The sequence below is a fragment of the Vigna angularis genome, chromosome 3 (genome assembly GCF_016808095.1).
Source record: "Vigna angularis cultivar LongXiaoDou No.4 chromosome 3, ASM1680809v1, whole genome shotgun sequence".
NCBI classification, from domain to species: Eukaryota; Viridiplantae; Streptophyta; class Magnoliopsida; order Fabales; family Fabaceae; genus Vigna; species Vigna angularis.
In genome coordinates, this window is record NC_068972.1 from 25,693,194 (window position 1) to 25,765,282 (window position 72,089).

The 72,089-nt window shown below is 39.3% G+C and overlaps 3 protein-coding genes and 1 pseudogene across 9 annotated transcripts; 2 read left to right on the top strand and 2 right to left on the bottom strand.

Moving 5' to 3' along the window:
- Positions 1 to 2,450, bottom strand: part of LOC128195833 (uncharacterized) — a 7,072-nt pseudogene extending 4,622 nt beyond the window's left edge.
- Positions 2,451 to 12,052: 9,602 nt separating this feature from the next.
- LOC108325374 (uncharacterized) lies at positions 12,053 to 14,026 on the top strand. Its single transcript, XM_052874410.1, has one exon. It carries the CDS (start codon positions 12,053 to 12,055, stop codon positions 12,632 to 12,634), a length of 582 nt encoding a protein of 193 aa, XP_052730370.1. The 3' UTR covers positions 12,635 to 14,026.
- LOC108326224 (uncharacterized) lies at positions 12,567 to 21,201 on the bottom strand. 7 transcript variants are annotated; one of them, XM_052874406.1, is made up of 22 exons: positions 20,857 to 21,200; positions 20,688 to 20,767; positions 20,495 to 20,581; positions 20,332 to 20,382; positions 20,102 to 20,219; positions 19,956 to 20,012; positions 19,515 to 19,579; positions 19,345 to 19,428; positions 17,885 to 17,935; positions 17,736 to 17,798; positions 17,597 to 17,643; positions 17,140 to 17,209; positions 16,989 to 17,051; positions 16,383 to 16,472; positions 16,255 to 16,293; positions 15,517 to 15,666; positions 15,360 to 15,437; positions 15,191 to 15,276; positions 14,698 to 14,746; positions 14,522 to 14,602; positions 14,220 to 14,313; positions 12,567 to 12,701 (listed from the first exon to the last, which is right to left on the bottom strand). In XM_052874406.1, exons 1-22 carry the CDS (start codon positions 20,972 to 20,974, stop codon positions 12,649 to 12,651), a joined length of 1,674 nt encoding a protein of 557 aa, XP_052730366.1. In that variant the 5' UTR covers positions 20,975 to 21,200; the 3' UTR covers positions 12,567 to 12,648. The 7 variants fall into 7 exon arrangements, 6 of the variants coding, with proteins under 6 accessions (XP_052730366.1, XP_017415085.1, XP_052730367.1 ...); XM_017559596.2 differs by lacking the exon at positions 12,567 to 12,701 and adding an exon at positions 13,493 to 14,023 and having other exon boundaries at positions 20,857 to 21,198; XM_052874407.1 differs by lacking the exons at positions 12,567 to 12,701; positions 15,360 to 15,437 and adding an exon at positions 13,493 to 14,023.
- Positions 21,202 to 21,864: 663 nt separating this feature from the next.
- LOC108324579 (uncharacterized) lies at positions 21,865 to 23,226 on the top strand. The gene has a single exon (XM_017557520.1). It carries the CDS (start codon positions 21,865 to 21,867, stop codon positions 23,224 to 23,226), a length of 1,362 nt encoding a protein of 453 aa, XP_017413009.1.
- Positions 23,227 to 72,089: the final 48,863 nt, after the last annotated feature.

Consider the following 72,089-nt stretch of genomic DNA (forward strand, 5'->3'; position numbering starts at 1 on the left):
GAGGCAGAGTGCATGAGTAATTCTAGCAAGGAGATCCGGGCAGGCATGCGGTTCAACTGTTCCACCACTTTGTACTCACTCTGCTGTATGAACTTTAGGAATTCCCCAACTTCTTCTTCAGATATTTCCCTCTTCTCCTCTTTGTCGGGGGTTTCCTCGGCCTCCACGTTCTTCCCCCTCAAGAACTCCTTTGCTTTTGCAGCCATTGTTGCTTCCCTATCATTGGTTCTTTCTCTCGCCAATTCTGGTGGTGTAAAGATTCGACCACTTCTGGTCATTCCACCAATGCCTGATATGTTTTCCACAGTCGGATTTGCATATTCTCCCTCATCTAATGCAGTTGCCCCATATCTCCATGGGACGGCTTTCTCGTTCTTATAAGGGAAAGGAGTTGGCACTCGGATGACAACAGACGGATTTCCTTCAGTTACCAGTGCAGGGGTGGTCCTAGTAAAATGGATCACCAAGGGTTCGGGTAGAGTCACATCAGATTCTCCACCAATTTGTGTAAATACTTCTTCCTCTCTGACCTTGCGGCACACTTGCATCAGATTTCTATCAAGTAAGTCTTGTAGAAAAATCTTGAATTCCATACATTCCTCAATAGAGTGCCCGGCCTCCGGATGGAGTGCGCACGCTATACCCAGATCATAATCGCCCTTCACTAGGCCCTTCTTCAACAAAGCTTCAAAGATAAACCTCCTAGAACTTCGGATTTCGCCCACATCTCTTATCAGATCATGGTTTCCAACCTCGACGGCGTTCGTCGAGGAACTCCCGTGCCCGGACAATGGATTAGTATCGACGCTGGGCTGGTCCTCTTGAAACTTTAACCAACCCGAATCTATCAGAGCCTGAACTTTGTATTTGAGAGCCATACATCCTTCGGTCGAGTGGCCAACGCCTCCTGCATGATAACTACACCTGGCATTTACGTCATAACCCCTGGGGTACGGCGGCTGTACAGGCTTCATCGGGCAAATGGCGACCAGACCCTTTTTGACTAGGTTAGGTAACAATTCAGTGTAGGTCATAGGGATTGGGGTGAACCTAACAAATTGATTTCCCCTTGGGTTGTTGTTGTGACCCACATTCAGATTTGGGCCCATGTTTGCGGCCGGTCTTGAAGCTTCGGTTGGGATACGCTGCGGTGGATAATACGCTTGTTGTTGTTGAGGCCTAGCTTGGTGAGCAAACGTGGTGTTAGCAGCATAAAGAGGTGGGTTTAAGTATGGTCGATAATTAGGATCGGGAGCTCGTCCTCTCCACACAGGCATTACCGACGCAGCATGTACCTCCCCCTCTTTTTTCTTCCCCTGATTGAAGCTGGGCTTTTTGTAGTTTGTAGCTGCAGGTGGGCCATATGCTATCTTCCCGTTTTTCAATCCAATTTCTATCCTCTCACCAATGATGATGGTGTCAGCAAAATTGACAGACACATTCCCAACCATATGCTCATAAAATGGCGGCTGGAGTGTGTTTACGAACATCGACACCATCTCCTTATCAAACAACGGCGGCTCAACTTGCGCAGCCAACTCTCTCCATCGTTGGGCGTACTCTTTGAAAGTTTCATTGTCCTTTTTTGTCATATTCTGCAGCTGCAGACGGTCCGGAGCAACATGAGTATTGTATACATATTGTTTCACGAAGGCAACAGCTAGATCCGCCCAACAACGAATTCGGGATGGCTCCAGGTGGGTGTACCAGTTCAATGCCACCCTAGCCAAACTTTCCTGGAAAACGTGGATGAGTAGCTGCTCATCATGAGCATACGCCGCCATCTTTCTGTAGTACATGGTCACATGGCTTTTAGGGCAAGTGTTACCCCTATATTTTTCAAACTCCGGCACCTTGAACTTAGGCGGGATTTTCAAGCCCGGAACCAAACTCAATCTGGCCGCATCTCCAAATCCGTAGCTCTCAACTCCCTCAACAACTCTCAACCTCGCCTCCAGACTTTCCAACCTACCCGTAGCTCCAACGAGGCTACCGAATCCCCCAACCATCGTGGCGTGCTGTGCAGCTTCGGCTGAAGAATCCTCCCTAGTAACCACATGCGGTACTGGGGTCACCCGAATTCCATCAGTTGTCGTGGTCTCATTCATTCCCGTGCCCACCATGGGAGCCGACACTAAGACAGGTCCCTGAGTGCCGATTGGTGGTATATTGACAGTCGCGGAGAACGAGAATGAAGCGTGCTCAGCTTCTGAGTACTCTCCTATAGGAGGAGCGTAACCCGGAGGTAAACCATACAGTGGGAAAGGAACATATTGGCTCGCAGCGTTGAACATTGGGGGATAAGGGTGAGCATTCCCCCCAACATGCGCAGATGAAGACTCTCCAGTAGTCTTCATGGATTCAAGCGTCGCCAAGATCTGGCCGATCTGGTCCTTCAACTGGCCAACATCCGTTTTGAGGGACTCCTGTGACTCCTCCCAGCTCGCCATGGCTTTTGAATTTGCCCGGGTCCGGTAGGGATGTCGTGGAAATTTGGTCGTCGTTTTTTTCTCACGCGTACTGTTTTATTATTTTAATTAATTAGATGGAAATGAAACATGCTGAACAAAAGAAAGGATGATGCATGCTAGTAATAGGGGGAAACCACAAGATTGTAATGACATCACTGATGGAAATTAACACAAGCAGATGCTAAACAACATCCCACACCTTTCATTTAAAGGGAAACAAGTTCATTACATTTCTTAAAGGAAACAAATCATAAAGATCTCTAAATACATCAATTTCTAGCCCGAGTGATGAGGGATTTCATCTCGTCTATCAACCGTTTACAGTGATTAATAAAAAGCTCTATTTCTACTGGTGGGCTATAAAAGTGGGTACTCGCTTCAGCTTCCGACACCATTCTGGGGATGTCTTCAATTGCCCCATTTGCCAAAGAAGCCAATTGAGAGAAGCTTTCCTTCCAATGCTTTACGGCCGTTTCTTGCTCTGCGATGTGCTCTTTCATTCGCTTTATCAAGGCCTGATGCCTTTCTTCAAATTCCATCGACCTCCATCGCTCCTCCTGCTCCTCAATGTAATCCTCCATCTGCTTTAACATGGCTCGATATTCCCCTTCAGCCTCTGCCAGCTTCCAGCGCTCCTGATTCAAATCCGCTTCAAATGATGTAGCCATTTCCTTCATTTGATGCCCCGATTCCTGTACTTGGACTTGCGCTTCCCTTAGTCTTTTTAGGGCTTCCCTTTTATCCCTCTTGGCTTCTTCATAGAGTTGTTTCCACTGTCTGCCCTCTTCTAAAGCCACATTCTTCTCATTCACCCTCATGGATAACTCCTTACTTGCGGCCGCAAGATCCTGTTTTACTCGGAATGTATAATCTCTCTCTGCCTTCTGGCTTTTGACAATGTTTTCATAAGCCCGTGACTTTTCTTCGTTATCATTCCTCAGATCCACAAAATCATTGCGAGCCTTCTGTAATTCATTTTCCAACCTAGCATTCCTCACCCTCAATTTCTCCACCTCAGCCTTCAGCTGTTTCACCTCTTCACTTTCTGGGGCTTGGGATGTTCCTTCACTCGCCGATTGATCATTGATGGGCTTGAAAGGCAACTTGACTTCTCTTACCCTCTCCAGAATCCAGGTATGATAACTAACCCTGCTATCCATCACTCCACTCCTCAGGTCCTTCTCTGCTCGCACCACATTTTCCCAAGCACTTCTGACTTTCCTCAACATTTCAGTACAATGTTCGTCCTCATAGTAGATGAAGAAGGCTGTGAGATAATCTGGTGAAGGCGCCCCCTTCATAGGATATCCGAACTGTCTTTGGACCAAAACAGGGTTGTAGTTAATACAATACCTAGCGCCTATGAGAGGTATGTTAGGGAAGTTGCCACAATGTTGGATAGATGGTTTAGTCTCAAGCCAAGGAAGGCGCCATTTTACGTTTCCCTCCCTCAAACCGGCAAAGAAAAGAGCCCACCCATTACCTCCTTGATGCGACAGATTCTCAGGTGAACTTCTAACATCGATTACCCCCTTAAATACTCGTGTCGTCATCCAAGTGCTGATATGGCTTGGTACCCTCTAATGGCAAGCCCAGAATATGCTCAAATTCTTCTACAGTTGGCGCCAGCTGGAAGTCCTGGAAGGTAAAACATCTCAGGGGAGGATCATAATACTGAGCTAGAGCTGTAATAGCGGGCAACTGTACTTTCACCTCCATTAAACTCAACAAATTCCCATATTTCCTCCCGAAGGCTTCTCTCTGTATGGTCTTGAGTCTTCGGCCTAAATTTATCAACCCGGTCAAGTTTCCAACATGTGTCCTTAGGCTAGACTTCTTTCTTAAAATGGCGGAGTTGGTATGCAGTGTAGCATCAGATCTGGTGTCAACATCCATCTCGTGTGAAGTCAAGCGTATACCTGTGATTTCCCCTAAAACCAACATGTTACTAAATGATGCATGAATATGATGCATGATAATAAAACAACACGATGAATCAAATGCATGCATGGCATGAAAATGCAATAACATAATTTTCGAAAGAGAACGAACAGTGTGAGGATTACAAGAATACACGTTTCTCCCTTTGTGCCCTAATAAAGGTTCAATGGCTTGGATCCGAGGTCAAGTATATGCAATTTCACAAGGATGGTCTCCCGAACCTAGAGGTCAATGGTCACTAGAGCTATGGCCCTCTTCATAGCATCTCCACAACAGTCGAGTAATCAACTAGATGAGGAGACACAAGTGAAGAGAACAGACTCTAGCTGGAGTTCTCACGATAGCCAGACAGGAAGTACATCCCAGAATGACACCGCTACACAACTCCTCTAATTCTAAGTTACGCTCAGACCCGGGTATAGGGCCCCACTCATGATATGCACAAAGTGTGTGTGTGAAGGGAGAATGCAATGCATACCCAAACCCTCACCTGCAAAACAACCAGAAAAATTCCCAGGCAGATATAAACATGTTTTCTACCCTAGGGTTCCATATTCAACAATTCACATGCAGTTATTCCAACTATCAAACACAGATAAAGAAAAAAAACAGGGGAAAAAAAACACAAAGAAAAATCATATCAAATTCGCGCATCTAATTAAATGGCTCGACTCTCTAGCACTCCCCAGCGGAGTCACCATCTGTCGCGACCGGAATCGCGACGGGACGACGATCCAAAAAAGAAATTTAGGTTTCGAAAAAGAGATTTGGAGTCGCCACCATAGTTTATTCTGGAAAACTACGGAAAAACCACAAAACGATAAAGCACGGTCCACGAAAACCAAAGATTGGGTTCGGGAGTCGGTTACGCGTGGGGAAGGTGTTAGCACCCCCACAACGCCTGCCCTAAGGCAGTACCTTTAACTAAATGCACGAATATGATGTGGTTTTCAAAATGTTTAACTATCCCCTAAAATAAAATTCTAAATAAACAAAACATATTTTTTAGTTTTTTTGGGCCCGACAAGGATTGACCTTGCTCCTACGTATTCTCATTCAAAATGAGAAATCAGGGTTACGTAGTTCTTTTTGAAAATGCTTGAGAGATTTGTTTGAGAAATTGATTGAAAGATTCGTATGAGAAATTGATTGAAAATTCGTTTTGAGAAATTGATTGAAAATTCGTTTTGAAAAGATTTTGGGATTTTTGGGAAGTGAACCTGACAAGGACTAGCCTTGCTCCTACGTATCTCTAATATCGATGGAGAATCAAGGATCACGTAGTTATGGCTAGGAAGATTGTTTGTTGTTTAAAATTGCCGATGTTTTTGGGTTTTTTGAAGATTTTATACTTTTTTTTTTGTATTTTACTTAAGGAAAAGAAAAGGTTTTTAGCACAAGGACGATGCGCGTGATCACACATGTGCCTAAACCTTTAAAACATATTTTTGTAATTTTAATTAAGAAAGAGAAAAGGTTTTCAGCACAAGGACGATGCGTGCGATCACACATGTGCCAAGACCTTTAAAACATATTTTTTTGTAATTTTAATTAAGAAAGGGAAAAGGTTTTTAGCACAAGGACGATGCGTGCAATCACACATGTGCCTAAACCTTTAAAACGTATTTTTTGTAATTTTAATTAAGAAAGAGAAAAGATTTTCAGCACAAGGACGATGCGTGCGATCACACATGTGCCTAAACCTTTAAAACGTATTTTCATAAATTCCTTTATTTAAATTGTAAATATTGCATTATTAAATATATATTTTAGGATAAGTAAATATCTAGAATAAGTAGATAGAACAAAATAAAATAATAAATAAAAATAAAAATAAAAATAAAAATAAAAGAAATAAATAAAACAAATGAAATAAGATAGACAAAAATAAATGAAATAGAATAAAATAAGAAAAACAAACAAATAAAAATAACGAGCGTTGGGGGGATCATAAACGGACGTTGAGAATGAGGAGAAATAACGAGCGTTCGTTGCGGGGATTAACGAACGTTCGTTGAGAATGAGGAGGAGTAACGGGCGTTGGGGGAATTATGAACGGACATTGAGAATGAGGAGAAATAACGAGCGTTCGTTGCGGGGATTAACGAACGTTCGTTGAGAATGAGGAGGACGAACGAGCGTTGGGGGGATTAACGGACGCTCGTTGAGAATGAGGAGAAAGATCGAGCGTTCGTTTGGTGGATAAACGAACGTTCGTTGAGAATGAGGAGAAATAACGAGCGTTGGGGGAATTATGAACGGACATTGGGAATGAAGTGAAATAACGAGCGTTCGTTGCGGGGATTAACGAACGTTCGTTGAGAATGAGGAGGACGAACGAGCGTTGGGGGGATTAACGGACGCTCGTTGAGAATGAGGAGAAAGATCGAGCGTTCGTTTGGTGGATAAACGAACGTTCGTTGAGAATGAGGAGGAACGAGCGTTGGGGGGAATTAATGGACGCTCGTTGAAAGTGGGGAGAAAGAACGAGCGTTCGTTGGGTGGATTAACGAACGTTCGTTGAGAATGATGAGAAAGAACGAGCGTTCGTTGGGCGAACGTTCGAAAAAGGCTCAAGGTTCTCGGTCGCGCGTTATTTTTGGGCTTGGCCCATCCGGGTGGTTTCTGACCTAGAATCCCCTAGGGGTTCTGCCTTCCCATTCTCATTCACTCATACTCAGCTCCTCCAGAGACTCAAGGTCTCTTTTCCCCCCGAAGGTCCGTCGCCACTACACTCTGAACTGGCCACCGTGACTGCCTCCAGCCAAAACCGGCCGCCGCTTCGGTCTCTCTCCCTCTCTTCTCCTCGTCGCGCACGCCGGAGGAACTCTAGCGTCCCTATGCCATGCCGTCGCTGCCCTCGACAGAGCCACCGCCACCACGGTCGGACCTACCACTACCGGAGGTTATGCCGAAAAATGTTTGGGATTTTAGAAGTTTTGATCTGCTGTTGTGGTGTGCTTTATGGTGAGGAAGAAGATGAAGGCGTGGAGCTGGTGAGAAGAAAACGGTTTAAAGGCTCGACTTTATGCGGGTGTTTGGAGATGAAGATGAGTTATCAGTGAAGGCAACCATGGAAGCTTACCGAGACCGTGCTGGGGGGGGGGGGGGTTTGAGATTTTAATCTGATATTGAAATGTGCTTATGCTTTTGGTTTTTTTTTTTTTTGTTTTCTGTATATGCCTATTCAAATCCTTTGCTTTGCTGGGGATTTGGCAATGAGCGACTTTGCTGATAATTGCTTTTGGTTGTGGTTTGGTTAGAATGCTTGAGAGGATATGAAAGGGGATGACAATGCAAAGGTTCAGTGGTGGATTAGCGTTTTGCAGGTGAAAGAAATTGGGGATGGTGTTGAAATCACTGGGGAAGGCCGAGGGGTTTGGCTGGATATTGATTTGGTCTCTTTTGTTTGCTTATTTTTTTTAGTACAAGGAGGATCAGGAACAAGGCAATCAGGAGGATGAAACTGAAGATATTAGTGGCAAAGTCGTACATGGGAAGTCACATGGTGAATATGGGAGGGTGATTGTGCGTGGAAGGATGACGACGGACGGGAATATTCATACATCCAAACACACTTAAACAGAGCAACATCACAGTATAATGCAGTATGACTACGCAAGTGAACGGGGGAATAAGGCGTGCTTACCTCTAGGAGCTCCACTGGCCGCTGTTAGCTATGTGAATCCGGTGACTCCTCCTCTTCTTCCAAGCTGGCTTCCGCGTCTTTTTGCAGGTGCCAAAAGTGGTGAATGCCCTCTAGAAGCCCTCACCAATGATCGAAGATGAAGGTCTCAGAGACAGTGTCCAAATCCCCCCTCTTTTCTCTCCCAAAACTAGAATAATCCCCCCCTGCTCTCTCTCTGTGATTGTTTTTGTGCCCTCCTCTGTGCCAAAAATGCTTGTACTGACTTCGTACGCACCCAAATCGCGTTTGCCACCCTGCTCTCCTCCAAAACGTCTCTGCCACCACCTCGGCTTTCTGCAGAAACGGTTTCTGTCCCCTCACGCTCCGCACACATTTTTTTTTTAAATTATATTAATTATATTAAAATATAATATAAAAAGGTAAAACAAAACAAAAAAGGAAATACTAAATAAAAGGGAGAATAAAATAAAATATGATAATTTATATAAATAAAGATAGAATAAAAACAAAATAATAATAGATAACAAAAATAAATAAATAAATAAAAATAATAATAAAAAACGAAAATAAAAAATAAAAATAAAAATAAAATAAACTAATAAAAATAAAAAAAATAAAAACTAAAAATAAATAGAAAACAAAACATAGGAGACAATAAAGTCAAAAAAAAAAAATCAATCCGGACGAAATTCGGTATTGACAGTTGGCTTGGTAATCAAAGTTGCAAAAGTGTGTAACATTGTCTACTACTGAGGCAGAATTCATTGCATTTACTGAAGCGTGTAAGGAGTTGTTATAGGTGAAGAAATTCTTGTAGGAGCTTGGTTTTGTGCAAGGTAAATACTTGGTTTTGAAGCTTGTTGTGAGATCATCAATTTTGCGGATATCTCCACATAGTTGTGAGGGGGAGATTTGTTGGGTTATTGGGCTTCCTTCCTATGTGGAGAATATGCCCAAATAATGTGGATCATTATCTTTCACTTTGCTTTAGTGGAGATGAGTCAGATTAGTAGGGCACATTAGAGTTATTTGAAGAGAGGGAAAAACCAAGTGAGAGATAACAAAAGAGAGAAAGTCTTTCCCGCATAACACAAAATTTGCCCTGGTATTTTCGTCGTTGTGAAATTGTTCACCGTTGGATTAGATTGATTTTTGGACAGTGGGTTCCAGACGTATGGTTATTCATTCTGATTGTTTAGATCGTCAATCAAAGGTCTAGTTTGGGAGAAAACAGCATCCCATCAGTAGCTCTGTTTAGGAGAACTTTCATCTTCTTTATTCTCATTTGTAAGCATTTATGCTTAGTTAAATTGGCTTATTGAAAACACTATTTAGCGTTTTTATTGAAACCTTTTTTGTACCCTATTATTGATCATAATGGATTTTTTCTTTGGTCTAGATGACTCGTGGTTTTTACCATTACATTAAGGGATTTTCTATGTTAGAAATTGTTATTGTCTCTTTGTGCTTTGGATTATGTTTTTGTTCTATTTTTTTTTTTTGTGTTTTTTACAAATTCTTGCAAGAAAAGGGATTGAATTTCTGTTGTGTACTCTTTGTTAAATTGTTATTGTTTTTTTTTTTCTCTTTTTCCCATCATTTTAATCACTCTAGAATATTTCTTTATCTGCTTGTAGTTTTATGTAGGCATTGTTGTTGGACTTATATTCTGTATTGTCATTTTTATGTGAAGTTCGCGCTTTGATTTCAAGCTAGCAGAGTCTGAGAGAAATAAATATTGTGTTAGAGCATAGAAGAAGGAGGCATAGCTCATGGTAGGGTTATTCTAGAAATCATTTGTTAATGGAATTCGTTGTGATGGATTTTGCAATAAGAAAATATAATATGACTGTTATATAAAAAAATCAACGTAATAAATAGTATTTACCTTGTCATTATTATAATCAGCATAAAAAAATATAATTTTTTTATCTGGACTGTGGATAATTATTCTTACCATATAGCTAAATGTCGTAATTACCTTTGTATAGGACGATTTTCTATGAGCTGGATGTGAATGCTTTGGTTGACTTCTCAACATCAACATTTGCGAATTTTTTTTCTCAATTCATTTTTAAAAAGTACGTAATTTTTAAACTTTCTGGCATGAATTTTTCAATCTTTTGGAAAAAATAAAAGAAAAGAAAGGGGGAAAATGCAAGTGATACAGTTCATTATTTATAATTCGACATAATTCTCAAACGTAGAATGAACACTTAAAGATTCTAATTGAATAAATAATATTGAGAGTGTTTTTTGGTAATTTAAAAAAAGTTACAATAATATATGGATAATTGCCAATTCGTTATCCCTTTCTTCTTAAGGAGTACGAAATGATAAATATGTTAGATACAACTAAAACACAATATAAATTTGTTGTGACATTTATTTCAATAATAATTAATACAATTTTTGAAATACCAAATGAAGTTTTGGAGAGAAAAGAAGGTGCAGTAATAAACAATGAATTGCGTGATCGAAACGAAAGGGAAAAATAGTTGTTAGAGCTTTGGATCCGCTAGCTTTTAATTAACATATTACGACAACTTTACTTGCAAAAAGTGCTTAAACTTTGCGTCTAAAGTCTTGTTTAATGATATTTAAATTTTGTGACTTAAAGCATTCACAGCGGCGTTCAAGTATGATCCAACAAAATCCAACTAGAAGCAGCCTCCATTTCTTGTGTTTGTGGGCCATTCTCTCTGTTTTTTTACATATATTGTTTCATATGTGATATCACTAAAGAGACCTTCGTAGAGAGGATGGTTTTTAAATAGTTCTTATATTTTAAAAAACTAAATATGTTTTTAACTTTTAAACATGATATAAAATTAAATTTTATTTATATTCAAAATTATCATATATTTTTATTTTAATTTTAGAGTAAATACATTTAAAGGATTTAACAATATTAATTATTTTTACATATTAAATAGTTTTTCGAACTCACATTTAAAATAAGATGGATAAAACAGATAAATAATTTAAATATTAATCTAACATATTTTTTTTATGCATAAAAAAATTAATATAATTGAATTAAAATGGTTATATTTATTATTTTTTAAGTTTGAAATCAAATTTTATTAAAATTTATGATAAAAATAAATTTTAATTTCATATTAAAATCTAGGAAAAGAAAACATATTTAATTTTTTTAAAAACTTGATGATCTCCTTACCATTTTTATATATCTGTTACGTAAATTGCAAATAAAGTGTTTTAAATCATTCTAACTTGGGGTCCAAGTACTTCAACTCTATTCGTTAACATCTAATAATGATGAGCACAGTGTTTTACAATACCAAACTAATTTTTTAAATAGGTAAATACTACTCGTCAGTACTTCTATTTAAGATATTAAAATATGTAAAAATTGTTCTCATGTGATTTTTGTAATGATTTTTGTTTTCAATAATTTAACAATATCCTTAAAAAACTTCCCAAACATAAGTTAGTTATCATTTCTGACACTTTGCATAATAATTATGGAACATAAAGTCTCTTAAATGCTTAAGTTGATTGGAAGACTATGGTTGGTAAGTCAATGATAAGCTATAGGAATGGAGGGCATTATAGTAATGAAGTAAAGAAATTATATAATGTGCAGTCTATCCAGCTTGATCCAACCGCGTACAGGGCAGCCGTGTCCTTAACGAGTTGGCACTTCACATTAATTTGATATGTGAAACTTGACACCGAAAACAAAAACTACTAATCTGTCTCTTTCTCTGATCACGCTACGCGTCCAAAAACCCCCCACACCTTTCTCACTCTTTCTCTCCCATATATATATATATATATATATATAGTATATATGTGGAAAAAGCACCCAACATCTTTCATCATCATCATCAATATCAGCACATTCAAAAAGAGTTTCCACTATTATATACGCATACACTGATCTAGTATTCATCAGGGTTGTGTGATGTTTCAACAACATTAATTGAAGAAGACTTGGCGTTTACTGATAGTTATAACAGCTATCATGGGTTTGAAGAAGCGTGGCGTTGGTCATAGAGCATGGAACCTGCTGCGAGTGACATTGCTGTGGGCACGTAAAGGTGGGGTGTTGAGGCGGAGGGTAGCGATGGAGCTGCGTCTTGTTCCAAAGTACTTGAAGCGTCTCGGGCACAGTAATACGCCGCCCAGCCATATTCATTACTTTGAGCGGGAGCTGTCCTTCGACAAGACCCCCATTTTCCATGTCAAGATGTACCGTCCAACCTCTATGCGCTTCCACTTGCCTCACATTCCTTGTATTAACCCACAAGTTGATTTTGAATATGATTTCAACGACGACGACGATGATGATGTTGAATATGATACTGTGAGAAAGAGTGCCCTCACGGCTGCAGGAGACCGTGACCAAGAATTTTATCATGATTATGAAAGACGCCTGGAGGTGATGTCTTGTGGTGAACAGGAGGAACAACAAGAAGCAGTTGCCCAAGGGATAGATAAGCGAGCCGAGGAGTTCATAGCAAAATTCTATCACCAAATGAAGCTGCAGCGCCAGATTTCTCTTCTACAATACAATGAAACACCCAATAGAGACACGACTTGTTGAGCACTTTTACAAAACTACGTGCGGCTTACTTCATTTTTCCTTCTTTTTCTGTTGAGATTTGATGCCACTGTCAATGTTAAAACATTTTAGTAAAAGAAATGAGAGAGTACTTCGGGATGCTGTAAATGCCAGGAGCTACATTTGAGTTCTACTATTTACATTTTTTTCATGATTATGCAATAAATGCTACAGAGCTTGGCACTTGTTCAGCTCCGACGCTGTACAGTCCAATGTAAACATGGAAATAGAATGGTAATGGTGACTAAGAATAATGATACCAAATTAACCGGTGTTTCAGCTTGGCACTTGTTCCTCAAAATTAAAACTACGTGATCCTTAGAGCAACTCGTTAAATTATCATCAGATCTAAAAGAATAAATTAAGTTTCTAATACATAAATGTATAGAAAATGTTAAATGTAGAAAGCCGATTCTCAGAAACAGTAACTATGTTAATCTTATGAAAATAGCGATAGAAAAATTGAGTTTTAAAATCGTATATACGAATCAACCATCATGTCATAAATTCATCATTATAGTTTCATCCATAAAACGATTTCTAATTTCCAAAACTCCGTAAACAAACCTTCCAAAATAATTGACCATGAATTAGCTCTTGGTTTTGTTGAATAGAAAATATAAAAGCTAACAAGCGTAGATACAATGAAAAACATCACGTATATTTGGGGTAGCATGGTGAACTCATTAACCTCTGAAGCGGTAATACAAAAGTCCGTAAATGTCAGAGTTAACGGTCAGTAATGCAAAATGTGACTGCTTAAATAGTAGCAAAATATGTGCCATATTCATATTGAATTATCATCAATACATTTTTATTCTGCAACGAAGGTCGAAAAGATATCGAAAATGAAATATTACATTAAAGGACATGGTATTACATCAACGGCAAACTACACCCACCGGAAAGTGTTTGGCCACTGCCCAGATATATTTAGAGCGTGGCCAAGACTTGCCGATATAAGCAAAAGACCCTATGAGCCCTACAAAAATACTATTCTAGCTGCCATGCTTGATTGCACTATCGTTCACAACCGAAGATACACTAGTATTTGCAACCTCCTTTAAGCTCTTGCCATAAAGTTGATATAAAAAAATTAATGTGAGGTTTTCTGATGATAATAAAACAATGGATGTGGAGGTGTGAATAATATTACTCGGCGACTAAGCTATAGTGTAAGCGTAGGCAGCTGCAAATGTACAATATTACTCCCTTCCCTCTCCCCAACTTTTTTCCCTCTGGAGAATCAGTTTACAATGGGAAGATTAAAATATTCTAGGAGAGGTTCTTCTAGTAATAAAATCAAATATCAACTTCCATTTTGTCTACTAATATACGCTTCCAATTTCCCTGTTGCGGCCAATATGAGACCTACGTGCAGCATCGTAAAATGTTTAATAGACAACCAAAACATAATTGATGATAATAGGTATGAGTTAATTGAAATGAGAAAGGGGAATTAAGTGTTTGAAACTACCAACTCAAAACAGATGGTGAAAATAACTTTTAAGTTCATTCATTATATGGTCCTTAAGATATAAAAGACGAGTTAGTGAGTAGCCAGTACCTAAAAACAAAGCAGATGGCCTAGCTGGTCGTGATTTGAATTCTGGATGGAATTGCACGCCTACATAAAATGGATGACTTGGAAGCTCTAAGATCTGCACGAGAGAGAATTTATGAAAATCCACAAAAATAGAGGTAGGGTGCAGAAAAACAAGTGGAGAAAGAAGCAAGAAGCAAATTCGGTGTAACCATAAAATATAGGAACACAAAAACAGGATAACAAATGCAACCACAAATCAAACTGAGATTCTCAACGTTTGTTAATGTTGCTTCGCATCAACATTACTCAAGCTAAAAACTTACCTCCATTCGTTTTCCACTTTCATCCTTCCCGACAAATTGAAGTCCAGCTTCTTCCAAAGTTCCAATCACATCTGGATTTACCTGCATTATGTTGACGTCAAATAACAAAACATGTACCACATCACACACATCCCCCCAAACGATCGCAGTCACAAAAAGAAGCTTCACAATCAAACCTCATATCTGTGCCGATGTCGTTCATCCACATACTCTGAACTACCGTACCTAGCAATTACGAACAAGAGCAAAATGAGGAAACATTGTAGAACTGTAAAAAAAATTTCCACAACACTTGAATTTTTCAGATCCACATTCCTTTCAAAATATTCAGGACAAGTAATAATCGTTAAATTCTTTTTTCAATGTGAGTGTGTTTGTGTGGGAGGGTGAAAGGGGAGGGAGGGATTTTCGTTGAAATCAAACTGATGATCAAGCACCGTAGTACTTGAATAAACCCAACCTCATTTATTGACATGTTTCTTTCGTAGTAAAGCAGGCCTAGATTAAGACTTAATATTGGTCAATAGCCCGGCACCTCTTAAAAAGCAGTATAATTGGGGGACCAGGTGAAGATGAGTTATTTCAATACAGGGATATCTGACCTGCTTTTTTATTTATTATTTCATCGACTTAAAATACTACCTAAGGGGATATAGCTAGGTCACATACAGCTTGGAAGTGATACAATCAGATGTCTGTAAGAGTGTTCTCCGAGATCCAAGTCTCATGGTACTTCCCATATGCGTTCGTGAACCCTGTTTATGACAGAGTCATTACAAACAAACATAAAAATAGAATAGGGAAAACGGGGAACTGGGGAGCTCAGACACATACATACCTCTGGCATGAAAATCACAACAGGATTTGGTGTTTGGGCATCAAACTCTACACTGTTTGCTTTTTCCCAACCCAAAACCTTTGAATGAATGTTCAATTATAATGTTAAAAACATGTAGTTAAAAAAGCCAAACATCACAAACAGATATGTTACTTACTGATCTAGCAAACTCAATTACAGAAATTTGCATTCCCAGGCAAATCCCCAGGTAAGGAACATTGTTCTCTCTAGCATATTTGGCAGCAAGCATCATACCTCTCACACCACGATCTCCAAATCCCCCAGGAACCAAGACACAATCTGCGCTCTGTAAGTGTCAATTTTAAAAAATGGCTGTCGTCAGAGTCAAAAGCAATGTGATAGATTCAGGGGGAAGTATATGTTAGAAGGAATAAGGGTAATAGACAGTTATAACTGTCTGTGAGGTGGGTTGTTGTATGCAGACTATTATATATAGTCTGTACAGGAGTTGTTTTCAGTAGTTTTTTGGAGAAAATTGTAAGTGAAAGGAAGGGAGAGACAGGTACTCCCGAAAGACCTGGGATTTGTGTGTGTACCAGTCACTAGATACAGACCAAGCTGTCTGGTTTTCATAAGAAAATCATCCAAGAACCTGTCTTGGAGTTCTTTCCAGTGTTAATAAAATCTGGGTACCTATCAGAATGCATATTTCCTGGTACTGTATCAGCCCAATTTGAAACATGATCCAACAGTTCACTATCGATACTATACACAGAAAGCATGTCATTTTTCCCCAACTAAAAAGCCTAAAATCTAGCAGAGGGTAAGGTACATTATCTAAAAGTCTGAGGTTTCAGAATTTGCCCACCACCATATGCTCAAGATATAATTTGACTAAATTTTAACAAATTGTACGTTATGCTAGTGCGTTTACCTTCAAAGTCGTCCAGGCTGCAGCATGTGCTTCTGGTGTCTGAATAAAAACACAATAAAATAAGCCAGACATTCTTCAAAGTGACAAGTAACCTAATTTCTTCAAATGCAATTTGAAAGAATCATTACTGATTTTGCACTCTCGTCTTCTAGGTCAGACGCTGCAATCCAGTCAATTGATGGCTTAAAAGAGCGTGCAACACAAGCATGCAGAAGGGCCTGTAAATAATTAGGCATTATTAAAAACTATTACACAAATAAATAGATGTAAAATTATTCAGTGCATTTCAATGACAGCCCTTGTTTCGAATTGTTAAAAAAGACTTGCAAAAACAAAATTTATTGTTAAATGAAAAAGCCACCACGCTGCAATGGAAGTGAGTTAATGCTCCTAAATTGTTGTTCACGCTTTAATTATATAAAACAACAAAACATGCTTATTGCTACCAAAAGGAAATAGCAGTTCTAAGGATATGGTAAGAATATGAAATTCAGATTATTTCTCAAGAAAATGACATTAGATTTATGGGGGAAATCAGACTAAAAGCAAAAAAAAAAAAAAAAACAGAATTTTAAATGTTATTGTCAAGTTGTGCATATATGATAGATTCCCCATTTTTAAAACCAAGTCAATAGCTACATAGTCAATATAATAATCTGCCATTAAGTTTTCAGTTAAATATACTGTCATCGTGCCCCTCTTTCGATAAACATGAAATAAGAGATAAAATACACCTTTACAACCGATAAATATGAATCTGTTAGACCAACATACTTTCCGACCATTGCAATCCTAACCTGTAAATTTCAAGTGCTATCATGATCATTGCACAATTTATTATAAAATTTTGGAAAAAGCATTGCAAACTAAAGATGTAATACTAACAGATTCAGTAAGACTGTCAAAGGTCTCGGCCATCTCTGTCCACTGCTGCAAATCAGGAGGTGTAGCTTGGCTGAAAAAGAATTTAGTAAGTGTGAAGAAAAAAACAAGTATTATATATCCAGCATGCCTAAGTATGATCAACTTTATTCCGAATAATGAATATATTCTGTCTCACTCCACTTATGATGTAGGATGGCAAGAGGGGTCATTTAAGCATACATAGATTACAGTTCAAATGTTCATGCAATTACGCGCAATTACTGTTGTTGACACTGCATGTTATTGAAGTAGAATAAATTTATCAATGGTTTTGACTTTGAAGGATGCAGAAGAAATAAAGTTTATATCATCCCAGTCAAGGTTTGAAGACTTAATTAATCAAATTACATAATAACTAGAATTTTCTTCTATCTTTCTTAACTCAAGAAATAGTCTACTTTCTAAGAAAAAAACTCACTTGAGTAAGTTAAGCTGCTGCAGAATTGAATGATGAGCATTTTGGTTCTGAAAATAGCAGCCAATCATAAAAAAATCCACAAAATATAAACAAAGAAGCCAAGCTTCAATGCAACCAAAAGATTTATAAAAAAACCCACTCTCAATAACAGGGGAATATGCCAAATGTTTGGTACATCATGGATGTTCAGAATATTCTCAATCTGTGAAAAAGCATACAGAAATATAGATCAATTAACCGATAGAACAAAACTCTCAGACAACTGAGCTGGGTTCACCAACAACTTACGGGAACATGGCAAAATTTTGAGAGTTTTTCTTTGGTACTTTCTAGAAGAGGCTGCCAAATTCAAGAACGAAGTATTTCAGCAGCTAATTAACCAAACTAGCATCAAAGACAACAGCAAAAGTCAAAACAGAAGGAAACATTTGAAAAACACTGAATTACAGTTAATTTTAGCAATTAGAAAAGATGGAGAATGTGAAATTCAAGTAATCACCACATTGTCCTAATAGTATTATTAAGGTAAGAATGCAGCTTAACATGATAGCTCCAATTGTAACAACATAATTTCCCTGGGGAAGAAAGAGCTAAACAAATTCAACACAAGCTCGAGTAGTTTTGCATAGTACTCAGTCTGTCCTTTTTTACCAAGAAATCATATTTCCTAAAACAAAAACACAGTACCTTGGGGTAATGAAATGGGAGAGAAAAAGACCGAGAGAATATAGGTTTTAAGGTTCTTTTCTAAGTCATTAGGCTTCCTTTATCTATTTACATGTACAGAAGAATGTTGCATGTACAAGGTCAAGCCCAACATCCCAAATACTCAATCTAACAATATTCATCCTTGTACTACCCTTTCTAAAACTTAACCACAATTCTAACAGGATCCAATGCATTAGTGCTAGAATAATGAACAAACACACCCAACCAAGAGTGATACTACCTTGCCTCATCTAAACTGTTAAAGAACAACTTTGAACATCATTATGTAGGCCTTTATATAGACTGCATTAGAGCAACTACAATGCAAGGACCATGTCAGTCAGCGGGGATTTTGTTATAAGACCTGAGTCTTAAACTTAAGACTTTTGATAAGACCTTTGCATTGGAGATGTTTTACATGTTAATCTGAAAAACAGTTTTTCATCCACTGAACAATAGATTAATGGTTAGACAAAAACAAAAATAAATGAACATTTATCAACGTGACTATGACAAAAAATATGAAAAGCGTGAAAGTGTCAACCACATTCAGAAACATTATTATCATCAGATTCTTTATCAAATAGTATTACTAGGGAACTAGTTAAAGCCAATTTTTCTGACTTTTACCCACACATTTAGTGAAAGACCCAACTTTAAAGGTGAAATGAACTTCCATTAAGACGAGCATATTAACAAATATTATCATAATCATATTTGTTGCTAAAAGTGGAACCTGAATTTTGTAACTGATGCTCGTGTCAATAATTTCCTTGGCTTAAAAGAAAGAAAATAATAGTGTAGTGTGCAAGTGGGCATTATAAGATTAAGTGAGCAAGAATTTTGTAACTGAAGCTCATTTCGTAATTCCTTGGCTTAAAGAAAGAAAAGAACAGTACAGTGCGCAACTGAGTACGCTAAGATTAAGTGAGTAAGAAAAATATATGTACTGATACTCCCAAAAAATTCAAGAGCGAACCTTACAACACAAAATAACTTTTTAAAATGCTTCCCCGTACTAAAATGGCAGAACAATATACCTCAGCAGAGCGACTTGTTAAAAGATGAGGTGTCAATCCCAATGCTCGCAGTTCCCTGACGCTATGTTGTGTAGGCTTTGTTTTCTGGAAGCAGAATATTGTACCCGAAATGAGAAAAAAAATCAATTTAAACTGTTTGCTGCATTAATGCACAAGTAGTTAAATAGTACTTGCTCTCCCACGACACCCAACACTGGTATCAGGCTAACATGGATGAGACAGAAGTTATCAGGCCCTGAGAAGGAATCATGAGAATAAAAACAGAAAAAACGTATTATAAATACTCTGTATCAAGATAACATTTCATTGCTATAATAAAAAGGAAAAATTGTCAGCCAAAGAAAACATTTCATTGCCATACTTGGACTAATACTTTTTGTTAGCTTGCCTTCCATATTGGGGTGATCAGGGGAATTTTCAAAAAGATTTAAAAAGGTTTCCGAGTCAAACATGAGGAAAATTATCAGAAATTCAATAATAATAAATAATTTGGGACAATACAAATCATAGCCGTAAAGGGGCCATAACGGTACTGAGTAGCATACACAGAAAGAGAGGGAAACGCTATATTGTCTACCGTTAGTTTAAAAGAAAAATATTCTATTTCATACCTACTTGAAAGGACAATTGCCGTAGAGCCTCAATAAATGGCATAGATTCAATATCACCTGTAGAAAGACATATATGATCCCGTATTATTGATTGAAGAAGATGGTGCAGTTTCAATAGAGGCATCATCCCCAAGTAAAAATCTTACCAACAGTGCCTCCCAGCTCAATCACACAAACATCCGCAGGGCCCTCTTTTCCGTCCACGGGAATCACGGCAACGGACTCAATCCAATCTTTGATAGCATCAGTGATGTGCGGAACCACCTATTTTGAAATACCAATGACTCAGCAAACCGGTCTTTATTATCCATAGTCCCATACAAGTAAAACAAATATGTAGCAACAAGAGTTAAATCGCATACGTGCGGTGTATCACCTGAACAGTTTTCCCAAGATAATCTCCTTTACGCTCCTTCTCAAGAACAGACTAGTCACAAGAAACGAAACCGTTAAGCCACAACAGCAAAATCACTCTCCAGTATCCTGTAACTGAGTTCCATAACCATTAGAGGAAAAGCACTGCAAAAGCAAGCATGCACCTGGTATATTTTTCCAGTGGTGATGTTATTATCCTTGGTAAGCGTAACATCGAGGAAGCGCTCGTAATTTCCCAAATCCAAATCAACCTTTCTCCGAGTAAAAACATAACACAGTTGAAATTGAGCATCAGCTCGGCGGAAATGAAATTAAAGCATGCAGAGGTGAAACAAACACTGGAAGAAGGAAAAAAACCTCTCCGCCGTCGTCGAGAACAAAAACCTCCCCGTGCTCGAAGGGAGACATGGTGCCAGCGTCGATGTTCAAGTATGGATCTGCATGGGAGCAGTTGAAAGGTGAGAATTAGTAGAAAAGCAGTTAAAGGAAACAAAGGAAAGAGAATAAATGGAGAAAAAGAGAGAACCGATTTTGATGGAAGTGACACGAAGGCCACAGGCCTTGAGAACGACGCCGATGCTGCTGGCGGTGACGCCTTTGCCAAGGCCACTGACGACTCCCCCGCTGATGAGCACGTATTTCATTTGGTTTTGGGGGAAATGAGAGAAGTTCGCAGACCAAGTGTTTGGGTTTATACCCGAGCGGGAAGGAAGGTTGAGACGGTTATGGAATGGAATGGGTAGTATGCATTAAGGGACGAGATTGGTGAAGCTGACGGACCCTTTCGAAATGGTATTTAAAAAAACCTAAAGGCAAATATGAAAAAGCGTCTCAACTCAAGTCTCGTCTCCACCTCTTCCATCATGTTGGACTTATAGCCGCCTACCGCCCACAACTGTCCAAATTCCTGCTTTGCGCATAATAAAAAGCCAAAATAAAAAATTAAAATAAAACGTTTTTGTTACTATAGAGTAGGATCGACCCATCGGACAAGCTTAGTCAATACCGAATAGGTGGGATCGAGTGACCAATCCGACCGACCGGGCACGTAGAATGATGGAAGCCGAACATGCCCGGTCGGACGCCAGGGTAGTGCTCGCGAACTTTCCAGTCGTTGGCTGGAGACAGCTTTTTGAATGTCCATAAGTGCGTAATTAATGATGTAACGGTCATTGTCGAGCAGTTAAGGTGAGCATTGATCGTCATTAAGAGGTAAATTAATGGATAATATTCTTTAAAACCATATAAATAACAATCGATTGAGAAGGTAAAGCTCTAATTTGTTAATTTTCACTAGACCTGCAAAGATAAATTCTGACTTGAGCGTCGGAGTGTTTCCTGCAGGTCACCCCACTTTGATATTGAGAGAGGAAGAGTCAAGAGGTAAGGCAGAAGCGAGAAGGACCGATCGGTGAAGGAGGAGTGTTCCCGGGCGGTAGCAGCAGGAGTTTTCCTCGGTCCCTTTCAGTAGAAACATTTTGGCGCCCACCGTGGGGCCGAGGATTGTTGAAGACACCCAATTGAGGCCATAAGGATGGAGCAAGACCCGAAAGCGTTTATGCAAGAGATGAGAAGAAGGATGGAGGCAATGCAGGCAGAGATTGAAACCCTTAGGGGCGAGCGTGATGCGGCTAGAGGGGCGCAAGCTAACCGCCAATCTTCCACACGCGCCCCAACACCGCCTATCGTAGAAATGCCGGAAACGAAACCGGACTCGGAAGAAGACACAGATCCTACCAATGACATTCATTATCACGGGAAGGATCAAAGTGAGGCTGGCTCGCATCGGACTGCAAACCGTTCGGCCCCAGCCGGCCGAGCGAGAGCTCTGCATCCGTTCACAGCGGCAGTCATGGAGGAACAGATTCCGGAGAGGGCATTCCCGGTCCTGGAGAAGTATGATGGGTCAGGTGATCCGGAGGAACATTTGAGATCCTTCGTCGACGCCATGACCATCTACTCCCCCAGTGAAAATGTGTGGTGCAGAGTTTTTTCCTTGTCAATAAAGGGAGAAGCATTAGCATGGTTCCATTCTTTGAGACCTCGAACCATCAGTAACTTCGCTACCTTGAGGGACATGTTCGAACGACAGTTCTCTGCGGGTAGAGCTCGAAATTTGACATATTTGGAGTTGACGAATATAAAGCAAGAGAAGGGAGAAAGTCTTAGAGATTTCATGGACCGATTTAATAGGACCGCTCGGAAAGTAAGGGGAGTAGGCAAGAAGTTTACCATTAGCACTCTGGCCACCGCGTTGAGGCCTTCCCCTTTCGCTGATAATTTGTTTGCGGAACCCCCATTAACCTTGGATGAGTTGCAAAAGAGAGTCGCTCGGTTCATCAGAATAGAAGAGATGAAGGCGGTTCAGAGGCGACAACAGGAGCAGAGCTCAAATTCAGGGCAGGAGAAGAAGGAAGGCAAAAAACCGTTCATACCCGGCGAACGGCCAAAGGGCCAGAAGTACAGAGATGGCCCGAAAGGAGCTAGATTCGAGAAGTACACCCCATTAAATATGGCAAGGGCTAGAGTTTTGGAAGAAGCCCTGAATGCAGATCTTATTCGTGTAAAACCTTCTCGGTCATCATCCAAAGCGGACGAGACTAAACATTGTACCTATCATCTAAACATAGGGCATAACACTGAAGATTGCACGGTGTTGAAGGATAAGGTTGAGGAGCTCATCCGAGCGGGTCATTTGAGAAAGTTTGTTAAGGAGGAACGGAGGGCGAGAAGTCCACCAAGGAGGGCCAGGACGGAGCGAAGTGATAGAAGGGATGATAGACGCCCAGATCGTAGGCGGAGTAGAAGTCGCAGCCATGACCGATCGTTGCGTGGCACGATAAACACTATCTCTGGAGGTTTTGTTGGAGGGTCATCGGCGTCAGCAAGGAAGTGAAACCTAAGGGAGCTTAAAAACGTTCACCGGGTAGATGTGAGGAAGCGCTCCATGCCGCCAATCACGTTCACCGATGAAGATTTTCATGCTCCTAATCCAGATCAAGACGATCCGATGGTAATAACAGCTGTTATTGCTCGGTACAGGGTAGGAAAGGTGTTGGTGGATCAAGGAAGTTCTGTTAACATTCTTTACTGGAAGACGTTCCAGCAGATGGACATATTCGAGGATTTGATAGCCCCGTATAACGAGCAGATAGTAGGATTTTTGGGGGAAAGGGTGGATACGAGAGGATATGTAGATTTGAGAACTTGCTTGGGAACCGAGCGGAATAAGGAACTGAAGACCAGGTTTTTGCTGGTAGACGCAAACACATCGTATAATGTGTTGTTAGGCCGACCATGCTTAAATGCCTTCGGGGCGATTGTTTCTACACCCCACCTCACACTTAAGTTTCCGTCAGACAATGGAACCATTTGCACCGTTCGGTCCGATCAGAGGATCGCCAGAGAATGTTATGTGGCCAGGTTGAAGGTTCAGCCATCCTCATCTGATCCACCCAACCGGCAGAGGAGAAGACGATCGGAGGTAGCCATGGCAAATCTAGATCCGAGAACTAATACCGATGATCGGATGGAACCAATGGGAGAAACAAGGCCTTTCAGCCTCGGGCGGAAGGAGGAACAGGTTACTACCACTGGAAGTGAGTTGGAGGAGGAGCAAGCCAGGTCGATAGGTGCGGAGTTGAAGAAGAACAAGGATTTGTTTGCCTAGACTGCAGCCGATATGCCAGGAATCCACCCAAAGATTATGTCGCATAAGCTGGCATTGTTTAAGGAGGCCCGACCGGTGGCACAGAAGAAAAGAAGACTGGGGGAAGAGAAGAGACTGGCGGTGGCAGTTGAAGTAAAAAAGCTGCTGGAGGCAAATTTCATCCGTGAAATCAAGTATACAACTTGGCTGGCAAACGTTGTGATGGTAAAGAAGTTGAGCAGGCAGTGAAGAATGTGTACGGACTTCACGGATCTCAACAAAGCTTGCCTAGAGGACTCTTATCCGCTACCAAGTATTGATGCGTTAGTAGATGGGGCGTCGGGGTTCCAAGTGTTAAGTTTCCTGGATGCGTATTCGGGATACAATCAAATTCCTATGTTTCCCCCGGACAGTGATAAGACGGCCTTCATCACCGAGCGGTCTAACTATTGCTATGAGGTTATGTCGTTCGGTTTGAAGAATGCGGGGGCTACCTACCAACGGTTGATGGATAGGGTCTTTTCCAGTCAGATAGGTAGATGCATGGAGGTCTACGTGGATGACATGCTAGTGAGAAGCCGTTCGGTAGAGGAGCATGTGAGGGATCTTGCAGAGGTTTTCTGTCAAGTTCGAAAGTACAATATGCGCCTTAATCCGGCCAAGTGCACTTTCGGGGTACCAGCGGGAAAATTTCTAGGTTTCCTGCTAACAACTAAAGGAATAGAGGTGAACCTCGATAAGTGCAGGATGATACTTGAGATGAGAAGCCCTCAGAAGTTGAAGGAGGTTCAGATGTTGGTAGGAAGGTTGACTTCACTGTCGCGCTTTATTCCAAAGCTGGCCGAGCGGATAAAGCCGATTGTGAGAATCATGAAGAAAAGTGCGGGTACTGATTAGGATGACCAGTGTGAGCAAGCCTTCAACGAGGTAAAAAGCATACTAGTCAACCCACCGGTCATGGGACGACCTGATTTAGGGCATGCATTATAGTTGTTCTTGGCAATTTCGGAGGACACGGTTAGTTCAGCCTTGGTGCAAGAGCAACCCGAGTTTAAGCTCGTGTACTTTGTTAGTAGAACGTTGCAGCCCGCGGAAACAAGGTACAAGCGAGTCGAGAAGATCGCTTTGGCTCTGGTGATGGCACCGCGACGCCTAAGGCCATACTTTCAGAGGCACCAGGTAATAGTAAGAACGGATCACCCGATCGCAAAAATCCTACGAAAACCAGACCTGGCCGGGAGAATAGTAGGATGATCAGTAGAGTTATCTGAATTCGGGTTACAATTTGAGCCACGAGGGTCAGTCCGAGGACAACACTTGGCCAATTTTGCGGTCAAATTACCTTGGGAAGAAGAATGCCCCCGAGCGTGGACCCTTTATGTGGACGGTTCATCTGAGCGGTCCGGGGAAGGGGTAGGAATCATTTTGGAGGGACCGGACGACTTTGTCATTGAGCAGGCAATCGTCTTCCGGTTCAAGATAAGCAACAACCATGCCGAGTATGAAGCAATGATATCCGGGCTCGAACTGGCTAAGGACTTAGGGGCGGTTTCGGTCAAATACTGACTCCCAATTGGTAGTGGGACAGCTGAATGAGAGTTTCCAAACCAAGGATGATCAACTGCTTCGCTATTATCATAAGACAAAGGAGTTGGTGAAGCAATTCCGGACGGTGGAGTTTAAGCATGTGCCGAGAGAGCAGAATATGAGGGCGGATGTTTTGTCCAAACTCGCCAATTGTAAGGGGAAGGATCAATTATCGTCGGTCATAAGGCAAGTTATGATGAGTCCTTCGGTGGAGTGCCTATCGGTCCACGAGGTTTCTAGTAAACCTGATTGGAGGAAGGACATCAGAGAGATTATTCAGAAGCAGGAGAGCGGCTCGCATATCCGAGCGGTTGAAGCCAAGAAGGCCGCTCGGTTCTTACTAATAGGGGAGGATCTGTACAAGAGAGGGTTCTCCTTACCTTTATTAAAATGTGTGTCTGCGGAGGAAGCTGAATATGTTATGAGGGAGTTGCACGAAGGGGCATGTGGAATGCATACTGGGCAGCCAGCGCTGCGAGCGAAGGTGATAAGAGCGGGCTATTTTTGGCCGACGGTAGAAAAGGACTGCAAGATATTTGTACAGAAGTGTTTGAAGTGTCAAGAGCATGGCAAGAATGTCAATCTACCATCGGTAGAGTTACACAGTTTGATGTCTCCTTGGTCGTTCGCGCAATGAGGAATAGATATTGTGGGACCCTTTTCAATAGGCCGAGCTCAGAAGAAATTCTTGCTAGTAGCAATTGATTATTTCACCAAGTGGGTAAAAGCAGAGCCGCTTGCAACAATCATGGCGACGAGGGTGCAAAAGTTTGTGTGGACACTCATATGCCGATTTGGAATCCCTGATGAGTCATTATTTTCTACACTTCACTTAGTTTATTGTGCTAAAATTAATCAGGGAATTGCGCTTAATTGTCCAGTATTTTCTCATTTTTCTTAATTGTTCTTAATTCAATCAGAAATTCTTATTTTAATTAATTTGAATTATCTGAAGCTAATATTTTGCATTATAAATTGAAGAGAAAATTCTGAAAATATCTTAGGATATTTAGAAGAAATTTCATTTGTATACTGTGTTATTTACTCGAAGCTGTACTGTAGTGATTTAATCTGTGATGAAATATTTTTTCTGGAATTTGTAAAAGCAAAATTAGCTTAGCATCATTACAGCACACATCCTTAAGCAACTAGCCACAAAAAGAAATTTAATTCCTTTGAGAAGTAAATCACACGTCCATTCATTTTTTGTTGCAGCAAACCGTTACATGTATTGGATGGAAAAGAGGAGGGGCACGCTTGTTAAAAGCTCACGGACCAAAGAAAATTGCAAGGGACAATATGCCCAAGCACAAAGAATGAAGTGTTGTTACATTATTAATTTGGAAAAGGGGCTTCATGGTAACAAATACCACACGGCTATAACAAGCTACCAAGAAGGGAATTTAATTTATTGAATAAAAGAAACAAAAGATGGAGGGGACCACCTTACAAATGCATCTCACGGCACATTCATTTTGTAAATGGCTTGAAACAAATTCAACACCATAAGCCACATTCTTTGTAGATGGCATTAATGGAGGGGACCACATGCAATAAAAAGAAACTTACGTAAAGTACATGGTCCCTTTTCTTGTTAAAAGTTTATTAAAGAAATTGTGCAAGGAGATCAATACACGGCCATTATTGGTTTGGAATCTTCTTTCTTTTAAGAAATAAAGGACATGGAGAATGGCCACCGCTTTGAAACTTACGTCCATTTGGGAGAGCTCCAAAATGCTTTTGATTGTTGACAAAACACACGGCCCACATGGAAAAGTTTTGGTGCAGATTTTCTTTCAACTCTCCATGCTCTTTCACTTCAAGCTTTTGCTTTTAATTTTTCAATTGATAGAAGCTCACAGTTTATGGTCCATAATGATATTTTCTTTGGAAAAGAGAAACATATTCACGGAGAAAAGGGATGGTGTGCACGGTTTTATTTCAGCTGGAAGAAGAAGCAAACCATGAAGAAGCTCTCGGTACAGTAGCTTGAAGCCACCACCGGAGAGGAGAAAGTCACAACTGTTACTGGTTTAATTTTGGAAGTTAGGAGAAGAGTTGATTGGTTGCTTGGAGGGAGCACGATGGTTGACGTCCAGCAGCACATCCAGTCATTTTCACCATGGCAGCAGAGAACACACAGACCAGCCACTACTCCACGACCATTGACAATTAACGTGAAGGAGCAGCAGACTTGTAGTGAGCTTTTCATTACTTGAATCCAACAAAATTTACAAATGAAGAAAGTTGGCTGCCACAAAACATTCTATTCTTTTGGATCAAGAGGCACACCACGTTGAAGGGAGTGGAGCTGCACGGTGTGAGGGACTTGGCTGGAAGGAGAAGTGTTTTAGCAAGAGGAGGAGCACGGTGTTGGTTGGAAGCTAGAAGAAAGCAGTCCAGCTGTCTCCACTGATGATGGCAGTAGAGAACACATCCAGCTTGGTTGAAAACGGTCCATCACCTTGCAAGAAGCAGCTGGTCCAGCAAAGAGAAGAATCCAGCGGTTCATGCCCACTATGAGGAGGAAAAGAGATTGAAAGCAAAGCATGGTTGGCTGGAAAAGAAGAGCAGCTGCAACGGTTGGAAGAAGAAAGAGGTCTGCTTGGCTTTGGAAAGGAAAACACCAGCTGCAATGTAATTGAAAGAAGTGAAGCTCATGACCATGGCAACTACAGCAGTTTGGAGTGGGAGCCCACGGTTGAAGAATTTCCGTGAAGAAAGTTGGAGACAACAAAACGCAAATTCTGGTGGATTGAATGAAAGAGGGCCCACCTTGTTGATTTTGGCACATCTAGAGTAGGAGAAAGTCTTCAACCTACTGGAAACAAAAACAAAACCTGCTACAAACCAAAACGGGAAAGCACACTAGGCACGGCTGGAGCAAACTAGGAGGGAGGCTAGATTCCAGAGAATTGGCTATATAAATTCAGCAGCATCAAAGAAGCAACTCATGAGAATTTAGGGAGTAGTTTTAGGACAGCAGCCACGTTTTATTTCTTGGAGCTCATTTTTCCTCCTCCCCTTTGGGGAGGTTTGGGTTTTGTCTGTTTCAATTTCATAGTTTCAATGTATTGAATTTTAATTGATGTTAATGGTAAATTCTTGTTTTTGTTCTGATGAAAATTCCAGTTGTGCATTTTAGTCCTATCAAATTTCGTTTTCAATTTACATTTTCAAAACTTTATTCAGTTGTTTCTCAGCTTTATTTTTACCGCATGACTTGATTTATTTGTATCAGTTTTATTTTCACTGCAGTCCCTATTTCTGGTTTTCTTTACTTTTATGTTTAAAAAGTTAAATTTTGTTTTTACCATTCTCTGAATTTATTGCGTTTCGTATTTTACTATTTTCTTTATTTTTTTTGTTTTTACTGCAATTTCATTTTCTACGCTGCTATTTTAGTTTTTTTTTCGTACCATAACACTATCAAACAACCCCCCCCTTCGTGTTAAATCTAAGACTGAACCACACAAATTGGTCCTTAAGAGACGACCTAGGAGTCACTTCCTAGTATTATACTGCATATTTTCGTGAACCAAAATTTGTATGACCGCGACAGTCGTATCAAATTTTGGCGCCGTTGCCGGGGACCAATAACGGTTCGGTTTTAGATTTTTGTTGTATAAAGTTTTGTTCTGTTAATATGTTTGTTTTGTGTGTTTTGTCTTGTATATTTTTGTAGGCGACAATGACACCTTCAGCAAATTTTGGCGGCGTTGTCACTTCAGTTCAGGTTTCTTTTAGATTTTTACTGTGTTAATATATGTTGTGTTAATATATGTTTAGTCTTTTATATTTTTGTTGTGTTGTGTTTTGTATTATGTCTGTTAATTAAAAAAAAAAATTATGTTTTGTCTTTTGTGTGCATGTAACATGTATAAATGTGTTGTGATTTATCTGTTTAGTAATTTTTAGTACTTAGTTTTTATTTGTTTTATTTTTATTTTTATTTTTTTCATGTCTACCTATTCTGGCTGTGTGAATACTGCTTATTCTGTGGATGCCTCTAGCTATGACTCTTATTCTGCATATTACTGTGATTTTACTTCTGTTGAATTTTATGATGAGAATTATATGGATCATCCTGAAATTCTTGAGAGCGCTCTTAGTGAGCCGGTCCAACCTACAAAGGATGATATTCATTGCGTTCTGAGCACTGGACTGATATATTTGCTCCCTAAGTTTCATGGTTTTGCTGGAGAATGCCCACATAGACATTTGGAGGAGTTCCACAACATTTGCTCTTCAATGAAGCCTCCACATGTCCCTCTTGATCACATTTTCTTGAGGGCATTTCCGCACTCATTACATGGAGCAGCTAAGGATTGGCAAGACTCTCTTCCTCTAGGATCCGTTACAGATTGGGGATATCTTGAGCATCAGTTTCTGAGTAAATTCTCCCCTGAGCAATATGGATACATCAACGATCCTGAGTGGAATGATCTTAACAACGAATGGTACAATACCCCACAAGATCATTATCTAGAACCACCATTCCAGAGCACTTTTATGCCTCCACCAGTCCAGCAATATGAGAGTCAGCAATATGATGCTCCTGCCCAAATAGCTCCTCAGCCTTCTACTTCTGAACCTACAATGAAGGAGTTAATGGAGCAGATGACCATGCAGAGCATTCAGTTCGAGCAAATCCAGCAGGAAACTCAAGCTTCCATGAAGAATCTGAGTGATCAGGTCGGGCAGATGGGCACTCTTGCACCTGAAGAGACTGATGACTATTATGAGGACCAGGCAGAAATAAGCAGCAATTTCAAACCAGGTAGACCACTTACATTTTCCACCAACATATCTCAATTTGATTGTTTTGATGATTATACTGTTGAGGGGTATGTTGAAGATTGTACTGTTGATGAGCATGTTTTGAATTCTCACTCTCTGCATGTTGATAACCAAATTTTGATATCAAATCCGTATGTTTATTCTTCATGCACTGAACATGAATCTGAGTCTGTGGATGATATTGTTTCTGAATTTAAAAGTGATTCATGTTCTAAGAGTATAATTGAGGTTCAGTACGATAATCTGGGTGTTTTACCTCTGCATGACATTTCTGTGGAACCATTTTGCACTAACCCTATTGCAGGAGGTACGAAGGAATTTGACCAATATGCACCCACAGTGGAAGACAAAGGTGCCAGCACTCACCAAAGTTTCAACAATAATAGGCACCTGCTGTACCTGCTCATCAACAATCACTGCATAGATCCAGTTGTGGAAAACATTTCCCTGCTTGGTCAGATCTGGAGGATGAAGCAGTTCATTCTCAAAACTTCCTGGCTGGATACTGAAGTGGCAGATATCTCCCTACAAGTCCAAAATTGGCAACTTCCACCATAATCTGCGGGAGTTTGTATTTTCTTTCTCTCCCTTTTTCCTTACTTTATTGCACTTGTCCATAATATGTTTATTGTTTTGATTGCTGATGTATGCTTAGAACACATTGAGGACAATGTATGGTTTAAGTGTGGTCTATTGGGAGAGATTCTGAATTTTCTTTGTTTTGTGTGTGAAATTTTTTGTTTTTGAGTGTTAAATTTTTTCTGTTTTAAGTTGTTTTTATCGAGTTTTGTGTGAAATAAATCTTACATTTTTCTCTTGATTTCTGGATTTTGTCTAAGTTGTAGATTTTTCCTTCACTTCATTGATACTTAGTTTGAAATCCTTGTTTTTCTTTGCTTGGAAGATGATTATAATGTTCAAGAGGTTGAATTGATTATGACACAAATACCCTGTGAGAATTTGAGCCACTTAATTTTCTTTCTTGTGTGTGACATGTATCTTGATTGCTTGCACATATGCCTTGGCTTGATTCTTTCTGATATACTTGATTTATATGCATGTTTTAGAAATGATAAAGGCATTTTATTTCTTGAGCCTCTTTAGCCAAATAAGCCTACCTTGTTATTATCCTTTGATAACCCCTTTGAGCCTATACTTTCCCTATTTCTTTGTTTTGAAGCTCATTCACTGACCCTAAGTGAAAAACCATGATTACCTTAACCTTAAGGAATTCTAGAGCTTTAGAAGTGTTTTGTGAACAAGTGTGGTCTCCTTGGGGATTCTGATAAATTGGCTAGTTGGTTCCTCATCATGTTTTGAAATGATGATTTATATCCTGTTATGTGATAAAGAGAGAAAAAAAAGAGACACGATGAAAAAGTGATGATGAGAAAAAAAAAATTTTGAAAATTTTTTTGTGAATAATGGAGTCGAGAAGAGGATCGAATTAGAGGTTTGAACGTAATTTCATTGTATTTCCATTTTTTCCCAGTGATGCTCTAATTCTTCTGAGATCTAGCTACTTATCCATATTTTATCCTCCCCTGTCCTTGGCCCCATTTCACCCATAAAAGACCTTTTGATCTGAACGTGCATATGTTTTAAGTATTGATATTAGAAGATTGCCAAGTCTACTTGTGTTTGCTTTCTTGAGTGCATTGAGTGATATTGATTTAACTTAAACACTTGAGAGAAACACTGTGAGTGCATCTGTGAGGTTTTGTTATTTTTAAATCACCTCTTTAACTAATTAATCATTTTTCTATGTATTGAATTGCTTGGATGATTTCTGTAAGTATCTGCTTTATTTGATTGTGTATTGGATAATTTCGACTTCTCTCATCTGTCCAGAATTCTTGAGAACTCTGTAAATTCGGTTTATTTTTCTTGTGAGTTTTATTTTTCTGTCTGCTGAGTTTTGTCTCACCTCCCTAAAAATCCTTTGAACCATTCCCTGATTTGCGTCTTAATTTTGCCCAGGAGTGCAAAAGACTAAGTGTGGTCTATTTTGATGAGTCATTATTTTCTACACTTCACTTAGTTTATTGTGCTAAAATTAATCAGGGAATTGCGCTTAATTGTCCAGTATTTTCTCATTTTTCTTAATTGTTCTTAATTCAATCAGAAATTCTTATTTTAATTAATTTGAATTATCTGAAGCTAATATTTTGCATTATAAATTGAAGAGAAAATTCTGAAAATATCTTAGGATATTTAGAAGAAATTTCATTTGTATACTGTGTTATTTACTCGAAGCTGTACTGTAGTGATTTAATCTGTGATGAAATATTTTTTCTGGAATTTGTAAAAGCAAAATTAGCTTAGCATCATTACAGCACACATCCTTAAGCAACTAGCCACAACAAGAAATTTAATTCCTTTGAGAAGTAAATCACACGTCCATTCATTTTTTGTTGCAGCAAACCGTTACATGTATTGGATGGAAAAGAGGAGGGGCACGCTTGTTAAAAGCTCACGGACCAAAGAAAATTGCAAGGGACAATATGCCCAAGCACAAAGAATGAAGTGTTGTTACATTATTAATTTGGAAAAGGGGCTTCATGGTAACAAATACCACACGGCTATAACAAGCTACCAAGAAGGGAATTTAATTTATTGAATAAAAGAAACAAAAGATGGAGGGGACCACCTTACAAATGCATCTCACGGCACATTCATTTTGTAAATGGCTTGAAACAAATTCAACACCATAAGCCACATTCTTTGTAGATGGCATTAATGGAGGGGACCACATGCAATAAAAAGAAACTTACGTAAAGTACATGGTCCCTTTTCTTGTTAAAAGTTTATTAAAGAAATTGTGCAAGGAGATCAATACACGGCCATTATTGGTTTGGAATCTTCTTTCTTTTAAGAAATAAAGGACATGGAGAATGGCCACCGCTTTGAAACTTACGTCCATTTGGGAGAGCTCCAAAATGCTTTTGATTGTTGACAAAACACACGGCCCACATGGAAAAGTTTTGGTGCAGATTTTCTTTCAACTCTCCATGCTCTTTCACTTCAAGCTTTTGCTTTTAATTTTTCAATTGATAGAAGCTCACAGTTTATGGTCCATAATGATATTTTCTTTGGAAAAGAGAAACATATTCACGGAGAAAAGGGATGGTGTGCACGGTTTTATTTCAGCTGGAAGAAGAAGCAAACCATGAAGAAGCTCTCGGTACAGTAGCTTGAAGCCACCACCGGAGAGGAGAAAGTCACAACTGTTACTGGTTTAATTTTGGAAGTTAGGAGAAGAGTTGATTGGTTGCTTGGAGGGAGCACGATGGTTGACGTCCAGCAGCACATCCAGTCATTTTCACCATGGCAGCAGAGAACACACAGACCAGCCACTACTCCACGACCATTGACAATTAACGTGAAGGAGCAGCAGACTTGTAGTGAGCTTTTCATTACTTGAATCCAACAAAATTTACAAATGAAGAAAGTTGGCTGCCACAAAACATTCTATTCTTTTGGATCAAGAGGCACACCACGTTGAAGGGAGTGGAGCTGCACGGTGTGAGGGACTTGGCTGGAAGGAGAAGTGTTTTAGCAAGAGGAGGAGCACGGTGTTGGTTGGAAGCTAGAAGAAAGCAGTCCAGCTGTCTCCACTGATGATGGCAGTAGAGAACACATCCAGCTTGGTTGAAAACGGTCCATCACCTTGCAAGAAGCAGCTGGTCCAGCAAAGAGAAGAATCCAGCGGTTCATGCCCACTATGAGGAGGAAAAGAGATTGAAAGCAAAGCATGGTTGGCTGGAAAAGAAGAGCAGCTGCAACGGTTGGAAGAAGAAAGAGGTCTGCTTGGCTTTGGAAAGGAAAACACCAGCTGCAATGTAATTGAAAGAAGTGAAGCTCATGACCATGGCAACTACAGCAGTTTGGAGTGGGAGCCCACGGTTGAAGAATTTCCGTGAAGAAAGTTGGAGACAACAAAACGCAAATTCTGGTGGATTGAATGAAAGAGGGCCCACCTTGTTGATTTTGGCACATCTAGAGTAGGAGAAAGTCTTCAACCTACTGGAAACAAAAACAAAACCTGCTACAAACCAAAACGGGAAAGCACACTAGGCACGGCTGGAGCAAACTAGGAGGGAGGCTAGATTCCAGAGAATTGGCTATATAAATTCAGCAGCATCAAAGAAGCAACTCATGAGAATTTAGGGAGTAGTTTTAGGACAGCAGCCACGTTTTATTTCTTGGAGCTCATTTTTCCTCCTCCCCTTTGGGGAGGTTTGGGTTTTGTCTGTTTCAATTTCATAGTTTCAATGTATTGAATTTTAATTGATGTTAATGGTAAATTCTTGTTTCTGTTCTGATGAAAATTCCAGTTGTGCATTTTAGTCCTATCAAATTTCGTTTTCAATTTACATTTTCAAAACTTTATTCAGTTGTTTCTCAGCTTTATTTTTACCGCATGACTTGATTTATTTGTATCAGTTTTATTTTCACTGCAGTCCCTATTTCTGGTTTTCTTTACTTTTATGTTTAAAAAGTTAAATTTTGTTTTTACCATTCTCTGAATTTATTGCGTTTCGTATTTTACTATTTTCTTTATTTTTTTTGTTTTTACTGCAATTTCATTTTCTACGCTGCTATTTTAGTTTTTTTTTCGTACCAATCCCCAAAACTATAGTTACGGACAACGGGCGACAGTTCGTTGATAAACGCTTGGGGGATTTCTATAAAAAGCTGGGAATTAAACATGTAACGAGCTCGGTCGAGCCTCCACAGACGAACGGACAGGTGGAAGCGACCAATAAAGTCATTGTTGCGGAGCTGAAGAAAAGGTTGGGAGGTGCTAAGGGAGCCTGGGTGGATGAGCTTCAAGAAGTCCTTTGGGGATACCGTTGCACACCGCACGGTACAACTGGAGAAACCCCGTTCGACCTTACATATGGAATGGACGCTATGTTACTAGTAGAGGTAGGGGAACCTACCATTAGAAGGGGAATTCAAAGTTTGCAAGATAACAATGATGAGCTCCGAGTAGAGCTAGACACCCTAGATGAGCGAAGAGAGATTGCAATGATTCGAGCGGAGGCCCAGAAAAGACTTCTTACGAGACGTTATAACATCAAGGTGAGACCCCGACAATTCGTTGAAGGAGATCTCGTGTGGAGAAAAACGGCCGAAGCCCGACGCAACCGAGCGGCGGGAAAATTAGCCGCAAATTGGGAAGGTCCCTTCAGAGTGGTTGAAAACTTAAAGAATGGAGCATAGCGTTTGGAGTATCAAACGGGAAAGGCTATACCTAATACATGGAATGCGTCACATTTGAAACTTTATTTCAGCTAAGAACTTTGTATTTTTTATTCCATATCAATAATACTATGATTTTTATCACATGAAATATTCATCGTGTCATAGCAGCCGAGCGGGTGAGGCAGATTTCCTTCATGGACTCTCACCTTGGTCTTAGGGCACGCTTCTAGAGAGCTCCTAAGACCTAAACCGAGCGGGTGAGGCAGATTTCTTTCGTGAACTCTCACCTTGGTCTTAGGGCACGCTTCTAGAGAGCTCTTAAGACCTAAACCGAGCGGGTGAGGCAGATTTCTTTCGTGAACTCTCACCTTGGTCTTAGGGCACACTTCTAGAGAGCTCCTAAGACCTAAACTGAACGGGTGAGACAGATTTCTTTCGTGAACTCTCACCTTGGTCTTAGGGAACGCTTCTAGAGAGCTTCTAAGACCTAAACCGAACGGGTGAGGCAGAGTTCTTTCGTGAACTCTCACCTTGGTCTTAGGGCACGCTTCTAGAGAGCTCCTAAGACCTAAACCGAACGGGTGAGGCAGATTTCTTTCGTGAACTCTCACCTTGGTCCTAGGGCACGCTTCTAGAGAGCTCCTAAGACCTAAACCGAGCGGGTGAGGCAGATTTCTTTCGTGAACTCTCACCTTGGTCTTAAGGCACGCTTTTGGAGAGCTCCTAAGACCTAAACTGAGCGGCAATAAAGGACCATTCGCGAAGACGTGATAAATAAAGCATGAAATTAAATGAGGCATATGCGTCCGAAATAAGTGCTTGACATGTGTGTATTAATTTAAAATAAGTCTATTACACGACACAAAGGTAAAAAAGCAGTAAAATCCTATGTCTAAGACCTAGGGTTGGACATCAGCCCCATCGGTCTCTACGATTACTTCAATGGCAGCTTCAACATTGGGGACGGCCGGAGGTGAGGGTGGAGGAACATGGATTGGAACTAGTTTCCCATCCACCACCATCATGCTCACGTCAAGACGGGGATCATCGGTGGAAACTTGAAGAGGAGGTTGCACTAGGCGAGCGCTTTTTCAAAACCGAGCAGATGCTCGTTCACCACCTCATCACCCAGAAGCTTTTGTCTGCCTCTAGTCTCATCACCCGATCTTGAAGCGAATCTCGATTGGCCAACAGGCTATCCCTCTCTGCCATCTGTTAGCAAAAATCAAAGATGAAGTTTTGATGATGAACAGATTTGCACAAGTCAAGATCCACAAAGACAAATTGAAGATCTCTGTATTTTATAAAGCTTTTATAATAATCAAAGTTGATGTAATAGTGCTCAAATATGTATTAGGGTTGATTCTTGTAATTTATATTTGATTTATTTACTGTTGAGAATCATCCACAAACTGTTTTAATTGATCAAACCCAGTTTTAATCAATTAAAATGAGGCTGGCACTGAAAACCCAACTGCCCCTGTAATAATCGATTAAAGCTAATAATAATCGATTAGTTAATCGATTATGCCTGAGAATAATCGATTAACACTAGCCGTTGTGGGTTTCAGATTTGAAAAACTAGCTGTTGTACTCATTGTAATCGATTAATACTTGTGTTAATCGATTAAATGCGTTAGATGACCCGTTTTCGAAGAATGGAAGGGTATTAGGGTGAGTCTATAAAATGGCTCACTCTTTATCTCAAAAACAACCCTTGTGCTAAAAACATCTGAACTCTTTGAGAACTCTGTGAGATTGTTGAAGCTAAGGAAACTCTTGTCTGCAAAGTCCTGAAGTGCTATTGCGGTGACAGAGGAATAGCTTGTTCATCCTTGGTGTATCCGAGGAAATGCCTGGAAGAGAATCATCCTTCGTGAAGCATTCGAAGGAGGTGGTCATCCTTTGTGAAGATTCAAAGGAAGTGTAAGTTCGTCTCTTGTGGTTTCAAGAGAGGTGGTAATTCTAAACTCTTACAAATTGTTTTTCTTTGTGATTAATATTTGTAACTGTTTTGTGTTAGTGAAAAAGGTTTATCTTGTTTGAGATAAGCGACTAGACGTAGGATCCGAGTGATCTGAACCAGGATAAAATCACCTGTGCAATTTTTCTCTTTCCCTTACTCTATCATTTATATTTAATTATCTGCTCAGTAAGAAAAATTAAGAGAAAAATAATAAAAGGCAAAATAAAAGTATATAACCAATTCACCCCCCCCTCTTGGTTTGTTCCACGCTAATAATTCCGTTGCAGCGATTCTAACACCATCAACTTTGTATTGGAGGTAGTGGCTTTTTGAAGGTCAAGCTTTGCATCGTCTAAAGACCGTTGCATACGGCGTTGGGTAGCACGGGCCTCGGCCAACAGAGTGTTGGCTTTCTTCTTGTCCTCCTCCGCCATTCTTTCAGTCTCGGCCAGGCGGAGGGTCAAGTCCTGGTTGGACTTGACGGTGGCATCGAACTTCTCTTGAAGAGCTTGAAGTTCTGTGGAAGCCGAGGCTCTCTTCTGGGCGACATAAGCTAAACACATCGTCAACCGAGCGGCCAACTCCATAGCCATGATGGAGGCCTCTTCCTCGGTCATCCCACTGATTAAATTAAAGCCTTTTCCTCAGCGAAAAGGTCAAAGTGGATGCGTTTCGCCACCCACGAGTTAGGGCTCAACAGCCCAGAGAGGGGAGGTCCATCGGGCAAACTCCTCTTGGCATGTTTGGATTCAGTAGAGGATTCCCGAACGGCCTTTCGTTTGCCCTTCTTCTTCGGGATGGACTCCGACTGAGGAGCCTGATCGGTACGGAGTCGAGGGGATTTGGGCGAAGGAACTTCGGCCATAGGCGGAGGAGGTATCGCCTTTTGGACTGGTAGGGATGCTGTAGGAATGACAGCAGTGGTCGGGGCGCGGGAGGAGCTCCCTCCTGGTTTCCTTACATCGCTCCCCCTCTGAGCGCACAGACGGGCGAAGGTGCTGCTCTTTGATGGATCCATCTTGGACAGATAATCTGCACATCAGAAATAAATTTAGATAAGTTCCAAATGGCTGCTCAACAAAAGGTGGTCAAAAGTAGCTTACCGAACACGTTAGATGGAAGGTTTTTGTTTCCTAGAAAACCGATCAGAGCGCGGCAAGAGGACTTGGGGGGCAGCTGACATAGTTGATTTATTAAATCCAGATCCTCGGGTGTCATCCGGGGCTTGGGCCAGGAAATAACCTTCTTTGGATCCTTGGTCCAATAAAAGGGAAACTTATCCTCTTTGTTTGGGAAACAGAAACTCTGGTACCCAGTTTCCAAAGGCACGACTTTAAAGAAATGCCATTTAAAGCCCTTATACGAACTGTTGAAGAGCGTCAGCAGATGTCTATTCTCGATCGTGCGAAGGGAAACCCAAGGCTTGGACGGATGAGGCTGTACATGAAAAAAGTAGAGGAAAGCCGCAGGAGTTGGGCTAAGCGCTAAGCCGTAATAGATGGCGGAGAACGCTTGCATAAATGCCCAGTCGTTCGGGTGTAGCTGCGTAGGAGCCACGTTAAGAGTCCTCAGCACGCCCATTTGGAAGTCCGAAAAAGGGAGAAGAACCTTTAAATCTTTGAACATAGTAGCATAGACATAAAAGAAGTCGGTGGGATAATTCCCCCGATCGTGGCAGACGAGCTCGGTCATTTGGCAGATGGCTAGTTTAAAATGCCTAGCGTCTGCAGCCGCCTTTACCAGACAGATATTGCTTATCAACTCCCTAAATGGGCAGCGGTGGTGGAAGGAGGAAGAAATTTGTCTAACCTCATGAGGAGCCCAATCGTAGCCGGGGACAACAGGCCAAACCCTGGGTTTCCCATCCCAAGCGCCGGAGGAGTCCACGTGGATGTCGACATCCTCAGAAGCATCGCTATCCGCTAGGAGATCGGAGGAGTTCCCTAAAGGAGAAGCCCCAGCACCATGACCAGCAATGGCATCCAAGGAAGAAGATGGAGTATTAACATCATCGTCGGCGTACCCCCTGCCCTCTTCGCCGGAGAAGTCAGAAGACATGAATACCTGAGAGGATGAAGATGAGGAAGATAGGAACGAGAGTGTAAAGTAGAAGGCATTAGCGAGGGCGAGAAGAAAGGAGTAAAAAATTAGGGCAAAGGTGGAGCTATTTATACAAGGTAAAAAGCGATTCCCCAAGCAAATCTGGAGCGTCAAACGCAGAAAGATCTGAAAGTCAGGGCTATCTAACGGTTCATTCGCAAAAAGATCTGACGGTCTGGGCGATCTGACGGTTCATTTGCAAAAAGATTTGACGGTTTAGGCGTTCTGACAGTTCATTTTCGCCTTTCCCACCTAAAATTTTACAGTCGTGACTCTTCGAATTCCCACCCTTGCAAATATCGACAACACAATTGAAGGCCTTAATAAGGGAAGATGCGAACCGATCGGAGAACACTTCAAAACCCTACGCAAAAATACTTTGCTAGGGCTTGGGGGACTTGTGTTACTACCGAGTAGGATCGACCGACCGGGCAAGCTTAGTCAATACCGAGTAGGTGGGACCGAGTGACCAATCCGACCGACCGGGCACGTAAGGGTGATGGAAGCCGAACATGCCCGGTCGGATGCCAGGGTAGTGCTCGCGAACTTTCCAGCCGGGTGCTGGAGACAGCTTTTTGAATGTCCATAAATGTGTAACTAATGATGTAACGGTCATTGTCGAGCAGTTAAGGTGAGCATTGATCGTCATTAAGAGGTAAATTAATGGATAATATTCTTTGAAACCATATAAATAACAATCGATTGAGAAGGTAAAACTCTGATTTGTTAATTTTCACTAGACCTGCAAAGATAAATTTTGACTTGAACGTCGGAGTGTTTCTTGCAGGTCACCCCACTTTGATATTGAGAGAGGAAGAGTCAAGAGGTAAGGCAGAAGCGAGAAGGACCGATCGGTGAAGGAGGAGTGTTCCCGGGCGATAGCAGCAGGAGTTTTCCTTGGTCCCTTTCAGTAGAAACAGTTTTGTACTGGAGGATCCCAAGACGGCCAACAGTAAACAAGCAGTGATGAGGCCGGACGACTGCGTATGGTAAGCGAACTCCCGATCGATTTAGGTAAAACACTAATTAATTAGTGATTGGGTTGTGATTAGGCTTTGATTAAGGTCTCGCTAATCCAAAGCGCATAACCAAAACTATAAATACAGATCAAAGGTAAGAGGTAGGCAAATTCATTAATTGCGCATTTATTACAACACTTAAATTACAAATCGGACTATTACTGACTTTAGCATCGGAGCACCTTTGGCAGGTATACCTCTGGTCGGTGGACAGAAGATTGGGTGAGTATTAACCAGACGGAGCTTGGAGGAAATTGTGTAGGACTTAGGTGACTCGACCCTATACCGAAACATTTTGACGCTCACCGTGGGGCCGAGTGACTTAAAAGACCCATGCCTGGTGGTGATGAAAAGAGGATTCAATACCTCCTGGTGGAAGCTAACACGTCATATAACGTTCTCTTTGGCCATCCATGTAGGAACGTGTTTGGAGCTATAATATCAACCCCTCACATGACCATGAAGTACCCATCAAAGAAGGGAACGATGTTCACCGTCTGGGCCGACCAAAAGACGGTCAGAGAATGTTATGCAGCCGATCTAAAGCTCTACCCCAGTCAACCCGGCGAAAGACGGTCCGGTTAGAAGTGGCTATGGCAGATCTTGACCCGCACACCAATACTAATGATCGGATCGAACCACTAGGAGAATTGTGTCCAGTTAAGGTGGGACAGGGTGACCAACAGGTCACCAGCATGGCGAGAGGTTTGGAACCTGAGGTAGAGCGGGAGCTGCGTTCTATCCTATGGCGCAACCGCGATCTTTTGATGTGGATGGCAGCGAACATGCCCGACATCCACCCTGCAGTAATGTGCCATAAATTGGCTTTATTCAAAGAATCAAAGTTGGTCGCCTAAAGGAAAAGAAGGGTGGGAACAAAGAAGAAGGAGGTGGTAGATGGAGAGGTCAGAAAGCTGAAGGAGGCCGACTTTATCAGGGAACTGACCTACACCACATGGTTGGCAAATGTGGTCATGGTCAGGAAGGCCAGGAGGAAATGACGAATGTGCACAGACTACACCGATCTCAACAAGGCGTGTCCTAAGGACGCTCACCTGCTCCCCAACATTAATGGCCTGGTCGATGGCGCCTCTGGCCATTGTATGCTAGCTTCCTTGACGCTTACTCTAGTTATAACCAGATACCAATATACGCCCCGAATCAAGAGAAGACAACCTTTTTAATTGAAAAGGCAAACTATTGCTATGACGTCATGTCATTTAGCCTTAAAAACGCGGTAGTGACATATCATCGTTTGATAGATAAGATCTTCGCATACCAGATTGGGCATTGCATGGATGTATATGTAGACGACATGGTGTTATGATCGAAGTCCAGCGGCGAGCATATACGAGACATGGAGGAGGTTTTTAAGCAGGTCAGACGGTATAACATGAGGCTAAACCCTACTAAATACACTTTCGGGGTAGCAACTGGAAAGTTTTTGGGGTTCATGCTAACCGTCCGGGGGATAGAGGCCAACCCGGACAAGTGCACGACCATCCTTGAAATGAGAAGCCCAGTCAACCTCAAGGAAATTCAACGATTGGTCGGACAGCTCACCTCACTCTCTCGGTTCATACCTAAACTGGCGGAGCGCATTCGCCTGGTGCTCAGAAGAATGAAGTATGGGATACAGAGTGCGAATGAGCGTTCGGGGAAGTGAAGAACGTATTAACTAACCCCCGATCATGAACCGACCGTTGGAAGGAGAAGACTTGCATATCTACATTGGAGTGTCAGACGGAGCTATCAACGCCGCATTGGTATAGGAAAAGCCAGATTCCCAGCTCATTTTCTTTGTGAGTAGGGTACTGCAAGACCTAATACACGCTACCAACAGGTGGAGAAGGTCGCGCTGGCACTCCTCAACGCGGCTAGGAGGCTCCGTCCATATTTCCAAAGTCACCAAGTGGTTGTACAGACGGACCACCCCATCTCAAAGATCTTAAGGAAGCCCGACCTTGTAGAATGGATGGTTGGCTGGGTGATTGAATTGTCAAAATTCGGGGATCCGTGAAAGGTCAACATTTGGCTAATTTTACAATAGAGCTACCATAGACCCCCGTCTCCCCCCCCCCCCTTCGTCGGTGAGTGGAACCTGTATGTGGATGAAGCTTTTAGGAGGATGGGCAGGGGCGCCGGAGTGGTATTAGAGGGGTCGGGTGGTTTCCTGTTGGAACATTCCTTGGTATTCAAATTCAAGACGTCCAATAACCAAGCGGAGCATGAAGCTTTGGTGGCAGGGCTGCAGCTAGCTTGTGATATGGGAGCCCAAAAGGTGATCTGCCGAATGGATTCCCAACTGGTGTTGGGTCAGATGAACAATGACTTCCAGATCAAGGACGACCACCTCCTTAGATACTTCCACAAAGCCAGTGCCTTAATCAAACGATTTGAATAAGTCAACATCAGGCATATTCCTCGTGAGGATAACTCCCGAGCAAACATGTTGTCCAAGCTCAACAGTGGAAAGGAAAAAGGACGACTCACCACCGTCATCTGGTAGGTGTTGTCGGAGCCATCCATAGAATGCCTAAGCATTAGTATGTCCGCCCCGGACCACTAGCAAGTTGAGATCCGAAAATTGATGGAGCAATAAGACGCTGGACATACTATTCAGCCAACAGACGCTAGAAAGATCGCGCGGTATGTTTTGGTGGGCGATGACCTTTACAGGACAGGACATTTCACTCCCCTCCTCAAGTGTCTAGCCAGAAGCGAGGCGCATTACATACTACACGAACTCCACAACGGTATCTACGACTTCCATACTGGCCATCGCACATTGAAAGCTTGGGTTGTCCGGGCAAGATATTACTGGCCAACTATGGAAGAAGACGCCAAGAACTTCGTCCAAAAATGCGCAAGTTGTCAAGCTTATGCTAACATCTCCCAAGCCCCACCAAGCATGTTACACACTATAGTCTCCCCTTGACTGTTCGCCTAATGGGGGTTGGATATTGTAGGGCCCTTCCCTCCAAGGAGAGCACAAAAGAAGTTTATTCTAATAGCTATCGATTATTTGACGAAGTGGGTAGAGGTCGAGGCCCTCGCGACCATCACGGCCCAACAAGTGTAGAAGTTTATGTGAAAGATAATATGCTTGTTCAGCCTTCTATGGACGATCGCGACGAACAATGGCAAGCAGTTTATAGACAAGAAACTGGGACAATTCTACCAAGGCTTAGGGATAAAGCACGTTACAAGCTCGATCGAGCATCCCCAAACGAATGGCCAGGTGAAGGTTGTGAACAAGACAATTGTAGCTAAGTTAAAGAGGAGATTGGGGGAGAAGAAAGGTGCGAGGGTAGACGATTTCTCGGAGGTATTATGGGCGTACAGATGCACCCCCATGGGACGACCAACGATACGCCTTTTAATCTTACATATGGCACTGACGCCATGTTATTGGTCGAGTTAGGGGAACCCTTCATAACAGTTGAAAATACCGTTATCTTTGATGTAACTTTGATACTAAATGCACCCTTTTCTGCTTAGAAACTTGCTTGAAATCATGATTTTTTTTTTAAGTTGTGTGAATAAGAGAATTGAGGTTGAACTTAATGATTTTATGACTAAATTCCCTTGTTTTAGTAGGTTAATGAAGTGATTTGGAAGAAGAGTCAAACTATGAAGAAATCAAAATGCAGAAAAGTCAACCAGAGTGTAGAAAAGTCAACCAAAGTGTAGAAAAGTCAACTAGACTGCAGAAAAGTCAACTAGAGTGCAGAAAAGTCAACCAGAGTCTAGTTTTCTTCCTGAACCGCGTCCGGGCGCCCCTTAGGGGGTCTTGAGCGCCAGAATTGCACCGCACACCGCCTGAGGGCCCCTATTGGGCGCTTAAGTGCCATAAAGTACCGTTTGATGCCTGGGCACCCCATTGAGGGCACTTGAGCGCCAACGACATGGGCCTGACCTTATTTCTTTTATGCTTTCGCTCTATTTAAAGGACCCAGACGTCCTAGGTTTTGTATCTTTGGCTGGAGGAGCGCAACAGCACACTCTTTCACTCTTTGGAAGCGAATTTGGATGCGGGGGCTTCCATTTTCTACTTTTAAGGTTTTCTATCTCATTCTTCTCCATTGTTCATCTAGTTTCACCATGTCTATGGTGAACTAAAACTCTATTTGTTGTTGGGGATGATGTAACCTTGTGACCTCTCATGTATTTGAATTGATTCTTACTAACATATGCTTTTTCATTAATTGTTAGAGTAATTCATCTGTGATTATTGCATTGTTTGTTTAACCCATTCATAGCGTGGTGTATGAATTGCATGAGTGTCGGGAGGTTCCTTACAATTCAGGTTCTTGTTGAATTACTCCCAAGAGTAATATTCCTCAGGGATGAGGGTATGAGTCTTGGTCGTCTTAAAGCTCTTGATCTTCACATTTAATTACTAGGAATGCTAGTAATTGCATGAACTGGTGATTAAGGACAGGCTTATTTCGCCGAGGGATCGGGTTTAAGTGATTTAGTGAGTGACATTAACATTAATGCATAAAGAAGAATTCTTACATACATGAGAGGGAACTTGGTGAAATCTAACCCCAACAACATACTCATCTCATATTACAATCAACATCCGTTCATCAGTGTGTTATTCTGCTATTAATCAAACTGCATTCATATTTAATTTTTTGTTTTTGCATTTGAAACCAATGATCTTGTTTTCTTTAAGTCTTAATTAATCAAGTTATCACACGACTGTCCAGTGTCGAGAGTCCTTTGGGATACGATACTTGGTCTTACCATTTTATATTACTTGTGCGACTCGATACACTTGCCGATTCATCAACAAGTTTTTGGCTCCGTTGCCGAGGACTCACGGTTTAAACTATTCTATTTGTGTGATTCTTGATTAACTTTGACTTTATTTTTATTTTTATATTTTTATTTTTATTTTTATCCTATTTTTAATTTGTGTTTTGTGTCGTTTGTTCTTGTTTTTGTGCTAACAGTGTTTTCTAGGGTTTTGTGTCTAGTGCTTGTAGGATGTAATTCAGACAAGAAGTGAACTATTTGGACACTCAATTCCACCAAGGTAATTTCAACCACTAGTGGAAACCTCACTTAAACATGGGTCAAAGTCAATTTGGGCAACCTGCCGAACAATTTGATAGGCTGCCACAACAACAATGGCAGCAACAACCCTCTCTCTCAGAAAGAATGGCTAAGATGGATGACACACTTCAACAGTTAATGCAGATGTATGATTCTCATCATAAAAATACTCAAGCAGCATTCAGAAGGATAGGGGGGCAGCTTTGTCACATAATTCAGAAGCTGGATGATCTTGGGAGTAATATGGAAGTTAACCCTAGGGAGGAATGTCAAGCTATTATCACTAGAAGTGACAAAGTTTTAGATGAGAGAAAAATAGAGAGAAAAGAAGAAAGGTTGAGTGAAAAAGAGAAAGATGTAAAGGAAGAGGAAGAAAAAGAAGAGAGAAAAAGTGAGGTTGAGAGAAAAGAAAAGGGGAAGAATGTGGAAGAAGAGAGAAAAGAAACATAAGAGGTTGAGAGAGATCGGGTTTAAGTGGTGATTAAGGACATGCTTATTTCACCAAGGGATCGGGTTTAAGTGATTTAGTGGGTGACGTTAACATTAATGCATAAAGAAGAATTCTTACATACATGAGAGAGAACTTGGTGAAATCTAACCCCAACAACATACTCATCTCATATTACAAACAACATCCGTTCATCACTATGCTATTATGCTATTGATCAAACTGCATTCATATTTAATTTTTTGTTTTTGCATTTGAAACCAATGATCTCGTTTTCTTTAAGTCTTAATTAATCAAGTTATCACACGACTGTCTAGTGCCGAGAGTCCTTTGGGATACGATACTTGGTCTTACCATTTTATATTACTTGTGCGATTCGGTACACTTGCTTATTCATTAACAACCCTCCCCACGTCGACAGTTGAAAGATTCCTAACTCAAAGACGAGGAGCTTAGGGTAGAACTAGACACCATTGATGAGTGCCGGGACCGAGTGACCCTTAGAGCGGAGGATTTTAAGTAAGTAGTAGCGAGAAAATATAACACCAAGGTGCGACCTCGAAGCTTTAAAGAAGGAGACTTAGTATGGAGAAAGACGGGGAAAGCCCGACGAGCGACCTCTCATGGGAAGCTAGCGGCGAAGTGGGAAGGACCCTTAAAAGTAATGAAAGACTTGGAAAATGGGGCTTACCGCCTGGCATATCCGAGCGGCCGTACTATTCCTAACACTTGGAATGCTTCGCATTTGAATTTTATTTCAGCTAAAACTCATTGCTGTAATCCGTTTTTCCTCCTAGAAATTAATACAAGGCTCAGGATTTTAAATCGCCTAATATAATTGTTGTACTTTGTGCAAACGGACTACTAATGGATGAGTAAGTGGAATCCTTTACCAATTACACTGGGCGGCGAACGACGAGTTCATTAAAGAACCACTATCATCCGGTCTTAAGAGCAAACATAGTTGGGCGGTGAATGACGAGTTCTTCACAAGAACCACTGTCGCCCGATTCATAGTGAATGATCGAGTTCTTCAGTGAACATCAACCTAGTTGGGCGGTGAACGGCGATTTCATCAATTGAACCACTGCCGCCCAACCCCTGCAAAGGAGTTCACGAATGAAACATCAATATAGCTGGGTGGACAACAACGTGTGCACTAGAACCACTGTTTCCCAGTAAGTACCAGAACTTAACGTTCTTAAGTATAGCGCGTTAGCAAACTATTAGAGGCACATTGACTTAATAAGCATATTAAGGCCCGTGTAAATGAGTTAACACTTATGCCGAACAACGACGTATTAACTTAAAATATTTTGATTTCATTAACGAACGGTCAGTGGCAAATCGGAATAGACTAAACAGAAACAAAGAAGATAAAATTCCATTGCTAAAAGGGAAGGGATGTACATCAAATCGTATCAATCGGTCAGTGAGCAAACATTAGGAAACCCTTGTTTGACTCCCGACCGCGATCATCACAAAATGCAAAAAACAAATTACCCTCTCCCACTAAAACTAACTATTCATTTCCGTCCTCATCAGCCGGATCATCAGGCGGACGCTCTTCCTCATCACCGGGAGAGCCCATTATGGGAAGCAGGTTTCCATCATATACACCCTTCGAAATGTCAAAGTCGGAGGCCAAGGGGTCGACCCCCAAGAGATAGGTCGCTTGACGAAGGGCCTTGTTGAAGCCCTCTTCGTGCTTAAGACTAAGGGCTTCCAGCTGAGTCCGGAGGTCTTCGAAGACCTTCCTCTCATCAACCTACTGAGCTTGACATCTCCCGCCCCATGCCAGTCAGCAAACTCGCGAAGATACCAAGTTAGCATAGCTCCCCTGGTTGTAAACTCCAGGGCGACATTAGTGAGACATGATCCCTAACGGCAAAGGCCGGATCAAAAAGACCGCCTGGGATAGGGCGAGGAACGTTGCCTACCCGACGACTCTTCTTGGAAGAGGACTTCTCCCCTTCTTTGGACTTTCTTTTCTTCTCCGAAGGGGGAGAAGTTGGCACGGCTGCCGCGCCGGAGGACTCTAAATTCACAATAGGAGTCGATTGAGCAACCTCCGCCACTGCCGCCTGATGGACCAACTTCGTCGTCGTGGAAGATTGGGCGACCATAGCATGGCTGAAACTGGCCGATCGAGGATCCCTGGTTTTCGAGCTAACCCTCCCTTTTTCTTTGTTGAGGGTACGTAGCTAGTCTTATGAGGCGTTGAGAGAGACATATTTCCTGAAAAGAAAACAAAAATTTAGCTATGTTAATATCAAAATAGCGCACAGCTAGTGGCAAACATCATACCGAACGCCATTTGATCAAAATCCTTGTGGCCAAGACATTCAACCAAACTCTGGGCAAGGATGCGGCGTGGCAAGGCGTTAATCGTCATAATGACCTCTACTTTGTCGGGGGTCATAATGCCGACCATCGTGGCATTCAACTTCCAAGGGTCCCTTGTCCAACAAAAAGGAAATAAGGGAATGCCCGCCTCGTCATGAAACTGGGATCGACCGACCTCTTTAATTATTACTTTGAAATATCTCTTTTTGAAGTACTTAAACGACTCTGAGTACAGCTTGAACAAACAACAGTCTTGAACGGAGGTTAGAGACACCCAACCACTTTTGGCGAGCGGCCGGATGCGGTAGTAGTGAAGAAAACCGGATACGACAGGAGTGATCCCTAGAGCGGAGCACATGACTAGGGCTGGGCATAATTAACTTAACTGCACTAAACTATAGATTATCTATACTATATTAAACTATAAAAACTAAACTATTTTTACTGATAACTAAATTATACCATGTTGTGGTTCAGTTTTAAAAAACTGAACCTTTATAGTTACAGTGCAGTTAACTACATAAACTATCTCTTTTATGTTTATCTTATACCGTGCTTTGTGGTAAAGTCTTTTCCTATCATTTTTTTCTTTCAATCATCGATTCACTACGGTTATAAATATTTTTTGTTGATGGTCATGTTGACGTTCTATTATTACAATTTTAGATTTAATTTTCTCATATTAAACTTATAAGTTTTTATTTCTGATTTAATTTTAGCATCTTACCTTAATTGGGGATTTTTTATTTAGTTAATTTTTGTATTAATTAGTTGTTCTTAAGTTTAGACAATCCACAGCATAATTAAATTGTGTCTCATTCTTGTTCAATTCATCATGAGGAAACATAAACAAATTATCTGCCTTATGATAAATGATTTCTGTTAAATATAAAATTATTTTAATAAATTACATGTAAAAATTATATTCTGCATATAATAATATTTTATATGATCTGTATATATAATCTAAAAATAAATGTTATTTTTCAAGTCTCTTAAAAAATTAACTATTATTATAATAATTATTAAAATAAAATGATATTATTAAATTTATACTAAAATAATTATCTATTTTAAAAAAAACTAAATTTTATTATATTGTAATGATATTTCAAAAACTGGTAATTATTTTTATAACTTAATAAAATTAACTATAATTGTAAAAATAAAAAGATAAAAGTACTTATATAAATAATTATAAAATATAATATTATATATATATATATATATGAGAATTCAGAAAAAGGTGAGAAGATAAGAAAGATGAGAGTTTTTATATTAAACTAGATAATTGTCAAAATAAAAATATTTCGAATAACGCAAAACAGAGATAAACAGAAATATTTTTTAGAGATTAAGTTTTTAATCTATATAAAATAATATATAAACAAATTTATATTATTAAATTAAACTATATTTAATATGAGAATCAAATTTTAGACATTTTATATTTTTAAATTAATAATAAATAGTAATGATAAATAATTATAGTTATTAATTTAATTTTAATAATATGATAAAATAGTACCAATAATATTTCATTAATTTTTCTAAATTTTTTATTATAATTATTTACTAATTCTAATTATATAGATTTATAATTTAATTTTTTTAAATGCTGTGATGTTATTCAATGATTACCCATTGACAGTTGTACTAGTACAAAACTACATTTATTTATTAGAAAAAGGTGCATTGTAGTTAACTGAATTGTTTTGTAGTTAACTGAACTAAAAAGTAGTTTAGTTCAGTTTTTTTGAACTATTTTTTAGTGCAGTTTAGTTTTTTTAAACTATTTTATAGTTAATTGTAATAGATTTATAGTGCAGTGCAAATAGTGCAGTTTGCCCACCCCTACACATGACCATGAAAGTTTGCAAGCAAGCCTAGTTGTTCGGGTGCAATTGGGAAGGAGCAACGTTTAACTTCCGAAGTACAACCGATTGGAACGAAGTGAAAGGCACCCGGATGAACATCTGGTTGAATAAATAGGTATATACAAAGAAAAAATCTTCGGTGCTGGATTCCTTCCCATGAAAAACCCATTTGTTAGGGTGACTAACGCCTAGTCCAATCATATGAGCGTCCTCTTCGTCCCGTACCACAAACGAATGATCGACCCACCATTGTACCTCGTCCCTAGTCCTATAATCGAACCCATACAAGCCCACATCACGCGAGGCCTATTCGTATCTGTTAATAATCGGCCAACCACCTTCTAGCTCTACCGCACTTGACGTCGATATCAACCCGTCCCTGAAGAAGAAAAACTGAAACCCCATTTATTCTTCAAATATTAGTAACCTTGTTTCTATGCAAGAGTTAAATTTAGTTGGTTTAAAGTCTCACGATTGTCATGTATTGATGCAACAATTGTTACCAGTTGTTATTCGAGGCATATTATCTCCTTCTGTTAGGGGTATTCTGACAGTCTAAGTTTGTTCTTTAATCTCATTTGCAAGAAAGTTGTTGACCCTCGAGGTTTAGATCAATTGGAAAATGAAGGAATAAGACTACTATGTGAATTGAAGATATATTTTCCACCTTCTTTTTTTGATATCATGGTTCATTTGATTCTTCATTTAGTCAGAGAAATTCGAATATGTGGGCCGGTTTTCTTAAGGTGGATGTACCCTGTTGAAAGATACATGAAGATCTTAAAGGGATATGTCAAGAATGAGTATCGACCAGAAGCTTCAATCATAGAGTGATACGTTGCAGAAGAAGCCATTGAATTTTGTTCAAGTTATATGCCAAGGTCTGAACCAGTGGGTCTTCCTAAGAGCAGACATGAAGGAAATTGTAAAGGTAAGGGTGTTTGAGGTGTGCGAATTCAAAGTGTTAGTAGAAAAGAAGTTGATCAAGCTCATTTGTACATCTTAAACAACACTATTGATGTTATTCCTTACATTTATGAACACGTTAATGAAATAAAGGCATCACACCCAAGAATGAGTGAAACATGTCAAAACCTTCTTACAGTGGTTTAAGAAAAAGATTTATGCGACTCCACATGTTTTTGAAAGTTTATTGAGGTTATCTCGTGGGCCTAACACAGATGTTATTACATATGGTGGGTACTATATAAACAATATTTCTTTTCAGACAAAGATAGAAGATGACAAAAGTAGAGTTCAAAATAGTGGGGTTACACTTAGGGATGGCAACGGGTCGGGTCGGGCACGGATAGTGCCTACCCGCAACCCGACCCGACAAAAAAATCCACCCGTTATCCGACCCGCTACCCGCACGGATACCCGCTTAAAAAATACCCGCGGATATTTTAAAACCCATGGATATCCGTGGATACCTGCGAATACATGCAAATATTTTTAAAAAATATTTTTTTTATAAAATATTATAACAAAACTTAAATAAAATTACAAAAAATATATAAAATATAATATATATCAAATTAAATATAAATTAAAATTTAATTTTAATTATATTTAACCTTATAAAATATAAATTAATGTTAATTTTAATTAAATTGAACTTAATAAAATATAAATTATTTTTTTTTATTTTTTGCGGGTAACGGATATCTGCGGGTACGAGTAGTATAATATCCGCACCCGACCCGTTTATAAGCGGGTATTAAGAAACTCGCTACCCGCAACCCGCGGGTAGTAAATATCCGCAGGTACCAACTATCCGTCGCAGATTTTATCCACGAGCGCGAATTGTTTTGCCATCCCTAGTTACACTACAAGCTAAGGGTGTGCACTTTGCTAGTTCTAAAGACAAAAATCCAATCACAGCATCCATGAGTTATTTTGGAATAATACAAGAAATATGGGAAGTTGATTATGTCAGTTTTAGAGTCCTAGTTTTCAAGTGTAAATGGATTGATTTAAATTCTGGTGTCATGACAGATCACTTTGGTCTCACATTGGTAGACTTTAACAAGATGAATTACACTGATGAACCATTTATTATGGCTAGTCAAGCAATACAAATATTCTACGTAAATGATCCAGCGAATGAAAAAAGGGTCAATGGTTTTGGAAGGGAAAAACATGCACGGATATGATGATGAAGATTCTATTGATATACTTGAGACAACATCTGTTGCATCAAGACCCATTGAAGACTCAGTTGATGACGTTGCTGTTAACAATATTTTTGATCTCCAGAAACGAAACCAGAAACTTGTTGATGGATCGGCAAGTGTACCAAATTGCACAAGTAATATAAAATGGTAAGACCAAGTATCGTATCCCAGAAGACTCTCGGCACTAAACAATTACGTGGTAACTCAATTAATTAAGACTTAAAAGAAACGAGATTGTTGGTTTGAAATGCAAAGACAAAAAATTAAATATGAATGCAAATTGAGCAATAGTAAAGTAACACAAAGATGAACGAAGGTTGTTTAATATGAGATGAATATGTTGTTGGGGTTAGATTTCACCAAGTTCCCTCTCATGTATATAAGAATTCCTCTTTATGCATTAATGTTAATGTCACTCACTAAAGTACTTAGAACCCAATCCCTTGGCGCAATAAGCCTGCCTTAATACTAGTTCGTGCAATTCCTAGCGCTCCTAGAGAATTAAGTCTGAAGATCAAGAGCTTAAGATGACCAGGTACTCATACCCTAATCCTTGAGAAATATTACCCTTAGGAGAATTCAACAAGAACCTGAATTGTAAGGAACCTCCCGGCACTCATGCAATTCATAAATCATGCACTAAATGAGTTAAATAGAGCAAGCATTATAAATAAATGAATTCCCTAACAAATAATGAACAAACCATATAAATTAAGAATCAATTCAAATACATGAGAGTTCACAAGGTTACACCATTCCCCAACAACAAATAAAGTTTAGTTCTCCATAGACATGGAGAAACTATATTAACAATGGAAAAGCATGAGATAGTAAAACCCTAAGAGTAGAAGAGGAAGCTCCCGCCTCCAGATCCGCCTTTAGAGAGTAGAAGAGTGTGCTGTTGTGGTTCTCCAGCCAGAGATACCAAACCTAGAGCGCTTGGGTCCTTTAAATAAAGTTGGAAAAGAGTAGAAATAGGGCCCGGTCCAAAAGAGTCGAAACAAAGCAAAAACTAGATCGGATTAGCAACGCGCGACTTCCATAGGGCTTCAGCCTTCAATTTCGCCCAAGCTTCAGGGTTCGTCGCCTGAGCGGCCTAAGAGGGCGCCCAGGTGATAGACGTCGATTTTTCCACGCCTAAGCCTCCTGCAGCTCGCCCAAGCTTCATGCGGTTCCCTCTTCTAGTGCTTTTCTAGGCCCTTCTAAACTCTATATCCTTAGCACTTCATCTCTGCTTCCTGTATTAACTCATTTTCTATCAAAACAAAGGGAATTATTCATAAAACCATCAAATTCAACCTCAACTCTCTTATTCAAACAATTTAATGAAAAAGCATGAGTCCAAGTAGGTTTCTAAGTGAAAAAGGTTGCTTTTAGTATTAAAATTACATCATAGATAATCGTATTTTAAATCGTTATCACAACCCCAAACTTAAAACTTTGCTTGTCCTCAAGAAAAACAAAATGTAACTCAGCTCTTAACAATTATCACAATGGTTCAACATTTTTTTTACAATCTTTTTCCCAAAACAAATCATTACTTCAATCAGCTCATCATCATAATATCAGTCAAGATGCATAGATGCTTTCTTTCAAATAATTCAAAGCGATGCTCAAATAGTTCAACAGATGTTGTCCTTAAGAATAATCAATCAACCAAGCAGAGATGTAATCAGAAATTCAAAGAACTATTCCTCACCAACGAAAGTGTTTCACTCAAGCTCTCAAAAATGTATCACTCAAGCATTCAAAAGTGTCTCACTCCCTTACAGGTGTATAGTGTTGGTGCCTTTTTCACTCTGCTATCACAATGTCACACAAATTAATTTTGCATTTCATTTAACCAAAATCAAACATACTCACAAGCAGATTTTTATCACAAGGGATATTCTTGGCTTGTAACTTGGCTGGGCTAAGAAGAAACATGGTTTTCCAGGAATGCAAAATCCTTGAGTTAAGAGAGATATTTATGAATTTAACAATTACATACAGGTTCTCTTTTCAAGAAGATCTTTTTCTTATTCCCAACCTTTTCCCTTGCAATGAGCTTTTCTTTTTATTTTTTCTTTTCTTTTGATTTCTCTTTTTCTTTTTCTTTGTGCTCACTGCTTATTTTTTTAGCAACCCTAAACTTGAACCTTTATCAATACCTCACAAATATTCTCAACTCAACTCAAGGTAAAGAATTTAAAACAAGGTTTTCAAAGCATGCTTAAGGCTAAAGGTTCAAAGGATGGAACAAACTGTTCTCTTTTTATTTGAAAAAATTCATGAGTAGGCTAAAAAAATTAAGGGATAACAAAAGATGGCCTTGATCATATGAAACCTGCAAACAAGTAGTTCAATCACATAAAATTTGGGCAAAATCATTCATGCTTCCAAAGTAATAACAATTATTCACAACAACTCTAAAGCCCAAAACTCACACAGGTAAACTCTCAAATCCCAGAATTCAGAAAAACATCCTACTCAGTATCTCAATTAAATTTTACCTCAAGCACCTATTTCATACTTTTTGAGCCATAACCTGTATATCAACACATCATGCATCATCTCAACATCAATCAATACACTAGAATATCACAAAGCAATAAAACAAAAACAGAAAAATAAAATAAAAGTTTGTAAAACACTAGGTTGCCTCCCAGCAAGAGCTTCTTTAACGTCACTAGCTTGACGTAGTCTTCATCATCATAACATCTCTAATCACATAACATCCATCAGTAGATGCTAATATTTCTTATCTTCATTGGTATCCCTCAGTAGACACCAATCTTTCTCATCTTTATCGGCATCCATCAGTAGATGCCTAATCACCTAACATCTATCAGTAGATGTTGTAGAAGCATCCATCAGTAGATGCTGTCATTACTACCATCAGAAGTAGTATATAACCTAAAAAAATTCAAACACACAAAAACAAAATCAAATCCAAACCACACAACTAAATTAAAAAGAAAAAATAAAAAAAAACAAAATAAGAGATAAAAAAATTCAGAGACTCGGTTGCCTCCCAGCAAGCGCTTCTTTAATGTCACTAGGTTGACACCATTAAACTCAATCTAGATCACCCAATTCCAACTCTAATCTTGGTGTTCTCCTTTATGTCTCCACACCAACTTATCTTCAACAGCTTCCTCTTTGTAGGCTTGACTTCAAGACCACTAATCTTTTCAAATATAGATAAGGGCATCAAGTTGATACTGGACCCTAAATCAATTAGGGTTTTCCCTCTTTCATGACTCCCAATAGTGCAGGAGATATTGAAACTTCCCGGATCTTTAGCTTTTGGAGGAAATGCCTTCTGCAAGATCACACTACAATTGCTTTGTACCTCAATTGTTTCCTCCTCTGGACTTTTTCTCTTTTTATTGAATTTTTTCAGGAAGTTAACATAACTAGGGACCTGTTGCAATGTCCTAGTCACAGGAACTGTAATCTCCACTTCCTTGAAGATTTCCATGGATTCTCCTCCATGGAATAATTCTTTGGGTAAGGAAGACGTTTTTCATATAATTCTTTCTTTTCTTCCTTATCCTCTTCCTTTCCTTTTTTCTTTTCTTCTCTCTCACTCTCTTCTTTTTCTTTCTCTATATCTGTCTCTTTTTCACTCAAACTTTCTTTTTCTTTTCTCTCTGTTTTTCTCTCATCTTCTTTCTCTCTTTTTCTCTTTTCTTTTACCTCACTCTCTTCTTTTTCTTTCTTTTCCTCTACATCTTTCTCTTTTTCACTCATACTTTCTTCTTCTTTTCTCTCATCTAAAAATTTGCCACTCTCGGTGATAACGGCGTTGCACTCCTTTTTAGGGCTAACTTCCATATTGCCCCCAAGATCGTCCAGCTTCTGAATTATGTGATCAAGCTGGCTCCATATCCTTGTGAATGCTGCTTGATTTCTTTTATGATGGGAATCAGACATCTGTATTATCTGTTGAAGTGTGTCATCCATCTTAGCCCATCTTTCTGATACAAAGGGTTGTTGTTGCCATTGTTGTTGTGGTTCTCTATAAATTTTTCCAGCAGCATACCCAAATTGACTTTGATCCATGCTTGAGTGAGGTTCCCACCAGTGGTTGAAATTGCCTTGGTGGAATTGAGTGTCCATATAATTGACTTCTTGTCTGAATTGCATCCTGCAAAACAAAACACAAAACCCTAAAAAGTATTGTTAGTCAAAATAAATAAAATAAAATAGAGGATACGAAAATAAAATAAAATAAAATAAAGCCAAAATTAATTAAGAATCACACAAATAGAATAGTTTAAACCGTGAGTCCCCGACAACGGTGCCAAAAACTTGTTAACAATGGTTTTGATCTCCAAAAACGAAACCAAAAACTTGTTGATGGATCGACAAGTGTACCGAATCGCACAAGTAATATAAAATGGTAAGACCAAGTATCGTATCCCCGAAGACTCTCGGCACTAAACAATTGCGTGATAACTCAATTAATTAAGACTTGAAAGAAACGAGATTGTTGGTTTGAAATGCAAAGACAAAAAATTAAATATGAATGCAAATTGATCAATAGTAGAGTAACACAAAGATGAACAAATGTTGTTTAATATGAGATGCATATGTTGTTGGAGTTAGATTTCACCAAGTTCCCTCTCATGTATATAAAAATTCCTCTTTATGCATTAATGTTAACGTCACTCACTAAAGTACTTAGAACCCAATCCCTTGGCGCAATAAGCCTGCCTTAATTCCTAGTTCATGCAATTCCTAGCGTTCCTAGAGAATTAAGTTTGAAGATCAAGAGCTTAAGACGACCAAGTACTCATACCTGAGAAATATTACCCTTGGAAGAATTCAACAAGAACTGAATTGTAAGGAACTTTCCGACACTCATGCAATTCATAAATCATGCACTAAATGAGTTAAATAGAGCAAGCATTATAAATAAATGAATTTCCTAACAAATAATGAATAAAGCATATAAATTAAGAATCAATTCAAATACATGAGAGTTCACAAGGTTACACCATTCCCCAACAACAAATAGAGTTTATTTCCCCATAGACATGGAGAAACTATATGAACAATGGAAAAGCATGAGATAGTAAAACCCTAAGAGTAGAAGAGGAAGCTCCCGCCTCCATATCCGCCTTTAGAGAGTAGAAGAGTGTGCTGTTGTGTTGCTCCTGCCAGAGATACCAAACCTAGAGCGCCCGAGTCCTTTAAATGAAGTTGGAAAAGAGGAGAAACAGGGCCCCGTCCAAAAGAGTCGAAACAGAGCAAAAACTGGGTCAGATTAGCAACGCAGGACGCTCGGGCGCCCCATTTAGGGCGCCCGAGCAGTGGAAGTCGACTTCCATAGGGCTTGAGCCTTCAGTTTCGCCCAAGCTTCGAGGTTCGTCGCCCGGGCGGCCTAGGAGGGTGGCCGGGCGGCGAACGACAATTTTTCCACGCCCAAGCCTCTTGGAGCTCGCCCAAGCTTCGTCCGGTTCCCTCTTCTGGTACTTTTCTAAGCGCTTCTGAGCTCTATATCCTTAGCACTTAATCTCTACTTCCTATATTAACTCATTTTCTATCAAACACAAAGGGAATTAGTCATAAAATCATCAAATTCAACCTCAACTCTCTTGTTCACACAATTTAATGAAAAAGCATGAGTCCAAGCAAGTTTCTAAGTGAAAAAGGTTGGTTTTAGTATCAAAATTACATCACAGATAACATTATTTTAAACTGTTATCAGTTGTCGATGACATCCACGCAATTCGTGATCACAATGAAGGGATTTGGGAGAAAACAATATCTTAATAGGTTTTGTGATATTTTTTGTAATGACTTTATATGTAGTTTTATTCATCATATTTGAATTAGTACTAACCTTGTATATATTTTTCAAGTATGTCGACCTCAGACTCAGGATCAGGACACACCAGACGTGGTCTAGGCGTCACATGATTGCCAGATGTGACATTCGGACGCGTTGATGGGCAAAGGAGACATGTTGACATTGACCCTAGATCAGGTGTGCCATCAGGGCTGAATGCTGATAGGTTTAGGAGTTATCTGGGAAAGTTAGCAAAAAGCCATGTTTCTATCCTTCATGCATCTTGGGATGACATCCCAGAGGTCGAGAAGAACCTCTTATGGCAAGATATTCAGGTATGTTTACTTAAAAGAAATTTGATATACTTATTTCTTTGATCTTATTATGTCATTTACATGTTCTTTGTTTTAAACAACAACATTATGATATTCCAAACACTAGACAAATTAGAAAGAAAGTGTTATCGCATATAGCGATCAAATGGAGGGATTTCAAGACAAGGCTGACACGTCTATATGTATTTGGAGACAGACAACATTAGAATCCATGTCAGCATTATACCTTCACAATGGAGGAGTGGATGCAGTTTCTTGCATCTAGAGAGTCTGAGGAATGGAAGGTATGTTTCTTAACATCTACAAAGTCTTTCATGTAGTTTATTATTTACAGTTATGAATATACATGGTTTCATAGGGTAAAAGGTTAGCCGCCTAAGAAAGATAAAGGCTAAATGATGCACCACACTTGTTATCACGAGGTGGTTATGCAAAACTTGAGAAGAAAATTAGAAAGATTCGAGCGGATGCCTTGGGGCTTGAGTCCCCCGACTTAGCACCTGCACCTGCTAGGTACGAGCTTTGGAAGGCTGCTCGGACTAAATCTTATGGGAACATGACATCTTCCTCAACTGCCTTTATCTCAAAAAAAATTGTAAGTTCAAATTCTAAACATTGTTTGATTGTGTATTTATCATAGCATGTCTTTTAAGTAACAAAGTTTTTTTATGTGCAGGATGAGTTGGTTGAGCATCAGACTTAGGGAACATTTGCTGGCCAAGGTAGGGACGACATTCTAACAACGACCATTGGAAAGCCTAAGCACCCAAGACGTGTACGTGGAGTTCTTGGGGTGATTGGTCTTCGTGACTACTTTGGCCTTACACAAAAAAACACTCAATCAACGAGTCAGGACGCACTGAGGCAGATGGATCTTCAGTGGGAGGAAAGACTCAACCAAAGCATGAGATCAATGGAGCAACGATTCATGGAGCAGTTACAAGAACAAAAAGAAATACAAAGAGTGCTTGAAGAGAAACTGCATTCCATGACGCAGGACACCATGAGGTTGCCCATTGAAGCTCCCACAGCACCTCGTGTCAGCACTAGAGGATCATGCTCTGCTGTAGAACCTACTGAGTATAGTGGTCAGTATGAGCTGTTGGTTGATGGGGATCCCTCACGCATTGTGGCTGTTGGACGAGTACTTGAGGGAGGGTAGACTATTCATGGTGTTCCCATATTACCCCACCACGTGCGTGTGACGATTGACGAGGTTCGGGATCCCCAGGTTCAGGTGCCTGTACCCACTCCTCAGGCCATGGGATCATTTATAGCTTGGCCTAGAGCATTGATCATGTCACACATTGCTACTCCACAGGTATAATATTTTTATTATTAGTATTTCTGTTAAATTTAAAAGTATTTATTCATAACTTTGAAATTCTTATATTTAGTTCACACGTCCTCAGAAGCAGCCGATGCATGAGCTAGTCATAGATGAAGATGATGAGATGGCTGAAGTGGAGGATGATCCTTTATCAAAGCTAATGACAAGATTACCTAGGTTGAAGAGAGGAGCATTAGAAATATATTGGGATTTGAGAGTATTTGGTCTCCCCGCCCCATGTGCCATTATATATCACATTCAATGATGCATTGGAGATCATTGGGGGAGACAGGATGTTGAATATTTCCATCCTTCAACTATGGTGCATGTAAGATAATTAATTTTGTCTTCCATATTAGTTTTATTTAGATTCCTAGTTTCTAACAACTTAACTTTGTTGTTTTAGGTACATGGACACAATCATTGTAGACCAAGGTCGGTCTTCCATGTACGGATTTGTTGAACCTCAGACCATTCAGCCTTCTGGTAACACACTTGAAAGTAAACAATATTATTTGCAAACATGAATGGCTGAGTCAAATAGAGACGTATACCTTGTGCCATACATTGATGGGTATGTGTTGTTTTATGTAAAAGTTCATTAAAGTTTACTTAATTAGTTTACTAACTATTTATGATTCATGATAGGTCTCACTGGCAGCTGATGGTCATTATTCCCAAACAATGTAGAATTATATGGTTTTGTTCGCTGCACAGGAAGATCAAAAATGACATGAGAAGCATACTTCAAGGGTAAGTGTTTCTCCAAAAATGACTTTGAATTTCATGTTGACCTTAAATTTTTATGATAAATATAGTTATATTAATTTTACTTTGTGTTTTGAATCTAAATAGAGTTATGGGTAAATCCCGAGGTCAACTAGTTCAAGTTTTGTATCCAAAGGTTGTAAGTCATTTATAGTTCTAATTCATTTTCTATGTTATTGAATGATCTAAATTCTTGACAATTTAGTTTGTCATTTTAGTGTAACAAGCATCTAGATTCATGGGAATGTGGCTTCTATGTCATGTCTTGGATTAAGACCATCATTCGAGCTACCATTACAGATGACTGGAATGAGGTAATGATGCATACCTTGAATACATTACAAATAAAATTCATCTTTGAACATATATGAAACCATAATGAATCTTTCTTCATTTTGCAACGCTTTAAGAGTACATCTCCTATACCAGGGGACACAATTAAGCAGATAAGGCAGGAGTGGACAACTTATCTTCTGCAAAGATGGAGCTAGGAACACTTATATTTGTTGTTGAACATTACTTAGGTTTAGTTTAAGTTTATATTTTGATAGTTTTGGTATTGGATTGTTTTTTAGATTAAGTAGAACTTTCTTTAGTTGAAACACAGATATATATTATAGTATACTGTTCTGGGACAATTTTTTGTTTTTCAGGTGTGGTTTTATTGTACAAATAAATTATTTTTTTTTAAAAAAAAACACCTAGTAGACGTTTGTTAAGAAAATTCTTTGTCAGTGCACAAACAGACGTCTAATGACGTTTATATAGACGTCTGGTATACCCATATCTGACGATTATATATACGTCTGGTATATCCACATCCGACGTCTATATAGACGTCTGGTATATCCAGTTCGACGACTATATAGACGTCTGGTATATCCATTCCGACGTCTTATTAACGTCACCCACAAAGACGTCGGATCTGGATCAGACGTTAAAAGGCCAAAATAACAAACATCTAAAGCCCTTTCTGCACTAGTGGATCCCCCTTCCTGGTCAGGCCTTTCAAGAAGGACGATGACACGGAGCTGGGGGAGGAATACCCATTGTCGGCCGACAAATCCCCACTGTCCCTACTTGTTGACCCCTCTGAGGAACTCACACGAATGGTACCCATTTATTAATTACCTTGGAAAAAGAATATTATACTGGACGATATGAAAGGAAGCAAGAAGAGAAGTGTGAAAATGAAGGCATCCTGCACTCTTATTTATAGGAAAATTTTTAAAACTGCCAACTCATCCCAACCGTCGAAATCTGGCATGATCAATGGTCTAGATCATGTGACAATCCCACTACCCGAGGACAACAACTTGCGATAATGTGACACGTGTTTTTCCCGCCAGAAACCAATTTAAACTAGGATTGTCCGACCATTTAACACTTAAACCCCAATGAAAATAGATTGTTTAGGGCTTGGGGGGCTTGGTCTACTGGAGGATCCCCGAACGGCCAGAATCGGACGATAAACGAGTAGTGATGAGGCTGGACGACTACGTATGGTAAGCAAGCTCTCGGTTGGTTAAGGTAAAACACTGATTAATTAGTGATTGGGCTGTGATTGGGCCTTGATTAAGGTCTCGCTAATCCAAAGCCCATAACCAAAACTATAAATACATATCAAAGGTAGGAGGTAGGCAGATTCATTAATTACGCATTTATTACAACACTCAAATTACCGATCGGACTATTACTAACTTTGGCATCGGAGCACCTTTGGCCGGTACACCTCCGGTCGGTGGACAGAAGATTGGGAGAGTAATGACCGAACAAAGCTTGGAGAAAATTGTGCAGGACTTAGGTGACTCGACCCTGTACCGAAACAACTTTGATGTAAATACTAAAACAAATAAGCATTTAAAATATTTAATTTTACATATAAATTTTATTACAGAATAATTTTAGTATAATTATTCAGAATGAATCGACCGGTAATTCATAGTCGAGCATTCAATCCTTTATAGCGATCAAATGGTAAAAGTAAAAACGTATCAATTTGAAAAACTATTTTGATTAGAAATTTAATCATGATTAGTTATGTTTGAGCCACAATTAAATTGATCATAATTCAAAGCCCAATACAAAAGTTATAAGTAGAGGTCCAAGGTAAGGTGGTAGAAGACACATTAATTACGCATTTATTATACATACTCTCGAAATCGAACTAACTTTGACATCAGAGAACCTTTGAAAGGTATTCCCGACCAACATTGACGAACGGGAATGAACATGAAGATAAGAAGTGAAAAATCGTCCATTGGAAAGAAGACTTGCCCCTACATACAAAAACATTTTGGCGCCCTTTATGGATCTAAACAAGAAATTGTAGTAATTTCATGGTGATCACAAGGAACATGACGAGCAATGTCATTGTAGAAGAAGTGTTTGACAACTAGTCAAACCTTATGGAGATGATAAGGAACCTGCAAAAACAAGTGGATGAGATATGATGCAAGTATGAGGAAGAATTGAGAAGCCTTCATTATGAAAATGTGGCAATGTGCTAAGGGTAGAGCGTCAAAAACTTTGTCCCTTCCACACTAAGTCTATCATTATCGACCAAGCGACATGAAGAGCCTGACCAAACGACACAAGAAGGAAACTTGGGGGCTAGTAAGGATACCCGTTTCCCGCAACAATGAACATAATCGAGATGCTTCTATTCATGATAGGGATAATGGAGGTTTCTTTGCCAGACAATTGGAAAAGGTTCGTCTTTGACAAGTATGATGGCTCCATTAACCCTGATGAACATCTTAGAACGTTCATGCGCTAAATAGCACCCTATACTAGAAACGATGTTGTCTGATTTAGAGTTTTTTCCATCTCGTTGAAAAGGAGAAGCCTTGGCCTAGTTCTCTTCATTACCCCCGAACTCTATATACAATTTTTTTACCATTCTCTTGCAGTTTGCAACACAATTTGCCACTAGCCGACTGCATTACTTAACTTCAATTGCCTTGATCAATGTTAGGCAAGAAAAGAAGGAGTCTCTTTGAGCGTTTGTGGAGCTGTTCGGTAAGGTTGCAAGGTAAATACATAATCTCAGTTCTAAAGTCGTTATGCACCATATGATTATGGCCTTGCAATTACGAAATTTCGCGGATAGCTTGTACATGCAACTTGTAGAGAATTTGAACGAGCTTACAAAGAGCGACCAAGTTTATGCATGTGAAAGAAATGCAAGACTTTAGGAAACAAATGTGAGTAGAGGCCTTGTCAAGTGGAAAAGAAGCTAAGAAGAAATTGTATGATAAAGGACATAACTAGAGATTCAAAGAATTGGTTAAAAGGTCGTGTTTCCATCAATATTCATCTTTGAACGCTCCCCAAGCAAAAATTCTAAAAGAAATCTCTTAGTGTAGATTTGATGCCCCCACCTAGGACAAAGGTCACCCTACGTAACAAGATTGAAGAATTGATTTGGACGGAACATTTGAAAAAGTTCATTAAAATAGAGCCAGTGAAGAGGAGTCATCATAGACATAGGCCAACTCGAAGTCATTGACGAACATTTAGGACCGACCATCGTAGAGAATCATCTCAGCAAAGTCGAAGTCATAGTCGAGACCGTCCGCAAAGAGGAGTAATCAATACCATCTCTAAAGGGTTTGTAGGAGGAGGTTCCTCAACGATTGCATGCAAAAACCATATCTGAGCACTTAAAATCGTGCCTTTGCTTGAAAGGAGGACAAAAATTATGCCTTCAGTTACCTTCACTTACAACATTACAGTGTTAAGGTCGTAGATTACGACATTGGCAACATATTGGTTCACTAATGAAGTTCGATCAACATTCTTTACTAGAAAAAGTTCTAAAAGATAGACATATCTGAATACCTCATTGTACCTTACAATGAGTGGATAGTACGTTTTTCTAGCAAATGGGTAGATACTAGAAGACTCCTCAGATGAAGAAAGGCGAATGATTGACATTATTCATTAAGAAAGAAAACGAGTGGTTAAGAAGAAGAATTGGAAGAAAAAATGAAAATGATAGGTCAGGCCCATTCCTATTTATAGAGGTGCTTACCTTAGTTGTTTGAAAGCCTCGATCGTTAGATCTTTCTACATCTAACGGTCCAGAATGATCCAACGTTTAACATTTTCATAGGTGCGAAGTTTGAAGTGTCCCAATTCTCACCCTCAATGGTCATAATTCATCACAAATGACCAACTAGGAAGGCAAAACACATAATATCAAACGACCAAAGTACAAATCCCTTCGCAACTTAGATCTTGCTCAAGTTTGGGGGGTTTGTGTACATTATGGACCAACTGACCAATTAATAGCCAGACAATTAACCCTTCATAGCGGCCGAACAGGTAAAAACATGTCAACTCGAAAAACCATTTTGATTAAGTCTTAATCATGATTAGAAATGTTTGGGAATAATTAGATTGACCTTAATTCAAAGCATAATACAAAAGTTGTAAATACAAGTTTGAGGTAAGGTGGTAGGAATCTATTAATTACGCATTTAATATCCCTACTCTTGAAACCAAACTAACTTGGGCATTGCAAAACCTTTGACATATACCCCTAACTGGCATTAACGAATAGAAATTAAACTTGAAGATAAGAAGTGAAAAAATGCCTTTGAAAAAAAGACGCGTCCCATATACCAAAACAATTATAATATATTTAATTAGTTTATTTACAAGTAGTAATATATATATATATATATATATATATATATATATATATATATATATATTAAGATAGCACAAATGAAGACTTACTTGTATACCTTTTATATGAATATATTTAATCAATTGTCTTTAAAATCGAAGTGGACTTAAATTTTTCTTCCTCTTTAAAATAAAAGTAAACGATAAGTGTATAACATTACATGAATATGGTTAAGTCAACAAAGAAAGGTAGCTAAAACAAAAAATAAGTCATGGTATTTTCTAATAAAATTTAATAGTTTTAAAATAATTTAATTATGTTTTAAGTATAAAAAATATAAAGTAAATTTAATTTTGATTTCAAAATTTTAAAACAAATATACTATGAATACACTATGTTAATATCTGACCACTAAATTTTATAATTATTACTATTTGACCCAATATACATACAAAAGAACATGATCCAACAAGGTCCATTAAGTCTTTTCATTATGAAAAAGCTCAAGCTTATGGGAACATAGATCAACGACTCACGTAGATCCTATAAATACAACTAATATTTTCCAAGGAATACTCATTTAACAATCACTCATACTCCCTACATTCATAAAGATCCAAACTCTTTTTTTTATCTTGAGCATCAGAGAGTTTTTTGCATGTAAATATCCCCTCTGAACAATAAGAGATTCAATTTTGGCCACAAGAGTATTTAACCCACCGTTAGGATCTCACCACCTATATGTAAATCCACACTTAAGATCCTGGTAAGATCAACAATTTAAAGTTAAAGATTTAAATTTTATAATAATTTTTAACCTCTCAGATTTTATATTTAAAAACAATTTTTTTTGAATGATTAAAAAATAAATAAATTTGAAAATCAAAATGAGAATTGTCTCAAATTTTAGACATTAAAATGTAATTGAACCTTTTCAATTTTTATGATCCATAAACTTTCTATCTATGAACTACATGTTGTTACCTGTTACAATAGTGTAGGGAATGCTGAAACGACATATTATATTCTTCCAAATAAATGATCTCATTATCGGGCAGTGATTGTTGCCAACTTCCATGATAAGTGTCAAAAATACCTTAAATTTAACATCAAAATAAACATTTATGAAGCTTGATTTGAATGTAATTAATATGAAATTGACTCTTTTTAACTCAAAATATAGAGTGAGGCATCCAAGAACAAAGTTGTGTGAAAATCTAACTTTATGTTGCTATTTTGCAACAAAAAGAAGAAGAAATGACAAAAGGACAATTGAGCCACAAAAACGGTGAGCCTACGATAGGAGGAAGATGCGAAAACATAAAGTGCACCATTGGCTACACTTAACAAATCAGAGTTAAGCTTAAGAAAAGAAACCTTCTATGCATGAAAAGTTGAAGCACCAAAAGTAGGAGAAAACCTAATCATGAAGAAACTTCAGTGGTTGAGCACAAAAGACGAGGTTAATCACTGACTACGATGATCTATAAAAGAAAGGTCGACCTTTGTTGTAATCATTCATAAATAGCTAGGACTATTCGTTTTCTTCTCTAAATTCTTAGATTAATTATAATAATAGCTTGAAAGAGGTCTTGTAACTCTTAAACCTTTCCTACAAAATTCATTGAGTGGTTGAATATTCTTTTGGGAGGTTAGATGTAATTAACTCAGATTCTTTACACTGTTATATCTTATTATGTTTTATTAATATTTGATCTTTAGTTTGTGGTTTGATTTATATTTATTTCGTTTCATCTCACTAGTTTAGATTAAGTTGGAAAACTAATCTCAAACTTAGGTCCAATCAAATTATTACAATCTTGTTAGAGGCTCTCAGAAGATCTAGATGATGTGTTAGATGAGAAAAGTCTTGCACAATAAAGCCAGGATTTATTTTGCCAAGGATAAAGGAATCACATTAGGGTTTGAAATCCTTAGGTTCTAGTGATTCAGGAATGAACCTAGGTCCACAAGGAAGAGTACTTATAGGATATAAGCACAAAGGTGCAATAAGAATAATCAGATCAATAATAATATAACAGAAGAAGATGAAATGAAATACAACCTCCTTGCTTAATCAATATTCAAATCACTTCAATTGATTTATCCTTTGATAACCAAATCTTTAACATTATTCCATTGAAATCTATAGGTAAATTGAGTTTTCTTAATAAATATCTATGGATATGACACTTGAGATACTACTACAAACCAATACACTTGCTAAATTTAACTGTAGAAATACATCATCATTCCTCTCATTTGGTAAAGTAGTCTATTACTACTAGTATAAACCTTTTTTATGCACGGGTGGTTGGGAATAGTCCCATTATATCCATTTCCCACTAAGCGAACGATCATGGTAATGAGATGTTGTGACACTCAATTGCAAGTAGGTGTGTTATATTATCATGCTCTTAACACTTAATGCATCTATTGAATTAGATATCTCAATCAATGTTCATTGTTGGCCTATAACATCTCGCTCTCAATGCTCATATTTTGATTGATTTTCAATCGATGTGCATTCCTCATACTTTGTTGTACAATTCATTCATGACATATTGAACCTTGTCCTTTGAAATACATTTCAAGAGTGAGACTAAAAAACCTATTTTGTGCAGGTCTTTGGAACTATTACAAATCATGCGGTTTTTGGGGTTGTCACTAGAGAAAGCTCACGACCCTCATCTTGTTATCTCATAGGTTTTTTTATTTGATCCCTCTAGTTAGTTTCCCCAATCAACATGATATTATGGCATTCTCCTACCGTAGGGTTTGTCAGCGCCTATTGAATTACGGTATTGAACTATCCTCTACCTTTATTATTAGCTAGCTTTGACACAATGTTTGCTTTAGTATTATTGGCCCTTAGGATATGATTTATTGCCACTTCTTTGAACTCCTTCATAAGTTGTACCACCTTATGGTAATACTGTAGTAACAAATTGTCTTTTACTTCGAAGGTTCCTTTGACTTGGCTGACCACCAGTTGTGAGTTAGTCCTACAAAGTACTCTTGTGGCACCGATGTCTTTTGCTAAATTGAGACCGGCCACTAGGGTCTCTTAGTCTGCTTGGTTATTGGAAGCTTTAACTTGAAAATTAGTGCTTGCTCGATCTTGATTCGGTTGGGACCCTCGATCTTGATTTCGTTGGGACAATCCATTGACGTAAAGAATCCATCTTTGTTCACTGATTGTTGGTTTATTTTCTTGTAACTTTGTTGCAAAGTCTATTAGATGTTGTAGTTTATGAGTTTCTCGTGGTTCAAAACGAAGGTTGAACTTTGACAACTCAATTGACTAACTTATCATCCTTCCTCCTAGGTCATGTTTTTTCAAAACTTTTGCTATATGGTGATCAGTTAGGACAACCACTTTGTGGCTTTAGAAGTATGGAGTTAATCATCTTGCGGTTGTTAATAGCGCGAGGTCACCTTTTCAATTAATTGGTACCTTGTTTCTATGTCCTATAATAGTAACACAAAAAAACTTATTACATCTAACATTTTTTGCATTTTATGTCTGGTTTAGATCGAACATAGATTTAGGGGACATAAATTTACGTCTTTTGAAATAACATACGTAAGTTTATGTTTGGTAGCAACATAACCAAGGTAAAAGTATAATAAATATTAAATATCTAATAATTCTAAAATTATTTAAACCTAAAAGTTCACGCTTCCTCGCATGCCACCACGCACACTTGCCCACAAACCAAATGCACCTACCTTATTGCAGCTCCATTAGAGATCGTATGAACCATCACGAGATCTGCAGATCGGAATAGATCTTCCACCACACTAACACCCCCATGAAACCCTTCACATGAGGCATTGTATCTCATCATCATCCATGCACGATGCTAAAGACCTTTGAGCTCTACCTCACCAAAGCAAATTGTGAATCCTGTAGGTTTTCTTTTCGTAAAAAAAACGTAAATAAACAACAATAAAATGTATTTGCATCGTTGGAGTCGCGCAAACCACCATGCCCAGATCTGTAACCCAACTACATCATCACCGTGCGAGCAACCATCACTTGCACCATCGATTGACTTGTTTCTTCATATTCTTCATAACCGATTTCATCTAATCCCCTAGATGGGGTAGAAAGCGAGAAAGGGAAGTCAATCTTCACACTAGCCTTTTTACTTCATTTAGGTTCGTGCGACTTCTCATGTCAATCATTGCTCGACATTTTTTAGGGTTGGCTTCAATACCCCTAGATGTCTGCATGAATCCTAACAGTTTCCCATCTTTCACTCTAAAAATACATTTGGTCGAGTTAGGACACATCTATTGTCAGATCTTTCCAAACACTTCACTATGGTTACTAGCGTGGTCGTCGATTGTCTCAAATTTCACCACTAGGTTATTGAAACATACCTCCTTGTTCTTGCCAATTTGATGGTGAAAATTTTTTCCATTAACCTTTGATAGGTAGCTCAAACATTTTTCAAGCCAAATGGCATAACCTCATAATAGCGTGGTCAATGATGAAAGTTGTATTCTCTTGGTTCGGCTAATACATGGGGATATGATTATATTCAGAGTAAGCATTTAGGAAATTGAGTATTCTATAACCTATCCCCTTGTCGAGTAACTGATCAATGCTAGGCAATGTGTATGAATCTTTTAGTCATGCTTTATTAGGTTGGTAAAGTCAATATACATTCATCATTTTTCGTTTGGCTTCTTTAAAAGGACAATGTTCGATAACCATGTAGTATACTTAACTTCTCTTACAAAGTTAGCATCAAGTAACTTCTTCACCTCAACTTCTGTCATTTTCCTCTGTTTGTTCCTCATCTGTCAATCAAACCTCCCTGAAGATTTCCAATTTGTGTAACATTACCCAAGTTGTATCATTGACATATTGGCAAACGTCCAAGAAAATAGATCTTTATTACTTTTGAGCTTAGTAGTTATTTCTCACTCCTACTCCTCACTGATTTTCAACCTAAGTTATGTGTTTTGTCCATTCAGCCTATCCACCTTCCATTCCTTTATTTTTTCCTTAAGGTTCCATCCTATCCTTCGTGTTTATTTTAGGGTCCAAGTCGGTTATTACTACTTTCAATCGCTTTTCTTTCCTGGGCAGATACTATGACAACATTTTGAGCCCAACTATGTAGCATTCCCTCAAATTTTTTGTTGTAATGGATCGTGCATATTCGACCTTAGTCCAATAGGAACTACATGGCTAAATGAGGGATATCAAGACTATAACACCTAATGTGTTCAAACATAGTATGTCTATCAGCACATTGTAAGATGTGTTTGTTTAAAACCAGTAGATACATAACCTTAATCTCTTTACTGTCTCTTTCTCCACCGAACCAGGTCCTCAAGTCTAAGTACTTGTGTGTGTCTACTCTTCTTCTAAAAAACCTATTATCTGGTCATTGTAAGGGATTATAAAATCTTCTGCAATGTTTATCTTGCTAAAAGTCTTCTAATACAGGATGTTGATCGAATTGCCTTTCTCGATCAATATCTTACCGATGACAGCATCGACCAATTCGATGGATATTACTATAGGGTTGTCTTGTTCGAGATCGGGAGCTCAAAAGTATTTAACAATGAATGTGATAGGTGGCATACTCTTGATCCTTCTTTCTACTATGTTTACAATTTTCAGTGCTCGGATGCCTCTTTTCTGAGCAATCATTATGTGTCCTTCTTTGGAGAAACCTTGGAAAATGGTATTGATTATGCTCCTTAATGTGCAATCCCTACTTTAGCGTCTGCTTTGACTTTGACTTTGGCTTATTCGTATGAGTTGTTCTTACTGTTGGTCGAACCTTAATACAGTTCTTTTGGGACTTCAAGGTGAGCTTCGTATATGGGTGAGTTTTTGTTCAATCGGTTTATCTTAATGAGCTTATTTAAATGTCCCGCTTAAATTAGCTCTTCATGTGTCCTTATTCGGAGAAACCTTGGAAAATGGTATTGATTATGCTCCCTAATGTGCAATCCCTACTTCAGCGTCTGCTTTGACTTTGACTTTGGCTTATCCGTATGAGTTGTTCTTAGTGTTGGTCGAGCGATCATTATGTGTCCTTCTTCGGAGAAACCTTGGAAAATGGTATTGATTATGCTCCCTAATGTGCAATCCCTACTTCAGCGTCTGCTTTGACTTTGACTTTGGCTTATTCGTATGAGTTGTTCTTACTGTTGGTCAACCCTTAATACAATTCTTTTAGGACTTCAAGGCGAGCTTCGTATATGGGTGAGTTTTTATCGGTTTGTCTTAATGAGCTTATTTAAATGTCCCACTTAAATTAGTTCTTCATGTTTGTTCCTCAAGGTCCCACATTCTTCGGTGGTGTGACCAAGATTGTGAAGGTATAGGTAGTTGATAACGGTAGAAAATATCGTTATCTGTGATGCAATTTTTATATTAAATAAACCCTTTTTGACTTAGAAGCTTACTTGAACTCATGCTTTTAGTTTAGTTTTGTGAATAAGTGAGTAGAGGGTATACTTGATGATTTTATCACTAAATTCCCTTGATTTTATAGGTTATTGGAATGATTTGAAAGAGGAGTTATAGTATCAAGGAGTTGCAATGCAAAAAAAGAGAAAAGGACGCAGTGCAAAAAAGTCAAGCTAAAGCTGAGGGCCCCCTCAGGGGCCCTAAGCCTCAAACAGGGGCCCT

Coding starts and splice junctions, on each gene's coding strand:
- LOC108325374 (XM_052874410.1), top strand. CDS start 12,053: ATGGGTTTGAAGAAGCGTGGCGTTGGTCATAGAGCATGGAACCTGCTG.
- LOC108326224 (XM_017559596.2), bottom strand. CDS start 20,974: ATGAAATACGTGCTCATCAGCGGGGGAGTCGTCAGTGGCCTTGGCAAA. Junction 16,473..16,988: donor CATATTTATCGGTTGTAAAG/GTGTATTTTATC, acceptor AATTATTTACAG/GCCCTTCTGCATGCTTGTGT. Junction 14,024..14,219: donor GCCATCTGCTTTGTTTTTAG/GTACTGGCTACT, acceptor TGCTGCACGTAG/GTCTCATATTGGCCGCAACA.
- LOC108324579 (XM_017557520.1), top strand. CDS start 21,865: ATGGAGCAAGACCCGAAAGCGTTTATGCAAGAGATGAGAAGAAGGATG.